General features: G+C 36.9%; 1 protein-coding gene across 1 annotated transcript; it reads left to right on the forward strand.

Moving 5' to 3' along the window:
- The first annotated feature begins 18,365 nt into the window (after positions 1–18,365).
- On the forward strand, positions 18,366–19,969 carry LOC114257249 (uncharacterized). Its single transcript, XM_028197013.2, has 3 exons — positions 18,366–18,654; positions 19,008–19,081; positions 19,127–19,969. Exons 1-3 carry the CDS (start codon positions 18,366–18,368, stop codon positions 19,967–19,969), a joined length of 1,206 nt encoding a protein of 401 aa, XP_028052814.2.
- The last annotated feature ends 52,120 nt before the right edge of the window (positions 19,970–72,089 follow it).

Genomic DNA, 72,089 nt, shown 5'->3' on the forward strand with positions numbered 1-72,089 from the left:
TGCAGAGTAAAGTACTGGGAGATGGAAAACCACGATCGAGCGTAAAAACTCCCGCTCGAGCGGAGAAGCAACAACAAAAAGCCCGCTCGAGCGTTAAAACTTCCGCTCGAGCGTGAAGGCAAAAACCTGGGCATCACCTTTTGGTTTTCAAAGTGCAACCAACCTGTTTTAAACTTGCCCATCACAACCCAAGACTCAAATACAAAGAGTAAAGGCTAGAAGTGATAATGATACAAAACAAATCCACGAAACCAAGTTTAGAATACAGTATACAAATGAAGGAAAAACCGGGATCGCTATAATATGTATTTGTACATAGCTAAATTCTTCGAGGCATGTCTCTGTATGTCTATTTCCCATATGTTCTGTTTGTGATCCTGGCATAGTAGCGATGGCTCAATGGATGTTTTGTACGTTGTTAAATAAGATTAAATGCTTCCGTTCAGGCCCCATATCTTATATACATCGAGTTAAGTGTTCGTTTTTGAAGTGGTCATGCCCGAACTTTTAGGGGCAGGTTCGGGGCGTGACAAAAGCAGTGCAGAGTAGAGAACAATTTATTTATTTATTTATGTTTCCATCGAATTGACCAAAAACCTATCAGTTTCCTAGGAAGCAGATGTGAAACATTAGTAGAAAACCAAAATTTCAGAATTTTCACCAAAGCACACCAAAAGACAATGAAATATGCCAAAACAATAAGTCGTTACAAGTTACAACATGTGCTAGGAGTATCAAATAAAAGTTATCTCTATTTCCCATTTTATTTGTAAATAGATTGAGAAAAAAAATATCTTAAACTTAATAGAAAATCTGATAAAGAAAAAACATGTGCTAGGAGTATCAAACAAAAATATCTTGTCATCACTAATCCTATTAGGATAGAAAAAGCAATCAACCTGCAAATTGTTCAACTACACCCAACTACCATTAATTTAGCCCATTTCAAAGTCCAGTCAGGTTTATTCATTAAAATTTGTCTAAATATATGAATTTGTTTCCTCAGATTGTCCAACTACACACACAGAGATTAGCAGTTCAACTGTCCAATTCTGCTCTTGTTTTAAAAACTTTGTTAATTCTTACTACATTTGATGTTAACCATAGATTTTTAAAAAATAACAAATAATAAATCATCAGCAATTAAGAAGGGTAAGAAAATATCTACTAACTGTAGCAATAAAAAATAAAATATTTTTTTATCAGCATATAGAAAAACAAATTGAGGACATTTTAACTTCAGAAACATCTAATTTCCACATCAAATAAATAAGTCACAATTTTAAATTCTTACTCAATTGGTTCAAATAGTGTTGATCTATTTACCTGGAGAAGAATTGGTACAAAGAGAACTAGAAAATCACAAATCCTTCTAGGACATATGACTTTTTACGCCTTAAACTTGATCTAATTTGTAATGTCCCAATTTCCTATGCCCAAATGATAACATAACCATCATGGCTCCTTAAAGGAAAACAGAAATAATTCTCCACACTTGCATTATATGATACAATAGTTCTTCATGCGACAATACATTAATCCAAAAACATGTAAATAAATAAATAAATACTCCCAAGGGTTTACAAGTTTCCAAGGCTTGAGCCTGGTTACACAAAACGGTTATTCAAACCCACACACATACAACTCTTGGCTTACAAAATAGAGTCACGCAAAATGAGAGCATTGTATTCCCAACACACATACTTACACGCCCTTAGTTGGGTGGGATCACCACATCTTTTCCTACACAAAAATCCCATAGGATGAGCATAAAGTCCAGTAAGAAATTCTTAACAAAGTATATACATTTTATACAAGTCTCAACAGATGAAATGCACATGTCATGGTCTGCCCTTTTTAAAAATAAATCACATTTTTCATCTTTTGAAAACCATCATGCTCAATGATGTCGTACAATTTCAATTGTTCAAAACTTAACAATTTATTTCAAGGGCGGTAAATACGACTTTGGTAGTCCCTAGGTCGGTGTCTGCAAGTAGAGTATACAAGTACTACCAAATTGTCATTTTTGCCGGTATTAATCGGAAGGCTCGACACCTATCCGCGCGGGTTTTCGGTCTTTTACCCCGAACTCTCAAGCCAACTTATTCAATATCATCTGCACCACCTATCAAGACTTACCAACGTACTTACCCCAAAACCATTCTATGAAAACTTGTTTCTCAACATTCTTTTCTCAATGTAAGTTTTCAAATCAACTTTCAAAATTTAATGTAATCAAATGAATTGATATGCCAATTTCATAAGATGAATATAAATACTTTTATTCCAATTTATCATCAAAGGAATAATACAATTCCCTCTTCTCAAGTATTCTCAACAATTAGTCATTTCAAGACTATTTCAACATTTTGAACGATAATTTCCAAAATGAACAACAATTCTCATATTCCATGAAATTCATCATTTATATAAATATAAATAAGAAATTTTCCAAACATCCATTTATTTTGACACACAAAATAAATATAATAATATCATTCATGGATTTTCAATCTCTTTTAAAAATCTACAATTTTTAGGTTTTCTCACCAAAACTATACAACTCAAATCTTTTGAAAGAAAAACTTTTCAAAATCATCTTTTCTTCAATCAACGAAGATCAAAACCCATAAGATCATTTTAAAAGAACAAGAAACAAATCTACTTTCAAAATCGCTCAACTTCTTGAATCAACAATTAATTTTCAAAGCTATCGAAAGATGATTTCGAAAATCATGTAGATCTTGCAAAAATATATATATGACTCTAAGAAAATCCCTACCTCAATTATTGAAGAAGAAATGAGATGAAACCCCAAAATCAACGATGCCTAAACTCGATTTTCACCGCACAGAACGAAGCCCTCGAGATGATAACCCACTTTGATGAAGAAGCAACTTCAAAACTCAAATAGATCTTGAGAAATCAAGGTTTTTGATCTAGTTTGTGTAGAGAAATGTAGAGAGAAGAGAGAGGAAAGGGTTTTTAGAGAGAGAGAGATATACAAAAGTGATATGAAATATCATATTCACAAACTGATATAACATGGTCTGCTCGAGCGTCGAATACACTTTCCCAGTACTTTTTGCAGACAGGTCAAATTTCTGGAACCAAACATTTTTCGCTCAAGTGCATAAACGGCCGCTCGAGCGGACAAGCAATTTCGAATGCATTTTCCATTTTTGCTTCGGCAAGCTGACCAGGCAGTTCAATCCCCGTAAGCTGACTAAGTCAAATTTAGGATCGCTATAACCTCCCCTTTTTAAAGAATTTCGTCCCCGAAATTTCAAATCAAACTACCCAAACAAAGGGGGTTTCTAGCAATTAAAACCACGTTATTTCATTTTAAAATCACAATATTAACTCTCAACCAAAATCTTTTTTTTGGATCATTTCCACCATAGTTATCTCATTAACAACAACCGTCCACATACGCATAAACATGAAATTTTCCAAAAACTAATGCAATTCTCAACAACCTTATGCTTAAAACAACAATGCACATATCAACATGTGGTTAACAACTTTAAATACGTTTCCCTCAACACTAGGGAATATTACAAAGAAAAGCAACTTAAGCATTTTGAAACAAATCCAGATATTTGGAGTGGACTTTCGCCTCTCGTTTCCACGTCGCTTCTTCAACCCCATGGTGTCTCCACAACACCTTTACCAACAATATAGTTTTTCCCTGTAGCACTTGCTCCCAGGTATCTAATATTTGAACTGGTCGTTCTTCATAAGAGGCGTCCTCATCTACCTCCAAGTCAACCCAATCAAGCACATGAGAAGGGTCGGGTTCATACTTCCTAAGCATGGCTACATGAAATATGTTGTGAACTCCCGAAAGTCGTGGCGGTAAAGCTAACCGATATGCCACTTCCCCAATTCGCTCTAAGATCTCAAAAGGCCCAATAAACTTTGGAGATAATTTGCCACTCTTACCAAATCTCATCAAACCCCGCCTTGGTGAGATTTTTAGAAACACATAGTCACCAACTTCAAAAGATAAAGGTCGTCTCCTCTTATCGGCATAACTCTTTTGTCGGCTTTGGGCCGTAGCTAACCTCTTTCGAATGAGAACAACTTTCTCGGTTGTCTCTCTAACAATTTCCAGACCCAGTAATGGTGCATCACCCACTTCGGCCCAACAAACCGGTGATCTACAAGGTTGGCCATACAAGGCCTCAAATGGTCACATCCCAATACTAGCTTGGTAACTATTGTTGTAAGCAAACTCAATCAATGGTAAGTGCCTTTCCCAAGGCCCCTTCCAAAATCTGAATGGTTCATTCCGACTGTCCATCCGTTTGAGGATGATAAGCGGTGCTAAGAGTCAACTTAGTTCCCAACGCCTCTTGAAAGCTTTGCTATAATTGGGCAGTAAAACGAGGATCCCTATCCGACACAATAGTCACAGGGACTCCATGAAGTCGAACTATCTCTCTAATGTACAATGTTGCCAAGCGTTCAACTAAGTCGCTGGTGCACATCAGAATGAAATGGGTAGACTTAGTGAACTTATCAACGATCACCCAAACGGCATCATTGCCTCGTTGTGTTCTAGGAAGCCCAACTACAAAATCCATGGTAACACGTTCCCATTTCCACTTGGCTATCGGTAAGGGTTGTAACAAACCCGCTAGTCTTTGGTGTTCGGCTTTTACTTGTTGACAAGTAAGGCACTTCGATACAAATAAAGCGACATCCCATTTCATACCCCTCCACCAAAACTGATGGCTAAGATCATGATACATTTTAGTGCCTCCCAGGTGTACCGCAAGGCGTGAGTGATGGAACTCCCGAAGTATTTCCTCTCTACAAGATTCTGGTATAAACAAACGGTCTAGGTAATGTACACTCAGATCCAAGTGAACGTTCAAACTTTTCTCTTCCTTCCCATTAGAAATCTTAACACAGATTGATTCCACATCACGGTCTCCTTGTTGTGCCTCTATGACCTTACTAACCAAGGTAGGTTGAGCATTCAAAGTAAACAAGATAGCACTCTCTCCGGACTCACCCAAGTGCAAATCAAACTTGCCAATAACATCTAGCATATCCCATTCCTAAATGGCCACACTTGCTAAACTACTCACAGATTTTTGACTCAAAGCATCGGCCACCACATTGGCCTTCCCTGGATGATAGTGTAATTCAAAGTCATAATCCTCTATCAATTCCATCCACCTCCGTCGTTGTAAATTCAAGTCTTTTTGAGAAAACAAATACTTTAGACTCTTATGATCGGAGAAGACTTCAAACTTCTCACCGTACAAGTAATGCCTCTAAATTTTCAAAGCAAAAATCACCGCTGCTAATTCTAGATCATGGGTGGGGTAATTTTTCTCATGAGTTTTCAATTGTCGTGAACTGTAGGCCATAACTGTTCCCTCTTGCATCAAGACACAACCAAGTCCATCCCCGGACACATTACAATAGACACTATAATTCAAACCCCTTTCCGGAATTATCAAAACGGGTGCTGTAGTCAATCTAGTCTTAAACTCTTGGAATGACTTTTCACTCGCCTCGCTCCATGCAAATTTGATACCCTTTCTAGTCAACCTAGTCAAAGGTGCAGCTAGTTTAGAGAAGTCCCTTACAAAACGTCAATAATACCCCACTAATCCCAAGAAACTCCAGATTTTAAAAATATTCTTGGGTTGTTCCCAATCCTGTACGACATCTATCTTTGAGGAGTCCACAATTACTCCCTCTTTAGACACTACATGCCTCAAAAACTTAACCTCAATTAACCAAAACTCGCATTTATCAAATTTGGCATACAATTGGTGCTCACTAAGTAAACCCAGCACTACCCGCAAGTGAATCTCGTGTTCCTCCTCGGAGATTGAATAAATCAATATGTCGTTCACAAAGACGACCATAAAGTGGTCCAAGTATTCCCGAAAAATTCTGTTCATCAAATCCATAAAGGAAGCTGGATCATTGGTTAACCCAAAAGGCATTACAAGGAATTCATAGTGGCCATAACGAGTACAAAAGGTCGTCTTCTGAATGTCCTCCTCCTGGACTCTCAACTGATGGTATCCCGACCTCAAATCTATTTTTGAGAAGCAACGAGACCCTCTAAGTTGGTCAAACAAATCATCTATTCTGGGTAAAGGATATTTGTTCTTAACTGTAACTCTATTTAACTTGCGGTAATCAATACACAACCACAATGACCCATCCTTCTTTTCGCAAAGAGAGCCGGTGCTCCCCAAGGTGATGTACTAGGACAAATGAAGCCCTTATTTAAAAACTCTTGGAGTTGAATCTTCAACTCATGTAATTCGGCGGGTGTAAATCTATACGGTGACATGGAAATCAGTGTCGTGCCAGGCACTAATTCAATGGAGAACTCGATCTCCCGGTGAGGTGGTAAACTAGTAAGATCTTCTGGAAAGACATCTGAGTATTTACAAACTATGATTGGTAACTCAACACGTGTCCCGTCACTCTCACTATCCAAGAGAGTTACAAGAAGGCCACTAAGTTTGCTCCTACTACGAGGGTCAACAATTAGCGACAAGGCTCTATCAACTCGATTCCCCAGAAAATAGAAACGATCACCACCTAAAGTGCACACTGTAACTTTCTGACGGTAACAATCAATCACAGCTTGATAAGAACACAACCAGTCCATGCCTAAAATGACATCAAAACTCGACATATCTAGCAACACAAAAGCAAACGGAAGTCGACAACCAGCAATTTCTATTTCACAATCACGACAACCCTGGTCTAAATCAACTGTATCCCCAGCTGGTGACTCTACTCTGAGTGGAGGCACTAACCGTGCTACCTCTAATCCCAATGCTGAGGCAAATGCAGTAGATATAAATGAATGAGACGCACCCGTGTCTATCAATACATTAGCCAAAGAATTATACACAACAAAAATACCTCTCACAACTGAGGATTCTGTCAACTGTTCTGGCATGGTAACAGCATACACGCGCCCCTGTGGCCCCTGATTAACTTGCTTCCCTCTCGGAGCATAGGCTTGTTGTACTGACTGAACCGAAGCGGCTCCCTGATTAACTCGCGAAGCTTGGACTGATTGAGCCTGCTGGTGGCTCTGAGTCTGCCTCGACCCTGATGCGCCAGATACGCCTCCCAACTGTGGGCAAGTTCTCTTCATATGCCCCGGCTGACCACACTGGTAACAATTAAGCCCTTGACTTTTATTCTGAGACTGAGACTAACTTTTAGATCGGTTATGTGGTGGTAACATTAACTGCTCACCTCCCTTCTGTGGGCATGAGAAGGCTTTGTGACCCGGTTGGCCACACTTGAAACACAAGAAGCTACTCGATGTACTTTTTTCCAGACCCGCACTAGGCAAAGGAAAAGTGGATCTGGACTGTTGTGGTTGGGACTGGGATGGATAGGTGTTCTTGCTCTTCTTGTTCTGCCTATAGTCTCCTTGAGACTCTGGGCCCCTAGACCTTGAACTCCGAAGCCTCTCCTCCACGGCTTGTATGGAAATTTTTACGTGTGTCGCCGTCTGCATAGGACGGTCATATTCCTGAATCATATTTCCGACAAGCTTGAACATAATTTTTGTTTTCAATTTCTTTTCAAATTCAATGAAATGGCGCTCTTCCGTTGCCACCAACTCTGGTGCAAATCTAGATAAACTAGAGAAGACCGCCTCAAACTCGGCCATGGGTATGTCGAGTTGTTTGAGGTCTTTAAACTCTTGCCCCAATCTCTACCTAGCATGGGAGGTATGTACTTATCTTGGAAAGCAACCGCAAAAGCTTTCCATGTTGGCTCCACTCTACCCTTGGCATATTTTCACCATTGACCCGCGTCTCCTTAAGGTAGTGACTCGCTAGAGTCGCTCTTAGTTCACTATCTTCGATGTGAAGCATCTCAAATGTCTTCATAGTTTGTTTGAGCCACTCATCTACTTTCTTGAGCTCGGGGGTCACCATGGAACTCATCCGGTTTGGCCCGCAAGAACTCTCTAGTAAGGAAACTCGCCCTTGACTCCGCGGTGTTCTCTTGGGCTTGATTCTCCACCCTCAACAAGTTCATAGACTCTCTTAAAGCCCCTGCCATTTCTCGAGCTAGGTCCCCCATTACGATTTGACCGGCTTGTCCCAGGATTCCCGTCTGCCCCACTTGGTCGGCCTCATTAGCTTGGCCGGACTCTTCCTCTTGCACCGAAACCTCATGGACCGGTACCTCATGCACACCTCGGCGAGCCCTACCATGCCTCCCGCCTCTACCACCACGGGTTTGACCTCTTCTTGACATCCTATAAATGACAATAGAATTAATTTAGCACACTAACCCACATGTGTCCGCAACTTGCCTTACACATTTGATCACAATAATTCTATATATTCCTCTACCATATAACAATTAAATTTCACCCCACATAAGCACTTAGTCATGTAAACACATGTAGATTATACTCTTATGATGAGATTCGTCCCACGAAAATTCAAGAATTCTTAGTAGAGTGAGTATTGATCAAGTACCCTTCTATTAAGACCTCAAGGAATTTAACAGACGCAAACAACATCCTAAAAGTTCAATCCCATACCTATTTAGTCACCTAAGCATGTTATCACATAGTCACAAAATGCATCACACTTCTTAAGCATGCTAAATAAACCCATTGTGGTTAAACAACCACTTCCCACGAGCTCCAAGTATTCAAACCTGGTAGCTCTGATACCAAGTTGTAACACCCCAATTTCTTATGCCCAAATGATAACACAACCATCATGGCTCCTTAAAGGAAAACAGAAATAATTCTCCACACTTGCATTACGTGATATAATAGTTCTTCATGCAACAATACAGTAATCCAACAAGTAAATAAACAAATAAATACCCCTAAGGGTTTACAAGTTTCCAAGGCTTGAGCCTGGTTACACAAAATGGTTATTCAAACCCACACACATACAGCCCTTGGCTTATAAAACAGAGTCACGCAAAATGAGAGCATTGTACTCCTAACACACATACTTCCACGCCCTTAGTTGGGTGGGATTACCACATTTTTTCTTACACAAAAATCCCGTAGGGTGAGCATAAAGCCAAGTAGAAAACTTTTAACAAAGTATATACATTTCATGCAAGTCTCAAGAGATGAAATGCACATGCCATGGTATGCCCTTTTTGAAAATAAATCACATTTTTCATCTTTTGAAAACCATCATGCTCAGTGATGTCATGCAATTTCATTTGTTCAAAACTTAACAATTTATTTCAAGGATGGTAAATACGACTTTGGTAATCCCTAGGTTAGTGTCTGTAAGTAGACTATACAAGTACTACCAAATTGTCATTTTTACCAGTATTAACCGGAAGGCTCGACACCTATTCGCAAGGGTTTTCGGTCTTTCACCCCGGACTCTCAAGCCAACTTATTCAATATCATCTACACCACCTATCAAGACTTACCAATGTATTTACCCCAAAACCATTCTATGAAAACTTGTTTCTCAACATTCTTTTCTCAATGCAAGTTTTCAAATCAACTTTCAAAGTTTAATTTAATCAAATGAATTGATATGCCAATTTCACAAGATGAATATAAATATTTTTATTCCAATTCATCATCCAAGGAATAACACAATTCCCTCTTCTCAAGTATCCTCAACAATTAGTCATTTCAAGACTATTTCAACGTTTTGAACAATAATTTCCAAAATGAATAACAATTCTCATATTCCATAAAATTCATCGTTTATATAAATGTAAATAAGAAATTTTCCAAACATCCATTTATTTTGACACACAAAATAAATATAACAATATCATTCATGGATTTTTAATCTCTTTTAAAAATTCCCAATATCTAGGTTTTCTCACAAAAACTATACAACTCAAATTTTTTGAAAGAAAACTTTCCAAAATCATATTTTTTTCAATCAACGAAGATCAAAACCCACAAAATCATTTTAAAAAAATAAAAGACAAACCCACTTTCAAAATCGCTCAACTTCTTAAATCAACAATCAATTTTCAAAGCTATCGAAAGATGATTTCGAAAATCATATAGGTCTTGCAAATATATATATATATATATATAACTCTAAGAAAATCCCTACCTTAAGTTTTGAAGAAGAAATGAGATGAAACTCCCAAAATCAACAATCCTTAAACTTGATTTTCACACTTGATTTTCACCGTACACAACGAAGCCCTCGAGATGATAACCCACTTTGATGAAGAAGCAATGGCAAAACTCAAATAGATCTTGAGAAATCAACGTTTTTGATCTAGTTTATGTAGAGAAATGTAGAGAGAAGGGAGAGGATAGGGTTTTTAGAAAGAGAGATATACAAAAGTGATCTGAAATATCAGATTCACGAACTGATATAACATGGTCTGCTCGAGCGTCGAATACACTTTCCCAGTACTTTTTGCAAATATGTCAAACTTCTGGAACCAAACATTCTCTGCTCGAGTGCATAAACCAAACATTCCCAGTACTTTTTGCATTTTTGTTTCAGCGAGCTGACTGAGCAGCTCGACCCCCGTAAGCTGACCGGGTCAAATTCGGGATCGCTACATAATTAACCTATCATCTCTCTACTACTGAAATATAAACTTAAGGCCAAAACAAAACTTTAGGTCCCAACCAACACTTTAAAGCCCTACCAAGACTGGATTTGATTAATTGAACCCCTCAATAGAAGAAGCATCATGAAGAACACAACAAGCAATTCCCCACCTATATAGTTTTACCTATATTACTTACAGATTACATATTCAAAACATAAACTTAAATTTTCCTTCAACTTCGGCACCTAATTAAGCCGGTAAAATAAAAGTTCAAGTGATAATACAGAGTACAGAGGACATTATAGGTTGCACATGCACCAAACACGAGAGTTTTTTATGTCATCCTCCAATAGAAAACATATGAAATTTATGGAATTCATGTCATAAGGAATTCATTCAATGGAGCAAAAATTTAAAGTGTTCTGTCTATATGAAACTCATCTGATAATTGGGTACAATTTATAATCTCTATTCTAACAGAAATTACAACAAACATGTGGTGTGCAATACAAATACATAGTATTTCCTCTTTTACAAGTGGTAAAATCATGACCTATTGATTAAGAACATGGAGCCATAACTTGCTGCAACCATTTGTCAGATGAGATTACAAACAAGGGAAGCCACAAAGCGAAGGAGAAAATATACATTCACATGGATTTCCTTCTATAATCACAAATGACAAAGCAATGTGTAATATTTTTGCCAACATCAACAAATAACCAAACAAGAATGCAACAATCTGAACATTTGTCTTCATATTCTCTAATTTCTTATCCACTATTCATGGCATAAACAAACAGAAATGACAAAACTTATTACCTCCCATGAGCAGAAAGTTTGAGAAAAAGATAGAGAGGATAAGAGAGTTTGTGAGATTTGGAACGCCTTCCCTAAGGATTTGTTGGGGAGGTGGTACTGATAGAACTTTAGCACCAAAATAAGGGAAAAACTTTACCGCCAAAAACAAAATTCAAGAGGCAAAAACAAATAAAAAATTGAACGGCCCATAAACAGTACCTCTCTTGTCCTGGAAAGGTACTGTAGCTCACAACCATCTTAGTGATGGTTGAGCAAGTCTGCTGGTGCCGTCTTTCACCCTTCCAAGCTCGCTTTTATGGCTGGAAAAAGAGAATGGCTATACTGTTGGAGATGCTCTAAGTAGAAGTTGAACAAAAAAAAAGTTATAAGAGCAACTCTAAGAGCATCTCCAAGGAGATATGATGGGTCAATCAAGAACTAGAGAGAGAGAGAGAGAGAGATATTAGAGAAAGAAATTCTCTATTCCATTCAATTTCAATATATCCAAGTTAGTTCCCAAGTTAGTTCCAAATGATGTGATACTCAACTATTTATACGATACACTATCTAACACATGCTATGCACATGACACTACATCATACTCCCTGTCTTAAGAAAAGACTTACCCTTAAGTGAAGACAACAAAATACAACCAATACTAGGAATGAAAGACACAAAAACCAAAGTACAAAATGGAAACTTTTCAAGGAACTAATCTACAAAGGTAGAGGTATTATCAATGGAAGTGGCATCCGGAAAGTAGGGTACAAGGTGTTGGACGTTAAAGGTATTGGAGATGCCTAAATGAGGCGGTAGCTTGACTTTATAAGCATTGTCATTAATCTTGCTCAGCACCTCAGAAGGTCCCACCTTCTTGTCACTCAACTTAGTGTAGGTGCCATGGGGATATTTCTCTTTGCTCAATACCACCCACACAAGATCCCCTACTTCAAACACCACTCTTCGCCTATGTACATCACCGGCCGCCTTATACTTTGCATTAGACTTTTCAATTTGGGCCCTCACTTAAGAATAAATGCTCTTGAAGGCCTAGTCCCACAAACTACTTCAAAGAGAGAAGTATTTATGGTGCGGTTGATAGATGAATTATAAGCAAATTCAGCCAAATGAATGATGCCATCCCAACTTTTGGGGTGATCCCCCCACAAGGCACCGTAACAAGTTGCCAAGGCTACGGTTCATTACCTTCGTTTGACCATCGGTTTGCGGATAGAATGTAGTACTAAAACTCAAGGTCGTGCCAATTTTCCTCCACAAAGTTCGCCAAAAGTGAGCAAGGAACTTAGCATCTCTATAGGACACAATAGAAGTAGGCACCCCATGCAACTTGTAAACTTCCTTGAAAAAGAGATTAGCAATGTTTGTAGCATCCATGGTCTTCTTGCAAGGTATGAAATGTGCCATCTTGGAGAAACAGTCCACCATTACCATGATAGAATCACTCCGCTGTTGAGTAGGAGGGAGGCAATACACAAAGTTCACACTAATGCACCGCCAAGGAGCATCTGGCACCGGTAAAGGTAGATATAGCCCCGCATTAGTGGCAGTCCGCTTGCTCCTTTGACAAATTTGACAACGCTTCATATGACTTTGCACATCCTTGGCCATGCTCAGCCAATAATAAGCATCTTGAAGCAACCCAAGGGTCTTGTCTTACCAAAATGCCCCATCTTATGATGCTCAACCAACAAATGTGCCCTTAAGCAGCAAGTAGGAACACACAACTTGAGGTCATGGAAGAGGAAACCATCCCTTATCATGTAACTTTGATAAGTCGTCCTATCCCCCCGTTGCAAAGCATCAAAGATCTTGGAAAAGTAAGGATCACTTGCATAGAATGTGAAAAATTCATCAAAACCCACAACTTCATTTTTCATTTCAATCAAGAGAGCTGTGCGCCTACTTAACCCATTGGCCACCTTATTAAGAACCCCGATCTGTGTCGCAAAGAGAATGTGAATTGTTGCAAGTAGGCCACCCATTTGCCATGGCTCTTGTTAAGATGGGATTGACTATTGATGTACTTGAGAGCTTCATGATCGGTGTTGAGCACAAACTCCTTGTGTGCAAGATAATAGCTCCAATGCTTGATGGCTTGGATAATGGCATAAAATTCCAAGTCATAAGTGAAATACTTGAGCTTAGCCCCATTTAACTTTTCACTAAAGAAAGCAATGGGTCGCCCTTCTTGGCTAAGGATGCCTCCAATACCCAACCCCGATGCATCACAATCAAGTTTAAAGGTCTTGGCAAAATCCAGTAATGCCAAAATTGGAGCCTCGGCGGCTTCCTTGCTCCATGCAAAAGCTTGAAGCTTGAGAATCTTGGTCAAAGGGGCAGCGATGCTACTAAAGTTGCGGATAAATTGCCTATAGAAAGTAGCTAATCCATGAAAACTCCGTACTTCTTGGATACTAGAAGGAGTGGGTCATTCCACAATTGTTTTGACCTTCTCCACATCCATAAGCGCCCCACAGGAAGACACAACATATCCCAAGAAGATGACTTGGTCCATGGCAAAGGTGCACTTCTTAGCGTTGCCATAGAATTTGTCTCGCCTCAAAAGTTCAAAGACTTGCCAAAGGTGGCACAAATGCTCTTCCAAACTTCAACTATAGATCAAGATATCATCAAAGTAGACCACGACACACACTCCCAAAAGTGGTTGCAACATTTGTGTCATCACTTTCATAAAAGTACTCGAAGCATTGGTAAGCCTAAATGGCATCACAAGCCACTCAAATAGGCCATGAGGCGTTTTAAAGGCCATTTTCCAGTCATCATCGGGCTTGATGCAGATTTGATGATACCCGCTTCTAAGATCAATCTTAGAAAACACCTTTAATTTGGCAAGGAAATCCAACATATCATCCAATCTTGGAGTTAGAAAGCAGTACTTGATTATAATCTTGTTGATGGCACGACTATCCACACACATACGCCAAGAGCCATCCTTCTTAGGTGTCAAAAGCGCCGGAACACCACAAGGGCTAAGGCTAGGCCGGATATACCCTTTAGTCAAAAGCTCTTCTACTTGCCGTTGTAACTCCTCTTTCTCTTTTGGAGACATGTGATAGGTCGGTTTGTTTGGAAGTGCCGACCCAGGTACCAAATCAATACGATGTTGAATGTCATGCATAGGAGGCAAATCGGGAGGAAGTTCTTGGGGAAAGACATCAGAATACTCTTCCAAAGAGTAGCCACCTCAACCTTTTGTTTAGAAGCACCCGTGTGTACAACCGGAACCAACACCAATACAATCCCAAAATCCCAAATCTCTTCCACAAACTCTTTGGAAGCAAGCAACGTAGTGGCACTAGGAGATGACTTGGAAACATCTTTGGAAGTAACCTTTTCCTTTATTGGAGGCAAGGTAAACCGGATATCATTCTTGACAACAGAATACGTGTTCCATTTGCCATCATGCAAAGATTGCTAGTTATATTGCCAAGGTCGCCCAAGTAGAATGTGACAAGCATCCATAGGCACTATATCACACCATGCCTCATCAAAATATTTTTTCCGGATAGAAAATGAAACCAAGCACCGTTTGGTAACCTTGATCTCATTGTCTTTCTTGAACCAAGATAGAGGATAAGGATGGGGATGTTCCTCCATCAGAACCATCACTACCCCCGGTAGGAGGTAGGAGATGTTGCACCGTCTCGGTTAACGCGGCAATTTGTCGTCTCATCTCGGCCATCTCATCTCTTGGATACGGAATCCCATTACCCCCATCATGATCACCCAAATTCGGGACATAAGCCCTACCACGACCACCCCTAGGACCTCGACCCCGATTAGCCATAACAACCTAATATGTTCCCAAAATAGTCTAGATATACAGATTTCGAATAGTTCAATGCCAAACCCAATTCACAGATTAGGATAACTCAGTGTAACTATCAACTCACAGAAATGTAAAGTCTCAAATATTCAAGAATCAACAAGACTATAATATCAAGAATTGATTCAAACAGTAATCCAATCTATATACAGAATTTGAACAGTCCACGAATTGAAACAAAGATTGAAAATACCTGTGTAAAACTAGAGTACAGAATTACAGATTAAGAATCGAGGTCCCAAACTCAAAAGCATCCCAGTCGCAAGTCACAATGAGCTTTGAAGCCTTGAATCCAAGAAGTCGCACTATGGCACTAGATTGAATCACGAAATTGATTGTATGGATGTCAAATCGAAATTGATCTGCCCACCAAGGTTCTTGAGATGACTCCCAGCGAAGAACCCAGGCGAAGATTCAATTAGCGAACTTGAATCGAAAGTTCCAGCGCTTGATCAATAGTGAATCAGCGAAGCCAAATTCAGAGTCAAACCCACAACTCGAATCACGATGGTGAATCGTGATGATGGATTGAAAGCTATGAATCGTGATGGTGGATTGAAATCTGGACTAGATATCGATCTTAGTTTCTGAATGAACTCAGGTTCTGCGACATTCGTTTCCGAGAGCTAACTTCAATTGCAATTCCATTTGAAACAAAAATGAACCAGTTTCAAAATTGCCAATCAAATTAGGGCTTCAATTCGATCTATAATGACGATTCCAGAGATCAATTCATGAATCTGACTCAGATTGAGGTTTCGAAGATCAAGCTAATTTTGAGGTAATGGTTTGTGATAATCAGTAGGTTTGGATCTAAATCTTGATGCTCTGATACCAAAATATGATGGGTCAATCAAGAACTAGAGAGAGAGGAACTTAGAGAAAGAAATTCTCTATTCCATTCAATTTCAATATATCCAAGTTAGTTACAAATGATGTGATACTCAACTATTTATATGATACACTATCTAACACATGCTATGCACATGATTAGGATAGTTAAAAAAAACTTGTTAGGCATTTTAGTCAATGTAACTCTAATTTTGGACTCCAATGGGCTGGCTATTGGGTTAACTACTTTACCATCCTATCTTTTTGATGGTTACAATTGAAGAGCCCTAGAGGCTCTCCAAACAAATATGTATATATATATATATATCTTGGATTTGGGATTTTATATATTTTATATATGTATATGTGTATGTAACAATTTTATATATTCTTTCAATTATGTTTGATGAATTACAGAATAACTTATTTTATATTTTGTATTTTTTTCTCCTCATTCTACAGGTTTTGTATGTTTGTATGGGCAAATTTACATTAATAAAATATCAGTAATTAGTATCTTTTGTTTTAAAAATTAATTAACTTTAATGATTAACTAAAATAAAGAGTGTGGTTGGAAAACACAATAGCTAAAGTAATTAGGTAAAATAAAGAGTGTACTTTTTTTGTACTTTAACTAGTGAAAAGCAGAGAGTGTGGTTGGAGTTGCTCTAATGAGCTTTTCAAATGAGACTTGTTAGGCAAAATAGCTAGCTAATTTAACTTTTTGGGTTTTTTACTAGCCGGTCCTGAGTTTTTCACTTATTTCCCTCTTAGTCCTGACTTTTGATCTTGTGCAGCAACAGGTCCTGAGACTTTTTTTTTGGTACCGTTTTACCCCTCCTCTGTTCTGGCGCGTTTCTGTTTGGATTTTCCATCAAAATATTGTGTTTGTGATTTGGATTTCTATGGAACTTCATGATTTGCTGTTGTATCTTCGCGATTTGTGGAGCTTCGTGATTTCTGATTGCGCGATTTGTGGAGCTTCGTGATTTCTGATTTCGCGCTTGGTGTATCTTCGCGATTTGTGATTTGCGATTGCGTGTTTGATGATTTTTCCTATTTGCGATTTCGCGTTTGGTGTATAGCTACATTTTCTGATTTGTGGTGTTGTGGAGTTAGGTCGACTGGTATGTTTGATTTTGATTTCAATTTCAATGTTTTGGTTCTTTTTAGTTTGAGTTGGTGATTTTGATTTTGTGGTGATATTGTTGTTACTCTGTTGTTTCTGTTGCGATTGAATTTGTGTTTTGATCATGATATTGAAAGTTTTGAGATATGTATTTGTTGATTGAATTTTAGATTTTTATTTTTTTTGGTTACGAAATTGTGTTGATTGAACACAGGTGTTGGTTTGTTATTTTATACAATGATAATTTTATCACTGCGTATTTTGGGGGTGATGTTGGATTAACTTTTTCAATAGTGATAAATTTATGAGTGAGTATGGGAATAGGAGATAATTTTATCACTACATTTGATTTTGTTTTAGGGTGTTTGAGTTGTTTTCTGAAATGTAATTGTTGTTTGTTGCAGGATTTATAGTGATGGAGAATCGTTTGTTTCTTATGTGCAAGTTTATAGGTGTAACATTGGTTATCAAGTATAATGATGGATTTAATTTCAAGGATTTAGTATATAAATTGTGTGCAAAGTGGAGTGAGTTAGTTGGTAGTTCTTTGAATATATCGTATTCAATGGTTGGACATTCTTCTTGTGGTCTAGAAAGTGAAGAGGATTTGGAGGTTATGGTTGGACTGGCACTTTCTTGTGATATTCATTGTATTGATATTTTTGTAAAGTGTTGTTCTTTGGGTGAAGGTTATATGATTTGTGATGATGAAGCTAGTAGTAGTAGTAGTATTAGTAGTGTTGTTTGTGAAACTGATTTTTTGCCTTACCTTTGCTCTCCGATGAGTGGGTTAATTGTATGAAAGGAGTGGGACAAAGGTTTGCTCAAGGAGTTGTTGAATTTCGAGATGCGTTGTCAAAGTATTCTATTCATTCCGGTTTTAATTTTGATTTTGTTAAGAATGATAAGGATCGTGCCATTGTTCATTGTAAGAGAAGGGCTGATTTGGAATGTTTATGGAGCGTGCATGCTAGAGTGGAAAATTATAGTAAAGCTTTTGTTATTAAACAATTTGATGATGTTCATACTTGTGGATCTTCTTTTCGTACAATTAACCATGCTAGGATGACTTCAAGTATGATTGGTGGGCTAATTTCTAGTGATATTCGTAACAAGGCTTTGACATCGGTTAGTGAGGTGGTTTGTGATTTCAAGGACTATTATGGAACATAAGTTTCTTATCGGCGAGCTTGGATGGGTGTTGAAAAAGCAAGCGGTCTTGTTTTTGGTGACTATTCATCATCATTTGACGATCTTCGTTGGTATGTTGATGCCGCTAATGCTTACAATCTGGGAAGTGTTTTTGATATGGAATTTGATATTGATAGTAAAGGAAGACATTTCAAATGCTTGTTTTTCGCTTTTGAGGCATGTATTCATGGTTTCAAGTATTGTAGGCCTGTGTTGATGCTTGATGGAACTTTTTTGAAAGGAAGACACAAAGGTTGTTTATTGGCTGCTACGGCGAAAGATGGTAACCAAGGTATATTTTGTGTTTATGTGTTATTATTATTGAAATAGTGATAATTCTATCATTTTTGTTACTGGAGAGTGCTGATAATTGAGTATGGTCAATCTATTAGTGATAAATTTATGTTGTATACTTTTTGTTAAATTTTTATATTTATACAGTGATAAATTTATCTATGGCTGGTGCTATATGTTATATACTTTGTGTTTTGATTTTCTTTTTGTAATCTTTTTAATTTGTTACTGATAACTTGTATATATATATATATATATATATTTTGTTTGTAGATTTGTATCCGTTATGTTTTGCGATTGTTGATGGTGAAAGTTATAACAGTTGGCATTGGTTCTTGTCAAAGTTATTAGGTATTTTGACTCTGGAGAGGGATATTGCATTTGTTACTGATCGACATGGAGGTTTGCTAAAAGCTTTAGCTGAGGTCTTTCCATTTTCTTGTCATTCTTTTTGTCTAATGCATTTGAAGACAAACTTGAAGACTTATTTGTCCGTGAAGAGTCGTGAATCAAAAGAGTATTTGCTTACTCTTTTTAGTAGATGTGCATATGCTCCTACTATTGAGTTGTTTAATGAGCTATTTGAAGAATTTAAGGGTCGTTGTGGTCGTAGTGTTGAGAGGTTTCTTGAGGATTTGCCTAATGAGTGTAGGTGTAATGCTTATTTTCAAGGCAAGAGGTATGGTGAAATGTGCACAAATGCTGCGGAATCTTTTAATTCATGGATTAGGGATGAACACCATTTGTTTTCAACTAGTCTTGTTGATGCTATATGGATGAAACTAATGGAGCAATTTTCAAGAAGGAGAGAAGTTGGGAATAAGTGGAATCGTATTGTTTGTCCTTTTGCAGAGAAAAAGTTGGAAGAAGCTTTTAATGATACAAAAGCATGGATAGTTAAGAAATGTAGCGATGACATTTATGAAATCCAATTGGATCATTCAGTTATGGTTGATATTGGGAAACGTTGTTGTTCTTGTCGGTTGTGGGAAATTGATTCTTTTCCTTGCAAACATGGTTTTTGTGCTATAAAGAGGAGCGAGAAGGATCTGAATTGCTTTATTGATGATTACTACCGTGTTAGTAGTTATTGTGATTCTTATTCACATTCTATCTATCCAGTTCCTAGTATGTGGAAGCCAAATGTAGTTGTTGATGATGACGTTGTTTTACCTCCTCTTTGTAAGAGACCAGCTGGACGTCCAAGAACGGAGAGAATACCTTCTAAGGGTGAAATCAAGAGAATTAGATGCAGTAGGTGTGGAAAGATGGGAACTCATAATCGGAAGACATGTAAACATGCTTTGCTTTAGTTGTATTGATTTTAATTGAATTACTTTGTTTGAGAGTTGAGAGGTGTTACTTGCATTGAATGATTGAGTATTTTTTGAAAGATGTATCATTTTCATACTCGCATTGAATGATTGAGGAATTTGTTGATCAGAAATTATATTTTTTGCTGATATTTTTACAGGATTAAGTTTCACATATTTATGTTATTTGATTTGGGTTAAATGTAGTTGCTGTTTTTTGGTGTTTTATAAAGTGATAAATTTATCACTGGTTGGTTTGGACAAGTTGATGGATTATTTTTTTGTAAGAATGATAAATGTACCATTAATGTGGTTCTTGAATTTTGTTATTTTGAAGAATGATAAATTTATCACTTATTGTGTGGGAAGAGTTGATAGTTTATTACATTTATGTCAGTGGTTGATAAATTTATCACTGTCATATCCAAGCAAATGTTCTTTTCTACAGTGATAAATTTATCATTGTATGGAGTTATCTAGTTTTCCCAGGAAAAATTTCCACAATACAAAGGTGTAGATTAAATCTCTAGAATACATAATTGCATATCTGTTGTGTTAACTGCTTTAAAAAGATTTTTTTTTTAAATCAACTACTATGTTTATTTGGTTTAGCAACAAGTTCTTAGTCTGCATACTGTTTTGTGGTCACTTAGAAGCTAGCTTTGGATGTTTGAGCTGTTTAACTGAAGTATCAAATGGTTTTGATTATTCAGAAATCACCAAGGATGGCATGTTCTTACATTCATTCTCAAAGTTGGGAATATCCACAAATTGTAACAGTATTTTAATTTCCAATTTGGACAATGTAATAGTGCTTGTGTTTTAATTTTCAATTAGGTAAATTTTTTATTATTTTTTATAGTGTTTTGTTTACTTGAATTGGGGAAAAAGAATGAGAGAGGGAGAGAAAGTTACTGGTTTTTTCGTTTGAACATTGGTAAATTTATCAGTGTTAACAGTGATAAATTTGTTGAAACAGTGATAAATTTATCAGGGTAAACAAAACACTATAAAAAATAAACTTATCAGTATAGTGACTCCAAACTGTGATAAATTTGATTATTGTATCCGGACTTGGGTTCCGTTTATTCTGTCATTGTATATTTGTTGTTGTCGTCCTTTATTTTCTCATTTGGAGTTATAGGATGTGTTGGGCAGGTTTGTTTCAGGTTGGTTGGGTTCGTAAACCAAGTGTTGCTGTCCAGTTTTTGGGTTGGTCGCTCGAGCCAGTATTTGGTCGCTCGAGCGAGGTTTGCTTTTGTGTCTTCTGGCTCGATCCAGATTTGCTTCGCTCGAGCGAGTGACTGCGTCTGGTATAGACCTGAGGGCAGTGCTTATTCGCTCGAGCGAGCGAGGTGTATGTTTTCGAGTTCCTTGCTCGAGCGAGCATTCTGTCGCTCGAGCGTGCTCCAGGGTTGCAGACCTGAAGCATTGCATTCTTGGCTCGAGCGAGATTTTCTTCGCTCGAGCTAGGTTTTCGTGTGTCTAGTCGCTCGAGCGACCAAGTCTTCGCTCAAGCGAGCCTGTCAGGTTTATATAGGCAGCAGCGTGTTTCAGATAAGTTTTTCATACACTTTCAGATTCCAAAACCCTAGTTACGAGTTCTCTCTCCCTCTACACACCTTCTCTCTTAGGATTGATCTACTTAGAGTGAGTTTCTACCTTAGATCCTTTATTAAAAAGATAGAGTGAGTCGAAGGCTTCCATTTAATCTGAACATTTAGTGATTTAGAGCACATTGGAATTTGGGTATTCATCTCTGTCTTCTCCATTCGGGTTATTTTCTTCGAGGTAGGGATTTCCTACTCCATCTTATAAGTTTTGTTCTAAGTTTTAGTATTTTGGATATGTTGGGGGTACTTTGGTAATTTTGAAAAAAACCCTAGTTGTATTAATAAATTAATTTGTATAATTAATTTAAGGAAATTGGGGAAATATGGTTAAATTCATGGAATTGAGGAATTCATTGATTAAATGGCGTAGTTGGATAATTTAAATCACTCGCCTATTGAATTGTTGATATATTTATTTTCAGTTTAGAAATAACTGTTTTGGGCTATCGGTGGAGAATAGCCGTGCTTGTTGTAGACACTGCATGTGGATTAGGGATAACTGAAACTAATCATTGATTAAGTCATCAATTTTGATTGCTGAATTAATACAGACATTATGTGTATTGATTGTGTGTGGTATATGTTATGTGTTTACATACATTGTTTTGTGTGGGAGGAGATAGAGGATGTACTCCACGGTTTAGGAGAAGATAGGGGATGGACCTCTAAACCGGATTTTGTTTGGGAGGAGATAGGGGATGGACTCCATTGGCATCACTTTTATGTGTGCTTATTTATATTGAAGTGTTTTTATTGATACAGCACTAAAATGTGTATCAAACTGGAAGTATGAAGTGTTTTGATTTGAGCCTAAGTCTCATCTGTTTGTTGACATTGGAAGAATGTGAATATGATATATATAGTTCACTGTTGTAAGTTTGGCCAGGTTCTCCATATTGATAAAGTTGGAAAGTAAAACGTGTCTTAGACAATAGTGTCATGAGACTGTAAAATGATGTAATTGATTATCTTGATTAACCATCTATTGAATGCTATAGCTTTATTCAATGCTTATATTTGGTTTAGTATTTTTCTACTGGGCTGTGGCTCACCCTTTATGGGAACATCATTTTCAGGTCCAGGTGATAAGCTACCTCCAAGGACTTAGCTTGGAAGGATTTGGATTTTGAACACTATCTTTAGTTATTTGTTTTTATTTGATAAACATTCAAGCCTAGGGCTTTATTTGTATTTGAGTTAGAACTCATATATTTGTGTCCAAGTGTTGGCTTGGAAAGATGTAAGCCCATAGAGCATTTAATTTGATATTACATGTAATGTTTTCATTTAGTAATACTCTGATGAATGAGATAATGAATTGTTTTCTTTTAATATTACATGCCAATGATATACATATAATGGGTTTATTTTGAGGGCGTTACAACTTGGTATCAGAGCGTACCGGGTTTGAATACTTTGGGTACGTGGGAAGTGATTAGTATCACAATGGGTTCATCTCGTTTGATAGAGACTTAGTGTAATGTTATATGCTTATGTGATAACATGTTTATGTGATTATGTGGGTATGGAATGTAGTTTCTAGGATGTTGATTGGACCCTTGAGTTTCTAGTAGTCTTGTTGGAAAGGCACTTGATCACTGCTGCTTCCAACCGGAACTATAGTAACGCATTGGAACTATCATTATCCGGGAATGAAATTCGTAGGTGCTTATGTGATTATGTGCTTACGTGGAATGAATTATTGTTGTCCAGTGCATTAGGACGTGGGTGTTTAGCTTCAGCACATTTATTAATGTGCTAATGTCTTTGTTTCCTTTATTAGGATGTCAGGACGAGGACGAGGACGCGGTAGGCGTGGTAGGCCGGGTAGGCAGGAGGTGCCTGTGCCAGAGGAGATTCCGGCAGTTCAGGAGGGTATTGGCCAGGCCAATGTGGCCGAGCCAGTAGGCCAGCAGGCTATGGGCGCTCTAGCCCGAGAGATAGCAGGGGCATTCAGGGAGTCAGTAGGTATTCTCAGAGCTGAGAATCAAGCTCGGGATGTTGTTGCGGATGCAGGACCTTCCTTTCTGAAGAGGGAGTTCTTCCGGTCTAATCTGGATGAATTTGTGGGTGATCCTAAAGAGCCGCTTAAGGCAGATGAATGGCTCGAACAGACAACGAAGACGTTTGAGATGCTTGGCATCGAAGACGAGGGGTTGAAAGTGACCTTGGCATCTTTCCAGTTGAAGGGGGATGCGGGTCAGTGGTGGAAGTTTACTAAAGGTCGTATAGGAGGTACATGGGAGGCTTTTGTGAATGCTTTCCAGGAAAAGTTCTTATCTCCAGCAGTTAGGGAGAAGCTGAGAGACCAGTTCTGCCAGCTTAAGCAGTCGAGTTCTTCAGTGGCCGAGTTTGAGAGACCAGTTCTGCCAGGTTCTCCGTATTGATAAAGTTGGAAAGTAAAACGTGTCTTAGACAATAGTGTCATGAGACTGTAAAATGATGTAATTGATTATCTTGGTTAACCATCTATTGAATGCTATAGCTTTATTCAATGCTTATATTTGGTTTAGTATTTTTCTACTGGGCTGTGGCTCACCCTTTATGGGAACATCATTTTCAGGTCCAGGTGATAAGCTACCTCCAAGGACTTAGCTTGGAAAGATTTGGATTTTGAAGACTATCTTTAGTTATTTGTTTTTATTTGATAAACATTCAAGCCTAGGGCTTTATTTGTATTTGAGTTAGAACTCATATATTTGTGTCCAAGTGTTGGCTTGGAAAGATGTAAGCCCATAGGGCATTTAATTTGATATTACATGTAATGTTTTCATTTAGTAATACTCTGATGAATGAGATAATGAATTGTTTTCTTTTAATATTACATGCCAATGATATACATATAATGGGTTTATTTTGAGGGCGTTACATATAAAGGGAACACATCTATTGGTATCTTGAGGCCTTTTTTCTCCTCCATGTGAAATGGATCTTTATATCCCCTAATACATCTATACTATGCTTCTCTTTCATTCTATAAATATTCATAGATGATCTGTAACAGGCTATATATCCATACTGCTTATTTCAAGTACACTCATGTGAGTGTGCACATCTACTAATATATATATATATATATATATATCATGATTCTCTTCATTCCATAGTTGTAATGAAAGTTGTCCGTTACTTAATAAATTACATGAAACAAGAGCTCTATGAGGCTTCACCATTAACAAAATGAAAGTGAACTATGTCCTGCAACATCATAGCATATAATCAAGCTATTTCAATTTCAACACATCTCAATATTTGTTGAAGTTCTCAATATCATATACAGTAGTTTCAAAAATCCAAAAAAGTGCCCAGAATTTGTAATCAAAGTCTGGGATTTACTCATACTGTGGCGCCACGATAACAAGGTCAAAATATATAATAGTGATTATGAAATCTGAGTTAGAAATTCTGGTTTGGTTTGCTTGACTTTTTGTTTCACATGTCAAGCTTTGAATTAGGAAACATGGCCAATTGAAGAGGGAAGGTAGTGTCATATGTTTGAAACTAGTTACTCAGTTAAGCAAACAAAGGTTATACACTGATAAAAAACAAAACAAGTGTCGTTCCTCACTTAAGCAAAGTAGTTACTTACATGGCAACTTGAAATGAATACGAATGATATTGTTCCTTGTTTTTGTGCAAGCAAGTGTTCTGCATATGCATCTATTACCTGTGTTGAAAACAAAAAACAAAACAAGGAATTAATATAAATGAAACACTAAAATGTTATTTTAATGAGTTACAAATTCAACTTACAATGCCTGCCAAATCTTGACCCTTCAATATTTTGTCAATGTCATTTAAGTAGACATAGGTTCCATGGTGAGATCCTTGCCACACTGGCTGATCCTTGAAAAAAATTTTATTAGTGTTGGAATAATAAATTTATTAATATTTTTGGAATATTTGATATTTATAAATTCAAAATGAGTTAATGATAAACAGTGGGCAAAAGTGAACTACAGGAGTCAAGAGAGAAGATTGTTACTTGTTTTTTTGTATTCGCCCAATGTGCAATGAGATTTTGCCTTGATTTTTCTGGTAAGATGTTGAAAATTTCGTTTGAAGTTTTCAATTTCTTCATTGCAGGCTGCTGTTGTGTGTGTTGTTCTTCCGAGTACTTGTTTGCCTCAGCCAATGTTGCAATTCTCTCATGGAGTATTTTGATTTCTTCATCTTTCCTTTGCATTTGTTTTTTGTGTTGTTCTTGCATTTCCTTTTTCAGCTTGTTGAGTTGCTGCTACAGGTTATCATTTGCAGTTTGAAGGATGTCCTTTTCCATTTTTAACTTTTCCATTTTGAGCATATCGTCTTCTATCCTCTCAAAATCAAGTACTTCTACCAGATTTGGATCCACTTCAGGCTCTTTGTCAACTTTGTTTCCTTCACTCTTTTGTGATTCAAAGGGTACTATTTTCTTTTTCTTTTCAAGGCATATTTCGTGTGGAATTGGTTCCCATATTTTATGTTTGGATTTGTCTTCAGTCAATGTTTGTTCTTCTATTTCAGAAATTTCAGCCTGATTTTGTTGCTGAAAATTAGCATGTTCATCTTCATCTTTATCCTGAATTTCTCCTAGCAGCATTTGGTATGTTTTTTTCTCTTTATCTGTGTGCTTCAAATTGATCTCCTATATATATGAAAATTAAAAAAATGAATGATATGATACAAATTTCAGAGATAAATTTCTCATAGGAAATTTTATCACTCAATTAGGAAAATTAAACAAATCTATGATTGTTATAACAAATTTTATCACTGAACTGGGCATAGTAAGCAAACCTGTCATTGTATATCAAATTTTATCAATGAATTAGCAAAAGTAAGCTAATAAAGTAAATATTAAACAAAACTCATGCACAGTAAACAAATAGAAAAACATTCACTGAATAAAAGAATTTTTCACTCAATTAGGTAAAGTAAGGGAAATTTGTTACTCAATTAGGCAAATTAAATAAATATATCAGTGTGAATAAAAATTTATCACTGCATAAGAAAATCTATCATTTGTTTACACAAAACAAAGGTTAGCATTGCATACCACAATATCTTTTAGCTCTTGCAAGAATGAACTTGCCATCTTCTGTCCCAAACATGTGATGTTCCATTTAGCAAATCTTGGGATTGCATTTTTGGCATTGGGTTTGATGGTGCTTGTGTGTTCGCATATCCAATACTGTTGAAGAAAGAAAAAAATTGTTATGAACAAGTATTTAGTAAACGTAAATATTATAGTTCATAAGTTATAAGTGAGATATTTACTTACCAATATGACCATCACACATCCGGACACTTTATCAATTTGGTTGATGTATCTTTCTATTGATTTTGTGAGATGTTGCTTTGCTGCGTGGCACCAATCATAAGACTTCATTTTGTCAATATCTTCAAGATATTTCATGAACCCCCAACCAATTATAGTGCCAGTACCAGGATATAACAAGAGCAAGCAAATCAAGAGGCACACAAGCCTCACAACATCTTCTCTGTCTTCCTTCTTCTTGCTTCTCAAAAGTTTGGTTATCAATTTTTGGATTGAAGCACTTGTCATTCTATTCTCTCTTATTTTCCTTCTTTTTACCAAATCTATGTCATTTTTCTTCCATATACAAGATGTATCTTCTTTTGTCCACATGCAATCCCAAAAATTAACTCGAAACCGTTTCTTTTCAACTTCAGCTTCTTCCCTCCAATTTCAAATGTGGTTCCATCCATTTGGTATATTTGCAAGATTTTTGCAACCGCATCATCATATTTTATTGAATCTGCTTTTTGCACCTTTCTTTGACAAAATGTCAACCAGAAGGAAGAAGGGAGTCTTTTCAATATTTGGAAATGCTCCTTTTCAAGTTTCGTGGCATTGAAGAATCTGATGAGGGATAGCATGTTTGAGTGGTACACATATTTTGCTTCACGGTCATGAATTTGATCACTTCTTGTTTTTCTTCCCTCTGTTTTCTTCTTGCCTTTTGGTTTGTGCTGGTTTGGTTCTTGTTTGTTGTGTTGGGGCTTGGTTCTTGTTTCTGTTCTTTTCTGTTGTTGGTGTTTGGTTATTGTTTCTTTTTGTTGTCCTTGTTTTGGAGCTTCATTTGCAGGTTCATCCTTCTGCTATCTCTGTCTTTTCTTCCTTTCTTCCTGTTTGCTGGTTGGTTCTCTTGTTGTTGTCTTTTCTTCCTATCTTTTCCTTTTTGTTGTTGTTTCCTTTTTTTTGTCTTGTTGTTGTTTGCTTTTCATTTGGAGGTTTATCCTTCTGTTTTTCCTTCTACTATCCTTGTTTTTGTCTCTTTCTTGTCTTTCTCTTCTTGCTTTTGGGTTTTTGCTGTTAAAGATCTTCTCTTTGGCATAGATAATGTCATGAGAGAGCTCACAACATCTATATAAAAGAAGGATATCAATGAAGTAGGCAAACCATGCAAAATTTATGGATATACAACCAAATTTATCATTTAATTAAGCAAAGAAACACTGATAAAACTTGAATATATTCATAATTTTTCTATATTGATTTTGTTAGCTAGCAAACAAAATAATTCAAACAAAGAAAGAAGAATAAGAAGAATTATGACAAAATTTATTATGTAATTAAGCAAACAAAGTTTATACAGTGAAGAATTCTAATAATGATCAGCAAAACAGACCACTCAATTGAGTTGGGTCAGATGCATGTGGCAATAGTTGGGAAGGAATTCATTGCACCAATTCACGTGTGACATGTATTTAAGTTGCTATTGTTTTTTACCTTCAATGGATTGTTGATGTTTCTTTATTCTTTCCTTTGCTTTTGCTTGTTTTTGAGCTTCATCTGCAGGTTCTTGTTTCTGATGTCTCTGTTTTTTCTCCCTTTCTTGTTGTTTGGTTCTTGTTACTATTCTTGCAGTTTCCTTTTTGTTGCCTTGTTGCTTTTTTTTTTTTTTTTTTGTTCCTCTTCTTGCTTTTGGGTTTTTGCTGGTAAAGATCTTCTTTCTGGCATAGATAATATCATGAGAGAGCTCACAACATCTATATAAAAGAAGGATATTAATGAAGTAGGCAAACCATGCAAAATTTATGGATATACAATCAAATTTATCATTTAATTAACCAAAGAAACACTGATAAAACGTGTGACATCTATATAAGTTGCTATTGTTTTTTACCTTTAATGGATTGTTGCTGTTCGCTTATTTTTTCTTTTGCTTCTGATTGTTTTTGAGCTTCATCTGCAGGTTCTTGTTTGTGATGTCTCTGTCTTTTCACCCTTGCTGCTTGTTTGATTGCTGATGCTGTTCCTGTGGTTTCCTCTTTGTTATCTTCTTGTTTTTTTTGTCTCATTGTTGTCTTGCTTTTCTCGCTTTTGTCTTTTTGCAGTATATGCTCTTGTTTCTGGTCTAGTTAATCTCTTACGAGAACTTGCAACATCTATATGAATGAGGTATATGGATGAATTAGGCAAACCATGCAAAATTTATGGATGTACGACAAAATTATCATTTAATTAAGCAAAGAAAATATTCATAATTCCTCTGGATTCATTTTGTTAGTTAGCAAACAAAATAATTGAAACAATCAAATAAGAATAAGAAGAATTACGAAAATTATCCTAATTTATCCCTGAGGCAAATTCAGCAATAAAAAAGAAAAAGAAGAAAAATAGACTGAGACAAATTCTTCTCCAAAAGAGATCAAATTTGTTTAAGTTGGTGAGTCTATTGACTATTGTGTCAATCATCTTCTGCCTACATCAAAGTTTTGAAAATGTATCCCTATATAGAAATGGAGATGGATGTGTAAGTGATAAACTTATCAGTTGGTTTGGTATGTGAACCAAACTTATGAGTTGGTTTGATAATTTAAAACCAACAAATTATCAAATTAAAAACTAATCAAATCTTACTTGATGTCAGTTACTGTCTTATGGGAACAAACAGTTACAGAATCACGCCCTATAGTATGGTTTAATTATCAAATCTATAAATTGGTTTGAGTCCTACAACAGAAAAAAGGTTTATCAGGGTAGACACCTTGATTTGATGCACTTCTATTATAAGGTAAAAGTATTGCAAGGTTCTGTTTGTAGATTACATGAACAACATGATTTGTATATTTAAGTTTGGTAAAGATCATTGAGTTGCCAAAAGAGAGGTGTAGTTTATAATCGATCAAATATTAAACAAAAATCAAACAAAAAATTAATCCATGAGGTGTAAAAAAGTTGCAATTTTTGAGAAATTGGACATAGTGAAATAACCAAATAAAAAATAAAATAAAATATATCAAAAGAAGGATGCTAGTTATTATCAATCAAATATTAAACAAAAGTCACACAAAATTTAATCTACAAAAAATTACACACATGTAGTGTGTGCACCGTTCTAATTACTATTATATATGTGAACGACTCATTTTAATATCTTGAACCCACTCCCTACTTTAGTCTCTTGAACTGACTCCCTCCTTGTTTGTTAGCTGATTTTTTTGCATCAAAAATTTAAAAAAAAAATATTTTTAAATGAACCTAATTTTGAACTTGAAAACCAACACCCTTATCACTTGATCAACGAACATTTTACATATTCATAAGTTTTATTTTTCAAAAATGCCCTAATATTGTTCAAATTTGCAAGTTGTAATTGAACCATTTCTAGGGTTTTTGAAAATGTGTTTGACTAGGGAGAGAAATTAGGGTTTAGTTCCTTACGCTTTACAGGCATGTTTCCTCGAATTTTTTGTTCGAATCGGTTGATTTGGTGCTCGAATCGCCTGAGTTGTGTTCGTTGTTTTGCTTGAGAGTGGAAGGGATTCGCCGACGGTGGAGAATGAGAAAAACAGAGCTTCAATCGCGTGACTCACGCTTTTGTTTCCCCTGTCTGTCAAATATATTGTGTTCAAAAAGTACTCTTTTTTTTTTAATTTTTTTTTATCGGTGATAAATTTACCAATGGCATATATCTTGGTACAATAGGAAGATATTTTGAGTTTTGCAATTGATTTTCAATTTAAATTGTTCAACATTTCAGTTTAGAAAATGCTTGAGCTTTCTCATATCATATTCAGATGAAAACATATTATATTTGGTATTGAAATAAAATACTTGTAATACTTATTAAAAAAAATAAAATAAAATAAAATTAGCTATCAACTTAAAATCAATAAAACCTGATTCTTAAATATTAGTATTTTGGATTGTAAAATTATAGTATGATCTTTCAACATTCTTGAGCTCATGTGTAATTAAGTACAAATAATTTTTTTAATTTTTTTTTGTTATGAATATATTCAAGTTTTATCAGTGTGTTCTTTATAAACATTGAATATATTCTAAACATTGAATAATTTTTTTAATTTTTTTTTTTAATGAATGTATTCTAAACATTGAATGTAATTAAGTACAAAACATTGAATCTTTCATTGTAGCAAATTAAGAACCAAAATGATCAAAACAATGTAATATTGTTTATGTTTTAATTTTTAATTTAGGTAATTTTTTTTTTATAGTGTTTTGCTTAGTTGAATTGGGAAAAAAAAATGACAAAGAGAGAGGGAGACAGAGAGAGAGACATTTTACAATAGTACTTTTTTTTTATCAGTAGCAAATATCTTGCAACAATAGCAAGATATTTTGAGTTTTGCAATTCATTTTCAGTTTAAATTGTTCAAAATTTCAGTCTAGGAAATGCTTCAGGGTTCTCATGTTCAGATGAAATATAATACATGAGAACATTCTTGAGCATTTTATAATCATGAGAACACTCTTGAGCATTCTTAAGCATTTTAATAACACCTAATTCTTAAATATTAGTATTTTGCATTGTAAAATCAACATTCTTGAGCTCATGTGTAATTAACTACAAATAAGGATTTTCTTTTTTACAAATTTATTCTAACTGTACTTATATCTTATTTTTAAAAAATTTACAATGATCAAAATAATGTAATAGTGTATGTGTTTTAATTATCAATTTAGGTAAGTTTTTAATTTTTTTATAGTGCCTTGTTCAATTGAGTTTGGAAAAAAGAATGTGAGAGAGAGAGAGAGGTAGTGGTTTTTTTGTTTGAACAGTAATAAATTTGTCAGTGTTGACAGTGATAAATTTGTTAAAACAGTGATAAATTTATCAGTGTAAACAAAACACTATAAGAAAATAATTTTATCAGTATAGTGATTCCAAGCCTGTTATTAACCTTTAAATTTGACACAAATAATCAGATTATAATCAATTTTTTGAATGAAATTTGCATAAAACCAGACTGATATCCAAAGCTAGATATGTTAACAATATGGATAAAAAATAAATGTTTCATTGAAGCAAATGAAGAACCAAAATAATCAAAACAATGTAATAGGGTTTGTGTTTTAATTTTCAATTTAGGTAAATTTTTATTTATTTATAGCGTTTTGCTTGATTCAGTTTGGAAAAAAGAATAAGAAAGAGCGGTGCTGGTTTTTTTGTTTAAATAGTGAAAAATTTATCAGTGTTTACTATGATAAATTTGTTGAAACAGGGATAAATTTATGAGTGAAAACAAAACACTATAAAAAAATTATCAGTATAGTGACTCCAAACCTGTTATTAAGCTTTAAATTTGACACAAATAATTAGATCATAATTAATTTTTTGAATGAAATTTGCATAAAACAAGACCTATATCAATAGTCATATCTGGTAACAATCTGGTTAAAAAAGACTGAATGTTTCATTGAATCAAATTTGACATTGTAACAACCAAGCATTGTAATATTCATTGAAGCAAAGTAAGAACCAAAATGATTATAATGTTTGTCCAAAATTATTTAAGCATGGTTGTCATTGTGTATTGTGTCCCAAAACTCCTTGTCTTCAAGCACCGCTTCTATTGCCTCATCAACAATGTGCTGGGTGTCTGTCTGTTGGTTAGTCAACAAAGCATCTATGATATCTGCTCTGATTTGGTGGCACTCCTCCTTTGTTAAGTTGGGAAAGATGTCTTTATTACAGACATATTCTCTCATGAGGTAACAAACTATGACGCCACAATCAAGTCTACGATGACATTGGAAAAACAAAGTTAGTAGTCATCAATGATAATTTTATCAATGTAATGTGTTTTGATTTTTAGAAACTTACGAATGATCAACTTGTTGGGGACAATTCATTACAATTTCTGTTTCTTCATGAAACTTGTTACCTTCAATGTGTTTGGGATTGTGATGTTGAAGGTATTTTTCAATTACATTTCTCTGCAAAATCTATTAATAATTAATTGGTGTTTGACAAATAAATGCATAATAAAATTTGATATAGACAAGGGGAATGGATGATATCATAATTAATTGGTGTTTTACCACTTTGTTTGCCTCATTTAAGTGGTTATCTGTTTCTGTGCTTGGTCTCATTGAATTGTAAAACTTCCATGAGCCATTTTCAGTATCAAGTACCAACAACGTCCAATGCTTTTCATTGAAAATTGGGAAAAGAAGATATCTTTCCTTGACAGCTTCTAACATCATGTTGTTCAACAATTGATTTGTTTCTGCCTCATCCTTTGTGGTGAACAAATACTGTGTTTTGCAAATATATTAGTTTTGGTTACAATGTAATTCATTAATGGTAATTTTATCACTATAAGACTGGATGAATGAGACCTTATGCACTTGATTTAGACAAGGGGAATGGTTGATATCGTAATGAAGTATATATACATATATATATGTAATTTATTTACATGGCATGATGTAGTAAATATATATGTTGTTCCTGCTTGCGAGCTGAGGCTAAACTTTGGTTTCAGTTGCTCTTCTGTCATTAAGATTTCCTTGTATGCATTTATTGCCTGTTGTAAAAACAAAAGCAAACAAGGTTAATGAGAGAATTATTATTTGGTATTATAATTGATATATGCACAAATAGGGATTTGATTTTACATTTCCAGAAAGTTCTTCGCATTTGACTATTTTGTCAATATCATCCAAGTACAAATAGTTGCCTACTTCCTTTCCTTGTAAGATTGGATAACTGCAAATGTGAAAACAAAATTTATCACTGTATACCAAAATTTGTTGCTCAATTGACGAAACAAAGGTTAGGAGAACAAATTGAGCATCAAATTTTAGTTGATGTATCAAATCCGAACAATGAAATGAAATAGAGAACATAAACTCAAATGCCTAAATAATTTGATACCATAGATGAGACACGATGAAGATTAGCAAAATATACCACTCCACCAAACAAATTAAGTAAAATTTATCACTATGTAGCAAATTTTATCACTGTATATCAAAATTTATCAATGAATGAAGTAAACAAAGGTTATACATTGATAAATACATGACCATATACTAAAATTTAGATTCCAAATTTGGAAATTTTAGGACCAAATCATGTTCTTACCTATTGGTTTTTGTTGCCCAAAGACTAGTGAGTTTCATCCTTGATTTCTTTGGCAATTTGTGAAACACTGGATAGGAAGTGTCAATTTGTTTTGTTGGACGTTGATGTTGTGTCTGCTCTTCTTTTCTGGTCTTTGCATTTTCTTCAACCATTGGTTCTAGTTCATCAACTGTCTTGTTCTGCTTTGGTTGTCTTTTCGTTACGTACCAAAAATCTGGTTCTTTGTGCTCTTTTCTTGTTTCTCTATTTTTTACCCTTTTTATCATTGAACTCACAAGAGGCAATGTTTTGGGAGTGGTGGCTTCAACTTCAACTACGATTTGTTCTTCTTCACTGTCCAGGTAGAGATTTGATTCAACCAACATTGCAATTCTCTCATTAAGTAGCACCATTTCCACATCTTTGACTTCCATTTGTATCTTTGCTTTCTTGCTCTGTTCTTCCATTTGTTTACTGAACTTCATGAGTTGGTCCTTAAGCTCATCATTTTTTGCTTGGATTCTTGCCTTCTCCATTTCTAGCCTTTGGATTATCAGGACATTCTCTTCTAGTTTCTGAAAGGTGTGTTCATTAATTTTCACATGGTAGATATTTATTTCATAGGCAAGTTTCCTTTTTTCTTTCCTCTTTTCAGCTGGTGTTTGATGCTTGAATCACAGGGAAGTTGTTGGACCAACTTTCTGTTTGATCATTGTTTCTTCTTCATTATTTTCTAGGTTGTCAAAAGAAAGCTCATTTCTTTACACATGAACTGGACCTTCTTCAATTTCATGCTGAAAGTTGGCTTTCCTTCTTGCATTCTTTTTTTATTGCAATGTTGTTGATTTCCTCTTTTTTCGAGCACCTGTTTGATGCTTTGGATTCGGTGAATTTCTTCCTGGACTGAGACTGAATATCTTTGTGATAATTGGTTCTTCTTCCTTTTCAGATAATTCAGTCTCCTCTTGTTCCTCAAAGTTACATTCTTCATTTTCATGCTCATCATCTGTTTGCGGTTGCAATTGTTTGTATATGTTCTGTTCTTCAATTGTGTCTTTCAAATTACTCTCTTACATGAATGAAAATTATTAAAAAGAATGATATGACGCAAAGTTAAGTAATAATTTATCATTCGGTGATTCAAATGTATAATAATAATTTATCATTTGATTTTGCTTCATGATAACAAGTTTTATCAATGAATTAGCAACATTAAGCAAAATTTATCACTCAATGAAGCTTACTAAGAAAATTTATGACTGTGAGCAAAAAGTTATCAGTCCATATGAAAATGTATCGCTGCATAGCAAAATTCATCACTCAATTAAAGAAATAAAGGTTATACACTGATAAAACTTGTTTATTGAATAATTTCCTAGCACAGATGAAATGCCTAAATAATTTTTCTACCGCAAATGTGACACCATGAAGATTAAGAAGAATTTATCAGTCTTGCTAAATTTATCACTGCATAACAAAATCTAATATTTGTTTAAAGAAAACAAAGGATATGAACGGATACCTCAATATGTTTCAGATCATGCAAGGATGACTTTGCCAATTGTTCTCCCAGATATGTAATGTTTCATCTTGCAAATCTTGGGATTGGGTTTTTGTCATTGGGTTTGATGATCTTTGCATGCTCACATATCCAATACTATTGAGGACAAAAAAAATTTTATAAATTAGTATTTAGTAAATGTAAATATTATAGTCTACAAGTCGTAAGTGAGGTATTTACTTACCAATAAGATGATCACGCATCCTGTCACACCCTCAAAAATAACCCATTATATATATCATTGACATGCATTATTTAAAGAAAACACTTTATTAATTCATTCATCAGAGTATTACCAAATAAAAACATTACATGAAACATCAAATTAAATGCCCTACAGGCTTACATCTTTCCAAGCCAACACTTGGACACAAAAGTATGAGTTCTAACTCAAATACAAATAAAGCCCTAGGCTTGAACGTTTATCAAATAAAAACAAATAACTAAAGATAGTCTTCAAAATCTAAATCCTTCCAAGCTAAGTCCTTGGAGTAGCTTATCACCTGGACCTGAAAATGATGTTCCCATAAAGGGTGAGCCACAGCCCAGTAGAAATATACTAAATCAAATATAAGCATTGAATAAAGCAATAGCATTCAATAGATGGTTAACCAGGATAATCAATTACATCATTATACAGTCTTATGACACTAATGTCTAAAACACGTTTTACTTTCTAACATTATCAATATGGCTCAGAACCTGGCCAAACTTACAACAGTGAATTATATATATCATATTCACATTCTTCCAATGTCAACAAACAAATGAGACTCAGGCTCAAGTCAAAACACTTCATACTTCCCGTTTGATACACATTTTAGTGCTGTATCAATAAAACCACTTCAATATAAATAAGCACACATAAAAGTGATGCTAATGGAGTCCATCCCCTATCTCCTCCCAAACAAAATCCGGTTTAGACGTCTATCCCCTATCTTCCCCTAAACCGTGGAGTACATCCCCTATCTCCTCCCACACAAAACAATGTATGTAAACACATAACATATACAACACACAATCAATACACATAATGTCTGTATTAATTCAACAGTCAAAATTGATGACTTAATCAATGATTAGTTTTAGTTATCCCTAATCCACATGCAGTGTCTACAACAATCACGACTATCCTCCACCGATAGCCCAAAACAGTTATTTCTAGACTTGGAAATAAATATATCAACAATTCAATAGGTGAGTGATTTAAATTATCCAACTACACCATTTAATCAATGAATTCCTCAATTTCATGAATTTAACCAAATTCCCCAATTCCCTTAAATTAATTATACAAATTAATTAATTAACACAACTAGGATTTTTCCCAAAATTATCCAACTCCAACATATCAAAATACCAAAACTTATAACAAAACTTATAAAATGGAGTAGGAAATCCCTACCTCGAAGAAAATAACCCGAATGGAGAAGACAGAGATGAAGACCCAAATTCCAATGTGCTCCAAACCACCAAACGTTCAAATTAAATGGAAGCCCTCGACTCACTCTATCTTTTTAATAAAGCAACTAGGGTAGAAACACACTCTAAATAGATCAAACCTAAGAGAGAAGGTGAGTAGAGGGAGAGAGAACTCGTACCTAGGGTTTTGGAATCTGAAAGTGGATGAAAAACTGATCTGAAACACGCTGCTGCCTATTTAAACCCGTCAGGCTCGCTCGAGTGAAGACTTGGTCGCTCGAGCGACCAGACACACGAAAACCTAGCTCGAGCGAAGAAAAGCTCGCTCGAGCGAAAAAATGCTCGCTCGAGCAAGGAACTCGAAAACATACACCTCGCTCGCTCAAGCGAAGAAAATCTCGCTCGAGCGAATAAGCACTGCCCTCAGGTCTATACTAGACGCAATCGCTCGCTCGAGCGAAGCAAAGCTGGATCGAGCCAGAAGACACAAAATACAACCCTCGCTCGAGCGACCAAGCCTTGGCTGGAGCGACCAAGCCCTGGCTTGAGCGACCAACCCAAAAACTGGACAGCAACACTTGGTTTACGAACCCAACCAACCTGAAACAAACCTGCCCAACACATCCTATAACTCCAAATGAGAAAAAAGAGGACGACAATAACAATTATACAATGACAGAATAAACGGAACCTAAGTCCGGATACAATAATCAAATGGGAAAAAACCAGGGTCGCTATAACCTCCCCCCCTTAAAAGAATTTCGTCCCCGAAATTAAGCATAAGTTTATAAAAAAAACAAGTTTTTCTCAATTCCCAAAGATATTATATAACAATAATAAACAACTTGACCCAATACTGGTCACTTCATCTCTTTATCAAGAGGCATCTCACAATATATATAAAACAACATATATTTCAGCCTGCATCACTATTATGCATTATTCCTTTCAATGTTAGCAATTCCCATATCATATTCAATTGCATGATATATACAACACATTCAACAATGTAATCAACATATGCAATGTTACACTAAACTTCTATAATGAAGCAAGTTTCAAGATACACCCATTTACCAAAAGATACTCAATGTTTTACAACTTAAGACATATGTAAAGCTCTTAAGTTCAATAATATAACAGAATCTAATTATAAGATTACAAATCAACAAACATGTCCGGATATTTCTCGCAGACTTCCAATTCACGTTCCCAAGTGGCTTCATCCACTCCGTGATGTTTCCACAAAACTTTCACCAAAGGGATGGTTTTGCCTCGCAAAACCTGGTCCCGCCTATCCAAGACCCGAACCGGTCTCTCCTCATACGAGACATCCTCGTCAACCACTAAATCAGTCCAATCCAACACATGTGATGGATCCGGCTCATACTTCCGAAGCATACTCACATGAAGCACGTCATGTACTCCAGACAACTGCGGCGGCAAAGCTAAACGATAAGCAGCCTCGCCAATCCTCTCAAGGATCTCAAACGGACCAATGAACCGAGGGGACAACTTCCCGCTCTTCCCAAACCTCATCAAACCCCGTCTAGGTGATATCTTCAAAAAGACATGATCACCCACCTCAAACACCAAAGGTCTCCTCCTACGGTCGGCATAAGATTTCTGACGACTCTGTGCTGTAACAAGCCTCTTACGGATAAGCTCAACTTTCTCCGTCGTTTCCCTCACCAACTCCGGACCCAACAGAGGTGCATCACCCACCTCGGCCCAACAAACAGGAGATCTACACGGTCGGCCATACAAGGCCTCAAACGGTGCCATACCGATACTAGATTGGAAACTGTTGTTGTAGGCAAACTCCACCAACGGCAAGTGCCTCTCCCATGACCCACTAAAGTCTAGAACACAACCCCGAAGCATATCCTCAAGGATCTGAATAGTACGCTCGGACTGCCCGTCAGTCTGTGGATGATAAGCCATGCTAAAGGTCAACTTAGTGCCTAAGGCACTCTGCAAACTCTGCCATAACCTGGCAGTAAAACGAGGATCTCTATCTGAGACGATCGTCACTGGGACCCCGTGCAACCTCACTATGTCCCGAATGTACAAGTCGGCAAGATGATCTACCGAATCTCTCGTGCGCATAGGAATGAAGTGCGCCGACTTAGTCAACCGGTCTACAACCACCCAAATAGCATCACTACCCCGCTGAGTCCTCGGAAGACCCACAACGAAGTCCATAGTGACGTGTTCCCACTTCCACTCGGCAATAGGCAAGGGTTGCAACAAACCCGCTGGCCTCTGATGTTCGGCCTTCACTTGCTGACAAGTAAGGCACTTAGATACGAAAGCTGCCACATCTCTCTTCATACCCCGCCACCAGAACTGGCGACCCAAATCCCAATACATCTTAGTGCCTCCCGGATGCACCGCAAGGCGTGAATGATGAAACTCTCGGAGTACCTCCTCTCGGCAAGACTCCGACACAAACAGACGGTCTCGGTATCTCACACTCAGGTCGGAATACACCGTCAAACCCTTCTCAACCTTCCCACCAGAAATCTTCTCACAAAGAGATTCTACCTCAAGGTCACCCCTCTGAGCCTCTAACACTCGAGTCACAAGTGTAGGCTGTGCAACAACAGAAAACAAGGCTGCAGCCTCAACGGATTCGCCCAGAAGTAAATCAAACTCCCCAAGTGCACCCAACATCTCCCATTTTCGGATGGCTATACTAGCTATGTCACCAACAGGTTTCCTGCTAAGGGCATCGGCCACCACATTGGCCTTTCCCGGATGATAATGCAACTCAAAGTCATAATCCTCTATGAATTCCATCCACCTCCTCTGCCTCAAGTTCAAGTCTTTCTGTGTAAACAAATATTTCAGACTTTTATGATCCGAGAATATCTCAAATCTCTCACCATAAAGATAATGCCTCCAAATCTTCAAGGCAAATATCACAGCTGCTAACTCTAGATCATGCGTAGGGTAATTCTGCTCGTGAGTTTTCAACTGACGTGAGCCATAGGCAATCACTTTCCCCTCCTGCATCAACACACAACCCAGACCCTCTCGTGAGGCGTCACAATAGACTGCATAACCCAACCCTCTCTCTGGAATAATCAATTCTGGAGCGGTGGTCAGTCTAACTTTCAACTCTTGGAACGACTTTTCACAAGTCTCACTCCATACAAATTTGACTCCCTTCCGAGTCAATCTAGTCAAAGGCGAAGCTAATCTGGAGAAATCTTTCACAAACCGACGATAATACCCAGCTAACCCCAGAAAACTGCGGATCTCAAACACACTCTTAGGCTGTGCCCAATCTTGCACCGCCTCAGTCTTGGATGTATTAACAGACACTCCTTCCCCAGAAACTACATGGCCTAAGAACTTGACCTCTTCTAGCCAGAACTCACACTTCCCAAACTTAGCATAAAGCTTTTGGGCTCTAAGTAACTCAAGCACCACTCTCAAGTGTTCCTTGTGCTTCTCCTCAGAAGGTGAATAGATAAGGATGTCGTCCACGAAGACGACTACAAAACGATCTAAAAATTCCTGGAATATCCGGTTCATCAAATCCATAAAAACTGCCGGTGCATTGGTGAGCCCAAATGGCATCACCAAAAACTCATAGTGGCCATACCGCGTACGGAATGCCGTCTTTAGAATATCCTCCTCCCTGACTCTTAACTGATGATAACCCGATCTCAAGTCTATCTTCGAGAAACAACGGGAACCCTTCAACTGATCGAACAGATCATCTATACGAGGCATAGAGTACTTATTCTTAACCGTAGCCCGATTCAATTTCCGGTAATCTATACAAAGTCTCAAAGCACCACCTTTCTTTTTAACAAAGAGGGCCGGTGCTCCCCACGGCGAAACACTAGGACGGATATAACCCTTATCTAGTAACTCCTGGAGCTGAATCTTCAACTCAACTAACTCGGCTGGGGCAAAACGATAAGGTGCCATAGAAATCGGCGCAGTGCCGGGCACTAGGTCAATAGAGAACTCAATCTCCTGATGCGGTGGCAAACCAACAAGATCCTCGGGAAAGACGTCCGAGTACTCACAAACCACCCGTGGCAACACAATCTGGGTTTCAACACACTCACTACTCAAAAAGCTAGCAAGTAGACCACTAAACTCACTCTGCCCTCGCGAATCATACCCCGGTGGCAAAACATTACCAACCCGGTCCTCCAGAAAATGGAAACACTCCCGCTCACGGTACAACAAGTGACCCTCTGGCGGTAACAATCAATAACTGCCCGGTATGACGATAACCAGTCCATACCCAAAATAACGTCGAAGCCCTTCATGGGCATAACTACAAAAGGAAACGGAAGTCTATGATAGTCGACCTCTATATCACAACCCCTAACACCTTGTTTCAAGATCAATTCACCCCCAAGGGCTGACACTACACAAATAGGAGATGCTAACTGTGCTAACTCCAACTCCAAAACAGATGCAAATGCAGCAGACACAAAGGAATGAGATGCACCCGTATCAATCAAAACACTAGCAACTGAGTTGCAAAACAAGAAGGTACCTCTCACAACTGATGGTGCCGGCACAAGATCTTGCGCGGTAACAGCGTACACGCGCCCAGACGACCTCTGATCAACCTGCTCACCCCTAGGAGCATAAGATTGCTGCACCGACTGGGACGATGAAGCCCCCTGATTGGCCCTCTAGGCCTGACCCGACTGAGCTGGCTGCTGACCCTGATTCTGCCTCAAACCAGATGCACCAGGTGTGCCACCCAACTGCGGGCAATACCTCTTCATATGCCCTGGTTGACCACACTGATAACACGAGAGTGGCTGGCCTCTACCCTGACTCTGGCTCTGAGATCGAGCTGAAGATGATGCTGCTCTCTGCACTCCTCCCCTCTGAGGACAAACTGGAGACTTGTGGCCCAACTGGCCACACTTGAAACAGGTAATGTCTCCCTGACTACCTTTCCCCAAACTAGCACTCGGCACAGGAAAAGTCGATCTAGAAAAGCTACCCTGAGACTGCTGAGGATTAAAACCCTTCTGTCTCCTACCATCTCTCTGACCATCCTGACTCCTCTTGGAGCCCTTCTGTCCTTCCTCCTCCTCCTGCATCATGATTTCCATGTGGGCTGCAGCATCAACCATACGCCCATAATCCCGAATCATAGTTCCCCCAACTCTCAGCTTGAGGCCACGCCTCAACTTCTTCTCAAACTCGATACAACGGCGTTCCTCAGACGCCACCAACTCAGGTGCAAACCTGGATAAGCTAGTAAATGCAGCCTCAAACTCGACCACTGAAGAACTCGACTGCGTAAGCTGGCAGAACTGGTCTCGCAGCTTCTCCCTAACTGCTGGAGATAAGAACCTCTCCTGGAAAGCATTCACAAAAGCCTCCCATGTACCTCCTATACGACCCTTAGTGAACTTCCACCACTGACCCGCATCCCCCTTCAGCTGGAAAGATGCCAAGGTCACTTTCAACCCCTCGTCTTCGATGCCAAGCATCTCAAACGTCTTCGTTGTCTGTTCGAGCCATTCATCTGCCTTAAGTGGCTCTTTAGGATCACCCACAAATTCATCCGGATTAGACCGAAAGAACTCCCTCTTCAGAAAGGAAGGTCCTGCATCCGCAACAACAACCCGAGCTTGATTCTCAGCTCTGAGAATGCCTACTGACTCCCTAAATGCCCCTGCTATCTCTCGGGCTAGAGCGCCCATAGCATGCTGGCCTACTGGCTCGGCCACATTGGCCTGGCCAATTCCCTCCTGAACTGCCGGAATCTCCTCTGGCACAGGCACCTCCTGCCTACCCGGCCTACCACGCCTACCGCGTCCTCGTCCTCGTCCTAACATCCTAATAAAGGAAACAAAGACGTTAGCACATTAATAAATGTGCCGAAACTAAACACTCGCGTCTTAATACATTGGAAAACAATAATTCATTCCACGTAAGCACATAATCACATAAGCACCTACGAATTTCATTCCCGGATAATGATAGTCCCAATGCGTTACTATAGTTCCGGTTGGAAGCAGCAGTGATCAAGTGCCTTTCCAACAAGACTACTAGAAACTCAAGGGTCCAATCAACATCCTAGAAACTACATTCCATACCCACATAATCACATAAACATGTAATCACATAAGCATATAACATTACACTAAGTCTCTATCAAACGAGACGAACCCAATGTGATACTAATCACTTCCCACGTACCCAAAGTATTCAAACCCGGTACGCTCTGATACCAAGTTGTCACGCCCTCAAAAATAACCCATTATATATATCATTGACATGCATTATTTAAAGAAAACACTTTATTAATTCATTCATCAGAGTATTACCAAATAAAAACATTACATGAAACATCAAATTAAATGCCCTACAGGCTTACATCTTTCCAAGCCAACACATGGACACAAAAGTATGAGTTCTAACTCAAATACAAATAAAGCCCTAGGCTTGAACGTTTATCAAATAAAAACAAATAACTAAAGATAGTCTTCAAAATCTAAATCCTTCCAAGCTAAGTCCTTAGAGGTAGCTTATCACCTGGACCTGAAAATGATGTTCCCATAAAGGGTGAGCCACAGCCCAGTAGAAATATACTAAACCAAATATAAGCATTGAATAAAGCAATAGCATTCAATAGATGGTTAACCAGGATAATCAATTACATCATTATACAGTCTCATGACACTAATGTCTAAAACACGTTTTACTTTCCAACATTATCAATATGGCTCAGAACCTGGCCAAACTTACAACAGTGAACTATATATATCATATTCACATTCTTCCAATGTCAACAAACAAATGAGACTCAGGCTCAAGTCAAAACACTTCATACTTCCCGTTTGATACACATTTTAGTGCTGTATCAATAAAAACATTTCAATATAAATAAGCACACATAAAAGTGATGCTAATGGAGTCCATCCCCTATCTCCTCCCAAACAAAATCCGGTTTAGAGGTCTATCCCCTATCTTCCCCTAAACCGTGGAGTACATCCCCTATCTCCTCCCACACAAAACAATGTATGTAAACACATAACATATACAACACACAATCAATACACATAATGTCTGTATTAATTCAACAGTCAAAATTGATGACTTAATCAATGATTAGTTTCAGTTATCCCTAATCCACATGCAGTGTCTACAACAATCACGACTATCCTCCACCGATAGCCCAAAACAGTTATTTCTAGACCTGGAAATAAATATATCAACAATTCAATAGGCGAGTGATTTAAATTATCCAACTACACCATTTAATCAATGAATTCCTCAATTTCATGAATTTAACCAAATTCCCCAATTCCTTTAAATTAATTATACAAATTAATTAATTAACACAACTAAGGTTTTTCCCAAAATTATCCAAGTAACCCCAACATATCAAAATACCAAAACTTAGAACAAAACTTATAAAATGGAGTAGGAAATCCCTACCTCGAAGAAAATAACCCGAATGGAGAAGACAGAGATGAAGACCCAAATTCCAATGTGCTCCAAACCACCAAACGTTTAGATTAAATGGAAACTCTCGACTCACTCTATCTTTTTAATAAAGCAACTAGGGTAGAAACACACTCTAAATAGATCAAACCTAAGAGAGAAGGTGAGTAGAGGGAGAGAGAACTCGTACCTAGGGTTTTGGAATCTGAAAGTGGATGAAAAACTGATCTGAAACACGTTGCTGCCTATTTAAACCCATCAGGCTCGCTCGAGCGAAGACTTGGTCGCTCGAGCGACCAGACACACGAAAACCTAGCTCGAGCGAAGAAAAACTCGCTCGAGCCAAGAATGCAATGCTTCAGGTCTGCAACCCTGGAGCACGCTCGAGCGACAGAATGCTCACTCGAGCAAGGAACTCGAAAACATACACCTCGCTCGCTCGAGCGAAGAAAATCTCGCTCGAGCGAATAAGCACTGCCCTCAGGTCTATACTAGACGCAATCGCTCGCTCGAGCGAAGCAAAACTGGATCGAGCCAGAAGACACAAAATACAACCCTTGCTCGAGCGACCAAGCCCTGGCTCGAGCGACCAACCCAAAAACTGGACAACAAGACTTGGTTTACGAACCCAACCAACCTGAAAAAAACCTGCCCAACACATCCTATAACTCCAAATGAGAAAAAAGAGGACGACAACAACAATTATACAATGACAGAATAAACGGAACCTAAGTCCGGATACAAAATCAAATGGGAAAAAATCAGGGTCGCTATACATCCGCAGACTCTATCAATTTGGTTGATGTTGCGTGCTATTGATCTTGTAAGATGTTATTTTGCTGCGCCACACCAATCATAAGACTTCATTTCATCAATATTCTCGAGGTATTTCATGAACCCCTAACCAATTGTTGTCCCAGTACCCGGATACAACAAAAGCAAACAAACCAGAAGGCACACAAGCCTAACGACATATTCTACATCTTCATTGTTGTTGCTTCTCAGAAGTTTCGTTATCAACTTTTGGATTGAAGCACTTGTCATTCTGCTCTTGGTTATTTTCCTTCTTTGCACCATAGCTACCTCATTTTTTCTTCCGTATGCAAGGTTCATCTTCTTCTGTCCACATCCAATCCCAAAAATTAATTTGAAGTCATTTCTTTTTAACTTCAGCTTCTTCCTAGCAATTTCACATGTGGTTCCATCCATTTGGTAAGTTTGTAAAATTTTTGCAACCACATCATCATATTTAATGGAATCTCTTCTTTTAACCTTGTTTTCACTTAATGTATCAACCAGAAGTGAAAAAGGTGTGTTTCTCAATACTGTCAAATGCTCCTCTCTGAGTTTTGTTGTCTTGAAAAATTCGATAAGAGATTGAATGTTGGAACGGTAGACATACTTTGCTTCATTATCATGTATCTGTTCAGTCCTAGTTTTTCTTCCATCAATTTTTTTCTTCCCTCTTGGTTTGTGGAGTTCTGTAGGTTGTTTTAGTTGTTCCTGTTTGGGCTCCTCATTGTCAATGTTAGATTCAGGTTTAACTTTTAGTTGATTTTCACTTTCATGTGTTGTTGGCTCTATAACAAACTCAACTTTTTCAATCTTTTTCTTCTTTGAGAAACTTGTTTCTCGACGACGTAATCTTTTATGATGGCTGGCAACATCTGTACAAAAACATTGAGCATGAACATTGAAAATTAAGAAGAATTTTATCACTGAACTAGGCAAACTAAGTAGAATTTATCAATCTATTATGCAAATTAAGCAAATATATAACTGTGTAGCAAAGTTTAGATTCCAAATTGCAAAAGAACATGAAGTATCATGATGAAGATGAGAACAATTGTATAGCAAATTTTATCACTGAATTAGCAAAAGTAAAAAAATGCATCATTGTATAGCAAATGAACATAAAGGTATGATTGTTATGATGTTGAATATCACTCACAAATTAATACTGTATGGTACAGATTTAAAATAGCTTCAGGTTGAATTTTATCACTCAATTATAGTTATGAAAGAAGAAGGGAAGCAAATCCATTGTTATAACAAATTTTATCACTCAATTAGGAAAATTAAGCAAATCTGTCAATTTATAGCAAATTTTCTCACTGATTTGGGCAAAGCAAGCAAATCTGGCATTGTATAGCAAATTTTATCACTGAGTTAGCAAAAGTAAGCAAATCCATCATTGTATAGGAAATGAACATGAAAATATGATTATTATAAAGTTGAATATTGCTCATAAATTAATATTGTATGGTACAGATTGGAAATAGCTTCAAGTCGAATTGTATCACTCAATTATAGTTATGAGAGAAGAAGGGAGGCAAATCTATCATTATAACAAATTTTATCACTGAATTAGGAAAATTAAGCAAATCTATTATTGTTGTAGCAAATTTTATCATTGAATTGGGCAAAGTAAGCAAATCTGTTATTGTATATCAAATTTTATCATTGAATTAGTAAAAGTAAGCAAATCCATCATTGTATAGCAAATGAACATGAAGATGTGATTATTATTGAAAATAGTTTCAAGTCGAATTTTATTACTCAATTATAGTTATGAAAGAAGAAGGGAAGCAAATCCGTAGTTATGAAATAAGAAGAGAAGCAAATCCATCATTATAACAAATTTTATCACTCAACTAGGAAAATTAAGCAAACCTATCATTCTTATAGCAATTTTTCTCACAGAATTGGGTAAAGTAATGAAATATGTTATTGTATATCAAATTTTATCAATGAATTAGCAAAAGTAAGCAAATCCATCATTGTATAGCGAATTTTATAACTCAATTACAATTATGAACGAAGAAGGGAAGCAAATCCATCATTATAACAAATTTTATGACTCAATTAAGAAAATTAAGTAAATCTATCATTCTTATAGCAAATTTTCTCACTGAATTGGGAAAAATAAGCAAATCTGTTATTGTATAGCAAATGAACATGAAGATGTGATTATTTTGAAGTTCAATATCACTTAATTATAGTTATAAAAGAAGAACGGAAGATGAATATGACTCACGTTTCATTCGCATGTTTGTTGAAGATGAACGAAACAGGAAATGTAGATCGAAACGGTGAAGGATTTGCTGGAAATCTGTTCGGAATCAGATTATTGATCAAAACAGAGGTGATTTCTTTGGAAACGATGGGAGATACAGGGAAAATCTCTTCGTTTGTTTTGATTTCCAAATCGCAAATCGCCTCAGAATGGTTTCCAAATCGCCTCAGAATAGTTTCCAAATCAGAACATTTGAGAAGGAGCGTGTGTTTCACGCGCACAGGGTAGACCTCGTGATATGCTCTTTGATTCACGCGTGTGGTGTGACATTCAGGGGTAAAATTAGAAACTTAAATAGGGCAGGACTTGATGGGTATTAATTTGTTTGCATGGGACCGGCTGGTAAGTGCCTCTAACTTTTTACTGTTTCAATGGGCTTTCTAAATGCGTAGTAAATTTAGCTCCCTCTTTTTTAGCTCTACATTTAGAGAGCCATTGAAACTACAAGGAATCCTCTATTTTATTTCCCTCCATCTCTAGCGCTAATGTGGCATACCATAAAACACTATCAATCATAAATTAGTTTGGATAGATAGATAGTAAGTAAACAATGACTAGCATGAAGGAGCTCGTATAAGCTGCTGTACCAAACAGCCCATTATGTGGTGGGCAGATAAAAACATAGCTTGCACAGAATGACACCTATGTTCATTGTGCTCTCTTGATGTGGAAGTCTGGAAATTGCCTTGTTTCGGTGCTGAAATCCCCACACCCTACATGAAGTTGTGGCTTGAAAGGTATTCTGAGTACAGACGTGAGATGAGTGAGGCTATGAAGAATTAAAGAACGATGCCGCAAATGCAGTGACCAAGAGATATAAACAGGTGACGATCAATATATCCTTTTTTTTTTTACTCAATTTATATCCAGCAGTTTATTGATTTAACATTGTTTGAATTTCAGTTGCTATATGGAGCTGCGGCGTTTGAAGATAGTCCAAGGAACAGTGAGGATATATACAATGAGGCCCTCGCGATTCATAACGTAACTTAGGATTATGTAAAGAGGAATCGAGATGTCAAGAAATGCGGCTTTGCTTGGAAAGTTGCAGGTTCGGCGCTCTTTAAGCTTCATGCCATCAAGCAGAGTGAAAAAACAGAAAATCCCATAGTTTGTTCGCCATCAGTTTTACGTGAGGTGTTGAATTAGAAGACTATACCAGTTGTGTTCGTAGAGTTTCATGATATGAAAATGTATTATATAATCCAAGTATGTAGTGTATATGAATGTCACAGACTAATATGATCATGTCAATGTCTAAGCAAGTTCAAATGTGTAGCTTGCGTTTGGTTCTCTTTTAAAATTATAATTTTAATTAAAAAAATTAAAATTCTTTTCAAATCTTATAATCAAACACTTAAAATTCAATTCAAAAATTATTTTTAAAACTCATAACAACTCAAATTCAATTTAATTTTTTTTTTAAATTCAAAATTAAATTATTTTAAAAACATTAAAAATATTTTTTTATTTTGTTTTTTAAATTCATAATTTTAATTTATAATCGTATTTTGAGTTATAAGTTTTGAAAAGAAAAAATTTATTTAATTATAAATTTAAAAAGAGTTTTGAGTTATATTTTAAATTTTAAATTTTCACAAGAGAGATGGTAAGGTATGACTGACTCTAGGATAGGTAGTACAACTGTGTCCTCTCGCACTATCATCGAGACAGTAGAAGGCATCACTGGCAAACCATCCACCATTGCAGCACCCACACTTTCAGCTATATTTTGAAATTTTTTAGATTTATTTTTTTAAATATTAAAAAAAAATTATTTTTATTTTTTTAGGATAAATATTTTATATTTTATATTTTAAATGTTTATTTATTTATTTTAATGTACATTATATTTCATATATTTGTGTTTTGTATTTTTTTAATATTAGAAATATATTTTTTAAATATTAAAAAAAATTATTTTAAATATATATATTTTATTTTTTAAATATTTTTAATTTTTTTGGTTATGTATTTTGTTATGATTTGAGTATAAAGTTTTGAAATAGCGTGGAGTTTTGATTTATGTATTTGGTTATGAGTTTTGAAAATAATTTTTGAATTGAGTTTTAAGTTATGTATTTGGTTGTGTTTTGAATTTAAAGCATTAAAATTTAAAAAATAAAATATTTACAAATAAAATATTTAAAATAAAAAATAAATTCAAAAAATTTCAAAATACAACTCAAAATGTAAAATACAACTCAAAACACTTTTCAACTCTTTCCAAAATTCATAGCAAACCTAATTTTTTTTTTTTAAAACTCAACTTATAATTCCACACTTATAATTACAACTCCACACTCAAATTATAATTTTAAAATTAAATCAAACGGAGCCTTTGAATATCTATGTTTTGAAGCAAGTGTGATATATATATATATATATATATGTTGGACATTCTTTACTGTATTTAAATAGATTAAATTCTATTGTGTATTAAACAACAACAAGAATATAAAGAAATAAAGGAAATGAGAGAACTTGTTTAATTATAAAAATCAAACTAGAACTAAATAAATAAAAACAGATTTTATTTTGTTACAAAAAATAAAATTAAAATCTGATTTAATAAACAAATAAAATAGAATAATAAATTAAACAACTTACTTGATTAATTTCTTCTAATAAATATCTGATCAAATCCAGTGTTTGACACTGTGTCTTTAAGACAGATTCGTCCTCTCGTCGGTGCTTTCAGAATATGGACGTCTATCTCTGAGGATGAAATGATCAACTACAAACAATAGCAGCACTACAAATTGTTTGCCTAATGAACACACTTGAGTGTTTATACTATTTCTTACAAAAATTAAATGCAGCAAAATGAAGAATAAATTTACAGAGGTGAAGTACGAAATTTCTGAATGTATAAACATCAAATGAGGGCTGTCCTATTTATAGATGTAGTGTGGCAAGAGGTTTTGAAATAAACAGGTGCAAACCTGTTTGAACAGGTATGAAACTTGTTTGGTTTTGAATTTAAAAAGATTTGAATCTGTTGGGTTCAAAAATTCAAACAGATAAAAAACGGAAATGGCCCTGTTTGGGTGTACAGTAAAATCGGACCAGTTTATTTTCCGGAATTAATTTGAATTTTGGATTTTATTCAATTCAAATGTTTTTGACCCAAAAAGAAAGGTATTAGGCTGGACAAGCCCAACCTAATGGGTCTAGTCCATTTTGTCCATAACCTCCCTCTCTAAAACACTTGGGTACCCCTTGGGGCACACCCCAAGTTCCAATCTCATGCCTTATAAACTCATTCAAAACTTCCCACCAAATCAATGTGGGACAAGCCTTATTCAAACCTTTAAGGATTTTCCACCAAAACTCCATTTCCATGGAGCATACTTTGGTTTCAATTTCCCATTCACTCGGTAATGGATTTGAGCAACCAAATATACCACGTGAATCACAACGCGGCATAGAACGCGTTACCACTTTGACCCGCGAAAATCGAAGCACGGGACCCACCTAAAAAATAGACCAAACTTTAGAAAAAATTCTGTTATTAACCCAGAATTTCTAAACCATTTCCAACAATATATATATATATATATATATTGTCATGTTTGATGCAATTATAACATATTAGTTTGTATAACATTTTTTTAATTAGTAACATTTTGTTTTGTTAGATTAATAAATGTAAACCTAATGAACCTGATTCTGCATTAGAGACAGCTCATTTCTATATATTTATGTTCTTTTTGTTTTTTTGTTTGGAAAACAATGTTGAAGAGCAGAAACGCAAACAGGATGAGTTTAAAAAAATAAATGTGTATGCATCATCTATGAAAGATATGTTTCTCCGAAGAAATGCATGCTTAAAAGTAAAATGGATAAATTATCGACTTTTTTGAAATTTTGAAAAAATACAATAAAAGTTGACATAATTATATTAATCTCTTTTGTAATAATGGAAAGTTTAACAATGTTAGTTTTAGTAGGTAAATTATTTTCTTAATCTTAGAAATTCTAGTTTTTTTGGTCAAATCCCCATAATTGGGATCTATGTAAAGTGTACATCTAATAAATTGGTGAAATTTAACTATATTTAATGAATATAATTTAGGGGAAATTTCACTGTAGGGGAGGCTTTAAAAAATAATTATGAATAAATGATAAATTTTATAAATATTACAATTAAATAAATATATATATATATATATATATATTTTCAAGAATTTGTAATAATTTTTTGAAACCTGTAATTTCATCTATAATTTACCTCAATAAAAATGATCAAAGCAGTTTGTGATGGGAGGCTCTATTTACACACCACTTTCTCTCTCAAGGCAAACCACTTCTAAAGGCACATCAAAAATAATTTGTAAAAATAAATATTTTTCTCATCACACACCACAAATTTATATATTTACCCTTACTCACACACCCACCCACAACAATATACACACAAAGTTCCATCTTTGCCCCTACACAGCCACACACCCCACACCCACGATATTCATCTCCCCCTCCATTCTCTATTCACACCGGTGAACACCATTGCTGAAAACACTCATCAAGACGTCGTCGGTGGTGTTGCTCAACACTGTTCTGAAAAAAAAAATAAATAAATAAAAATTATAACTGTTCGGCAGTACAGAGTTGAATTAAATGAAAAAGTTCAACCGTAGTAATCTGAACAAATTGCACTTTTTCGATTGTAGTCTGTTGGACAGATGTAAGTTGTTCAATTGTAGTCTGTTGAACAAATGTAATTTGTTCGATTGTAATCTGTTGAATAGATGTAATTTGTTCGATTGTAGTTTGTCGAACAATGATATATCATTCACCTCTGGTTAACTGAACAACGATTTACCACTCATAAACGAAAACGAAGACGAAAACAACAAAAAAAAAAAAAACCTTTTCATTGCTCCATTGTTCCGAATGAGAATTGTCAGATGCATCATTCATTGAATCCAATCAAAATCTTCAATAATACTATATTTTTGATTATTTGTTGAAGGGTTTTTGATTTTGGTTTTAGGGTTTTTGGATTCTTGACAGAGAAGATACGTAAAGAACAAGTTTGAAATTGATGATTTATATTATATTGATTCTTGTCCTTTATGGTAAATACACAAATGGGGTGTATCATAACTTGTCCTTTATAGTCATTTCACTTAAGGTTAAAATTGTAATAAAAAATAAATTAATTAATGGTTTGCCTTGAGAGGGAAAGTGGTGTGTAAATAGAATGACCCGTTTGTGATGGATTGGTGGGGGTAGCAAGGGCCTAGTGGCATGTGGTCCTCAAATCATTTTACTTTATGGGGTAATTTGAAGGGAAATTTATTAGAATTTTTTTTTTCAAATGCTTGTATTTTAATTAGTCTATAAATATTATTGTATTCTAAAGTCTTATTATTTTGAAATTTGATCCATAAAATCTTAATTTTCATATTTAAGATATTTTATTGAAAATTATACCATTACAAATATTTTTTAAAATCCTTAGCAACTTAGTAATGCGAACATTCATATTAAATAAATTTGATAGTGTGAATGTTCCTGTTGACGATGTAAATGTTCTCATCATGAAATATTCACATTGTTAATATGAATATTAATGTACATTTCATCCTATTATTATTAAGGATATTTTAGTAACTATGTCATCTATGAAACTTATTGGAACAAAAGAAAATAATTTGAATTAGGTGAAATATAATTACGTGAAAAGAGATTTATGAATAAATATCCTTAATTTGAAATCAGTTGATGTTTGAAAAAACATTTTTAAATTAATGGTAAATTTTAAAAATATTAAAAAGGGAAATTATAAACTATCTCTTTAATTTGTAAGTATTTTTTAGACTTCCTCTGACATTTAAATCCCCTTATTTCTATATAGGGTAAAGTAAACTGACATTTTTAAATTTGAAGAGGAGGGAATTTCAAAACAGTGGGACAGATAAAAAAATTATAAAAATATGTAAAATGTAAGTGATTTTGTAATGGGGCTTCATGTTTGTGTAAATTTTTTATTTTGTTTTCCATTGGGATGTAATTCCCCCTTCGAAAAAAAAAATAAAACAAATTTTATAGATGTTTGGCATAAGCTTTTTTAAATTTTAAGTAGGAGTGTTTGATTTGCAAAATTAATAGTGAGTGAACTAAAAATTCATAAGATTAGTATATGATTGGTTTATTTAGTTAAATTAGTGAGATACACAATTCCCTTTTGACCACATTTGTTTTGCAATAAATATGAAAATATATAATTTCACTTATATGTATGTTTTGCGTTATTAATTGTAATATTAAAAAGTTTATCCGAATAATAAAATTTGTAATTAAACAATGAAAATATAAGTCTCATAAATTAATAATTTCAATCATATGTTGTAATCCGCCCAATTAAAAGCCCATAATACTTTAACTCTATTTTCATTAGAAATCCGTTAGTCATGTGAATGAAAAAAAAAATGATATTGCTATGTCGTTTATATTGAAATGTATGTTCTTCTTCATTTATTTTTATATCTTTATATCAATGGATTAGTTTCGATTATTTTAGCTTAAGGTTGTTAAACGAACTAAGTCACTTGAGTTTAATTTGTATTCGGCTAATTAAAAATTCATTTTAAATCAACTTATTCTCTAAATAAGTTAAAGTTAAACACAATTTAAACTCTGTAAATTTTTAAATTAAGTTAGAATAACTTACTGTTAGAAAAATAGTACCAAATGATATGGAAAATATAATTTAAAAATATGTAAACAGTTTTTTGGGCAAAACCAAAACTGAAATAAATCGACATAATAACGCAACAAAACTTACAGTACATAAATAGATAAAACCTAATCGAGTCAAGTGTGTGACACTCTTTCCTTAAGATAGATTCGTCTTCCCACCAGTGCTCAGGATTCAATAGACGTCTATCTCGCAGGATACAACGATCAATGTCTTGTACTAACAACACTACTATTGCAAGCTTAGCGAACTTCGATATGCATGCACTCTCTTTATAGAAAAATTAGACTCAGGAAAATATGAAGAATAAATGCAAAGATAAAGATGACATGACGAATTCTCTATCCAAATTGAAGTGAGGGAGATGGAATTTATAGATTCCTCCGTAACTTTTCAGAAAGGTTACGACCCTTCAAAGGACACACTCTTCTATCTCAAGAGACACAACCATTGGAGTAAATTTTAATTCAAATTTTCCAATAACCCCCCACATGAATGAAATTTACAGAAAGGACATGCAACAACATGCAGACAAAGAGAGAATACATTAAGGAAATACCTTGCATTGGGATAGGAAGCTTTTGGCTTTGAACCTTCCCTAGTGAAAGCCTATCGAACTTACTAGCTAATCAGCAGACGTGATGCCTTGAACTATTCAGTCGTTTGTGTAAGCCAGGACAATAGAATTCACACAGAATATCTCCAGACACAGCTTAGTTCTCACGGTTGTACCAGTTTTGGCCTTGGGCATGTCCTGGAGTTTCATGAGTGCTTTAGAAATTTAGCCTTATCCATTCTCATAGAAGCGGCCCCTTTACACTCATATAGGTGAACCTTATTTCGAGTCTCTTAAATACTCCTCTTGAAAGATAGCCCTCTAGGGTTTTCAAGATATAAGTGATCACTAAAAGCATACTTATCCTAAGTCCCCTACATACAACATATGTTGCAGATATCATTCTTATCATAGGAATGGATAGGAGATAGACTCCTTTAGTGATTTCTGGCGAGCTACACATAACTTAGTTGTCCCTTTCAACTTAGTTCTTGGGATCTCTAGTCATCTAAGTAGGGTTACCATTATGATGACTCGATGTAATAAGCTTTAATCACATTCCCCTCGATGAACTTTCTCTCATTTGCTCTCTGGTCAAACTTTTTGTTTAGGGGCCGATATTTTTCATTTGGCCTTCTCAGTTATATATCATTAAGTAGTTAGTGGATCCATTATATTATCCTTAGACAATATTCACAACTGAAAGTAAATGTCCTACAGTATTAAGTCTTTTGATTACATCGAGACTTACCATTATTCTATGTCACTCCCATTTTCAAATTTAAATAATAAACATAGAGTTGTTCCTTAGGAGTTAATGAAACCATTTTTGCTTCTACTCTAACTTGGTTCTATAGAAAGAATTAAGATTCTTTGTGGACCTATTATCGAAACTGTTACTTTGGTAAAATCCTCCAAGTACCCCAACATTTTAAGCATTCTAAGGAAACTTAATTTCTATTGCTGATGTATAATTACAAAAAAATTAATACACCCCCACAATTCAGAGGTAAATCAGAATATATTATTAATCGGCATGCTTGAACTAAATAAAAAGATGTAAATTGCTTGTGAATATAATCACAATATTAATTTGTCTAAAATACAATTAGACTTCATAACTTTCTTTTGCAGTACAAAGAAAAAATAGCTAACACAGGTTGTGGCCACAATACTTTGTCAAATTTTTTTAGCCATGCATTATTTCTTTTTGTTTACTGCAACCCTTAATTCCAATCTTAACATGGAATGTAAATATCATTGTATAAATATATTTACATCTTATTTGTCTTATCCAGTATTGGTGATTACGTCGATAATTACCAAAGCGTCTTTCACCCATAAAATATTTTAACTCATATAATATTTCATTACGGAGTTATCGGTCACCACATCAATTTCAATCATTATTCCAAAGAATAGTTAGAATTCATCTTATGTCAAAACACATAAGTTTACATTTTCATCAACACTTCGTTAAATAATTGACATCCATTTATAATATACCACATACCATATCGATATGTCAAATATATCAATTAATGACATCATATCACAAAGAATTGTAAACATTAATTATTAACTCTATAATATATGTAGGCATGGACACAAATAAATTAAAATTTCCAACACTGAAGACCAGTCAAAACTGTTAAAACCAATTTCTAAAAACAATTCCAGAATTGAAAATTAGAAAACAAATTTAAACAAAAATTTCCAAAACTGGAAATATAGAAAAATAGTTTAAATTTTAGAACTGGAAAAGCCAGAAAAATAAACTGTTCAAAACCTGTTGAACAATTTCCAGAATAAGAAAATAAATAAATAAAAAATAGTGTGAAAAACAACTCTTTCTAGCGCCGTTTTAAAAAAAAAAATTAAATAAACTGTTCCAGCACAGTTTATATAAACAAAACAGTTTTTAAATAAAACAAAAAATTGTTTTCAGATTGTTCTGATTTAACCAAAAAACCAACTCTCTAATAAATAAACTAAATTAAAAAATAAAAAACTTTTTTATATAGACCATCATTGCCATCATTGTGAATACCAATATGAAACTTTCCTCCAAATACAAGCTACATAAATTATAAATTCCAATTTAATTAGATTTAGCAAATTGGCCAAGTATATAATATATACTCCATATTTTCTCAAGGTTCAAGAATTCACAAACTAAAAACCATACTTTGATTTTAATTATTAAAATTATAACTTGATTTTAAAAAAATATTCTTGAAAAGTTTCCCAAAATATATTCCAAATATTTTATGCCTTTCCTTAAATCCAAAACAAGGATTTTGAGATACTAACTTACACACAAATTTACGTAATTGAAAATTCCAACAATCATAAAATTTAAATGCATAATATTCATTAAATAAAAGTTGGACATGCTCATACACTAGAATTTATACATCCAAAACATTTATTTGAATACATTTAGTTTAATTTGAATATATTGAAGATTGTCTAACAATTTTAAGACAAACTCGTTCCTGTTTATGATTTTTGAAAAAATATAATTGATTTATTATTTGTATATGGTGAATTGCATGAGCCTGTGGCGAAGAATATGTTCGGTAAGAAAAAGTGATTTATACCATTCATTGCTGAAATTTTGCAAAAAGTTTGGGATATGACCGAGAAAGGAAATGTTATTGTGAAGGATTATAACATTTCAAATAGTTGGTGTGGGTGTTGATTTCCGACCACAAATCAAACGAGGAACTCAGCTAGAGAGCACCGGCAGAATATATTAAGCCCAACAACCTGCACAAACAGATGAGAATCCGGTGATGGTTCGTCCACCTGGGGGCACTCCGACAATCAAGTCAGTAATCAATATTTCTCAAAGATAGCAAATTGTGCTTAATCTCACAAGAAAGAACTTACCTCAAAACCACAAGGGTACCTTGCTTTTATTACCAGCAGTGACCTGATCTCATTAGAAGCCTCACTTCAATGGACTCAAGCTCAATGCTCATCATGGACCTTCATCTAGATAGAGCTAAACTCCTCTTGAGCCTTATCTTTATCCAGACTGAGATCCTCCCCTGTTCTAGGACTCTTGTTCTTTATCCGCTCATCTCGAATTTTGATATCTCCGCAGATAACCTCGGCCTAGCCGAGATCACCTTGGCGCATGACCAAGACACATGGCACCTCAGCTGACACTTCAGTGTCACCTTAGCCACGTGCTGTCATTCACGAAATACGTCCCCACAACTGCCCCTAGGTTTTATTACCTCGGCAACCTGAGGTAATGGAACCTACATCGTTTTCCTATATAGCATGCTAGCTAAAATTACATTTCTTCTTCATGACCGAGATCATTTCGTCTTCTTCCAGTACCCAGGACTCAAATGTCCACTTTACCAAGGGTCAAGAACCAAGAATCAAGTTCTTTAAGCATCTTCAACCGAGATCGCTTCTCTAGTCGAGGTTTTGGCCTCTCTACTTCAAGAATTTTAAGAGTTCTAATTGTGCATGAGCTGTCATGCACGGTCTTTTCAACTATTTTCTCCACGCATCCCCTCCTTATTAGTTTGTACCTAACACGCGCTATTAGTTTGCATCGCTTCTTCTCACACCGCTTGACAGGCACGTCGTCCAAAGCGCCTCATTATGTTTTGACACATTTTCGTATATTTGACAAAACTCTTTCTTCTCTCTCCGTCTTTTCACTTTTGCAATCCACACTTTCTCTCGACTCTCAGACTTTATCTCTCTAAAACTTCTCAATCTGCCATTGTTGCTTCTTCGAGCTCTGTAACTGCTCCATTCACGTCCTCTAGTGAGCTCCTCGTTTGTTTGTTTTCAATCATTCAAGTCGTCTGACTCCGGCGAACCTCACATCAGCGCCTGCAGTCTCGGCCCCAATCGGTGAGTCCATAATTTCTTTCAATTCCAGTCATCCATTGTTCTATTTTCATGAATTTGCCATGTGTTTGTTCTGCATTTGTAGCCATTGAATCTATTTTCATTGTTGTATTTTGTTTCTAGCTTCATGTTTTGGTCATCATTTCTTGAATCTGTTATATACACCGTATTGCTTATGGTTCTTGCATACTGCCTTGCACACATTCACTCAGTGTTTTGCGTAATTTTCCGTATTCTTGAATCTGCCTCAGTTCTTCGTCATAATGGCCTTATACTGTATCAATTTGTCATTGCTCCTGATTATTGCACATTTGCACACACCCACTCAATGTTCTTGAATCCCTGTTGCTTTCTTGATTCTGAATCATGTTTTTCTTTTTGTTTTTCTTGCTTATTTCCAAATCTCGCCCTTGCAACTTTGTTTTCGTGCTTAGTTTTTAGGTTTGGGATTTTCCTAAAAATCGAACACTTAGATAAAACTAAAACAAACTCTCCTTAGATTTTCAAAAACCCTAGCTCCAGTGCTTGTTTAGTATTTAGCCGAGGTTTTTAAACCCATACCAGTCACTCTTTCTCGAAATCTTGCTCCAACTTCATTAAGCCGACATCATGGGTATGTTTAGGTAGAGGGTAGACTCCCCGGCCAAACTAGAGTATTTTCGATGAGAGTTCTCCATCCTAGCTAACGTTCAAATCAGGTTGGCTGGAGAGGAGGACTCTATCATGCCTGATGGAGATTCCATGCCCTTTCCTGTAGTCACATTCATAGAATATGGACTTCGGCTTCCACTAGACACTCTCTTTCGAGAATCCTTCACTGTTACAAACTCAACCCCATGCAACTTGCCATAAAATCATATAGGGTTATCAATGGCATAATCGAACTAGCACACCGATAAAAGGCTAGGATCACATTAGCCGACATCTAATTATGTTATACCATGTGTGGCCTCAAGTCTGAAAAAGGATATATATTACCTCAAGCCCAGATCCACCGCCTACAAACTCATAGCCGACCTCCCAGACTCCAACAAGGGTGCTAGAGATGATTACTTGATCGTCTCGGGCAATTGGGAGTTTGCGCCTGATGACGATCTTCATCTCTTTCCTCTGCGCTGAGTAGTGTTTAAGGAAGGTGATAGTAAGAACTGAGTCATCCTATAACTCTACCTTAGTTAAGACTCGTCAACTTAGCTATCAATATTAATGTTTGCTTCTCTGTTTTTGCAGCTCTTCCCTAGCCATCAAAGGACTACCGCCAGACCTTCTTCCCAAGCCTAGATCTGAAAAGGCTACTAGGCTTGCCTATTGTTAAACACAAGGCCCCACTACTGCTCAATTACATTCCGACCTACAAGTCTACCCTTCCCGACGTTCCCCGGTGAAGCAAGACTCCTCCTTTTTCCACAACTCTACCAAGCACTTCATCTCCAAGGCCATACCAGGCCTCTTCCTCAAATCCAGTAGAGCAGCCATCAACTTCTGTCCCCCATTTAATTCCTCCATCCCAGCACCGGCGCTGACGCCAAGCTCCTACTAATGCCACTACTGGCAGAACTCAAAGTAGGAGACGCCTAGATTTAGAGGCATCGGCCTACGATTCAACGAATCCACCAATCACGCTGCCTACAATTCATTTCGGCCCTAGAGTTACCATAGCTGCAACAGCCGATGGGATAGGTCACAAACCTACTATTGCAGAAGATCTGTTGGCTGGTTTACCCGACGTTGTGACTCTTCAGTCCTCGTCTCAATCCCAATCAAAACCCAAGCAAAAAAGTGTAAAAAAGGCTAAGGCAAAAGCCACTATCACCCAGATCCCATCTGACTCCGAAAAAGATCCAGAGGATTCTGTTCCCATATCCAAGCTTGCCGAAGCCGAGAAAAGACAGGCCGAGGTTGAACCATCCAATCCTCTGCCGACCAAGAAACTGAGGTCTGAGGGCACTGAAGTCCCTAGTTCTTCTCACTCCAAAGAGCCCTGGTCCCCTGTGCTTATGGTTGGGGATCGTCTCATGTCGGCTAATGACAGTGTGATAGACAGCATCCAAGTCAGCGTTGCTCTCTCCACGACCATTCTCCTACCATCCGATATGGTTTGGATGGCCGAGATCACTGATTATAAGATCTTTACGCTCATGATGCAGCACTCTGTTCTAGTAAGTCTTTATCCTGGATTTTTCCATTCAGTTTCTTACTTACTTACGCATTTAGCTAGAGGTTTTTCTAACTTGCTCATTTCCTTTCAGGCCATCTAGCATGCTCACTCTTTCGCAACCAAAGCCAAGGCCATGAAGAAAGAGTTAACTCAAAGGACCAAGGAAGCTACCAGACTCCTATCTTCACTGAATCAGGCCGAGGCACGAGCCCATCATTTTATAGATATGTGCAAGGCTGCCCAAGTTGCTCAAAGTCAAGCCGAGGAAAAGGCCAAAGTTGCAAAAGTCATTGCCGAGGTCGCCAAAGCCCAGGTCAAGGAAGCGGAAGCTAAGGCGGCATAAGCCGAGGCTGAACTCAAGAATGCACTTGCTTCGAAAGAAGTCGAGATTAAAGAGGCTGATGAGAAGGCCTATGCTGAGGGGCAAGCTGACGTTCAAGACCAGTACAAACAGCAAATTAATCTAGCCTACAACAAAGGCTATTATCTCAGCTGGATGGCTGCCCTTAAGGAACTGTCGATCCCCGATGATTCTCCTTTGCACGATATCGGCCAGCTCAAGGTTCCTTTCCCTCATTTTCTATCTAAGTCCGAGAAAGAAGGCGATGACGAAGAGGCCGAGGCTAACGAAGGGGTTGAGGCTGAGGTCGTTGTTGGAGCTAACTTCCCTATTCTAAATGAGCAAGTCCTAGACTTAACTCAAGATGAAGGGAACGAGGCTTCAAAAACTGTCTCCCCTAAAACAACTTCTAAAGCCAAGATCACTCTAGCCGAGAGGAGTCTAGACCAGACCCTCCTCGAAATCAATGCTGAGATTGCAACTGAAAAGCCAGCATAACTAGCTTCTGAGGTTGCAATAACTCCACTTGTTGAGGTCGAGCTATCTAACAATAATACTGAAGACCTAAATACTTAGGATGTTTACTTTTTCTTTATATTCCTCTATTTGTAAGCTTCTGTGTTTGAACAGTTTCTGCTTTTGGCCGATGTGCCTCTTTTGTCTATATTTGAACTAGTTTTTTTTTTTTTGAACAAGTTTGTTTCACTTTTCTAAGTTTTGAACACTTATATCTGTCTTCATTGTTTTGTATACTTGCAATATGTTGACACTTCTCTTAAGTACAATTTTTCTGTGTGGTCACTTTGGGTTAGAATACCTCGAACAAGTGTCTCCTCGGATAAAAATCTTTACTATTTTTCTCGGCCAACACTTAAAAATATAAAAATATTTTTACAAGTGTTGTTTCTTTACTTGTACTTGTTGTCTTTAATTAACACTTCACTGTAGACTGCCGGGAACTCCGCTCCGCGAGCAAGGGCGCGAATTGTAGTTCTAGCTACTACAGTTTGGACTCCTGTCACGGTTCTGAATCTAATCTCACAAAGTGCAATGTAAGACTGATAAATCACTAAAGAATCCAAATCCGGCAAATCGTTTTGGAATCAAAAAGCGCCAAACATGGACTGCTTTGCCAAATTTCAGAGTCGCCACCTAAATGTTTTGTTTTGGAAAATTTAAAAAACCCTGACTCGTGCCTAAGGCCACATGTTCGTTATCACCAAAGTTGCCTCAGCTCGGGAACTTGGGTACGAGAAGGGAAGGTCCTGAAATGAGCACCCTCGCTCGCCCGATCAAAGATCGGCCTCTACTAACATGATATGTTGTTTTTGAAAACACATGTGTTCTTATTCTGATTTATTAGCTAGCTTCCTATGTGATGCGCACAGCATACAAGTATAGACTAAATCACTCAAATTGGAACAAAACATCTCATGTTTGTTTTTTTGAAAATGGTTTGAAAGTACTACTCGCAAGTAGGCTAAGTCGTGGATTTGCCACCCTCAAGTGGGCTTAAAACAACATGATTATTTGTCACTCCGCAAAGTGGGCTTAAAACGCACATTTTGATGAATTGTTCCAATTCAAGCAATCAAGCCTTCATCCACAAGCATTCATGCAGTTATAAAAGTTAAGCAAATAGCCTCATGGCAAGCATGCTATCATGGCAATCACTTGCACGCATGCAAGGATGCTAAAGCGTAAAAGCTTACCTAGTACTCCGAGCCAAAAAAGAAGCTAGTTAGTAATCAATGCATGATCCTAGCTATGTTAACAATGCCTAATGTAACACATGCAAAATGCAACTAAGATAGGCTCGGCTATTCTAAGATGTCATGTGAATGCAACTTGATAACATGTATTCAAATTGGCATTGAAATACAATGTAGTTTGTATGATGCGTCGAGCCTGGTGCATGCAAGACAGATGAATGGATGCACGCATGCAAGCATAAGGATGCTAATTGAAATATGCCTTAAAACTAACCATCAAAAGCTGATAAGTAAAAGGGAGAAAGAAATGGGGTTGGAAGACATGCATCACACACACACACACTTATTTCAACAGTTGTGCCCTCTCGACGGAGGGTCCGAATAATAAGCTAACTAGCTAAGCTAGGCTAATTAAACTAATTATTACAAAACGAAACTAATTAACTAACAAGTTAACAAATTATTTCAAAACAAGCTAATTAGCTAACTACACTAGCTAATTAAACATTACAGCATAAACCAATTAGCTAAACACGTTAACTAATTAAGTACAAAACCAAAGTATAAGCTAGCTAAGCAAAGCAGTAAAAGAGGGGGGGCCTCGGGGCGAGAAGCGCATGCATGCTCGGTCGCCTCGTTCGGAAATCCATCGCTATGCCCTAACTTGCCTCTGTTTGCATTTGTTTTCAGAACACTGCATAAAGCTCCAGATAGCTTCTACTCCAACATGGAGACCTCCAGGAGCATTGCCGACCACTTATTGGTGGTGTAGACCACCTGTAGACCACTTACATTTGCTGCAGACCAGAAAAAGTGGTCGGCCAGCCACTTTTACTGGTCTGTCGACCAGAAAATGCTGCCCAACTTCAATTTGCTGCAATAGAGAACAAGAAAGGGCACAACAGTGTATTTGCAAGATATGTGTGCACAACCATCCTCCCTATCATTTCATGAGCTCAAGGGAGTGCGGTTCTCGACTCTCGGGCCACCAATCGAGCATTGCAATGCACGATGGCCGAGAAGCCAAGATTGTACAATTCAATGTCAATGAATGCACAAATGACAAATAAGGGCCTTAACCTCTATCATGATTGATCAAGAGGGTCGGCGATCGAGAAATGAGGCACGTTTCATCACTTCAAGTATGAAATGTCCCTCATTTCTCGTGTTTGGATTAACACCCTATCCAAACACAATACAATACGACAACATTCCAAACAATCATGCAAACAACATAAGCATGTCAAAACAAAGTCCTTAAGCATTGAGGCACACAACACTAAGGCTATACAATGCAATGCACAATGGACCAAACCAGCCCCAAATAGACCTCATGCATGCCAAGACAAAGGCCAAAATACTCTTAAAAGATGGCATGAAAGGCTAGAAAATGCATGCTCATGCATTGGCTCGCCAACTAAGCATAAGAGCACAACTCTCAAAAGTGCCCAAGGAGTGACAAATATAAGAGTATAGCCACACTATATGCACTGAAATCATGTATGAAATGATGCCAAATCATCCAAACAACATAAGCATAGCATGCTAGGAGGCCTAAGGCACAAAGTTACTAGGGAGGACTACACAAGAGGCATGCAATACATGGCACAAATGAATGAACCAGCCATGGACAGAGCTCAAATAGATCAAAACAAAGGCCAACACATGCCGAGATGGGAGCTTAAAAGTCTAGGCATGCATGCATACGTATTGGTCCACAAACAAGGCAATAATGCATAACCCTTAAAGGCACTCAAAGAGTGAAAGAAGTGAGAACATGGCAATGCTATATGCTCTGAAATGTCATGTTAAATGATGCCAAATCATGAACATGTCACAAATGAAGCATGCTAGAGGCATGAAAACACAAGGCTAGCAACGCCAATTACACTACAGCTATGCAATACATGAACCATATGGCCGAGACAACTCAAAAAAGTCCTAGAGCATGTCAAAATGAGGCTAAAACATGCATGGAGTATAGCCAAAACAAGCTAGCATGAAGAGCATAAAACATGGATTATGCAAGGCCAATAAGGAGGATTACACTACACCTACCAAAACCAAGCATGAGGTGACTTCACCAACAAAAATTAGAGTTGTATCATGGCAAAACAATACCAAAAACACACTGAAATGATAGCCCCAAAAGCCTAGGCAAGATGGCATGCATATTGGCTCATGTTAAAGGCATAAAGCACCAACCCCCCAAAGCATTGAAAGAGTGAAATATGGGAGGACATGGCAATGAAACATGCTCTGAAATCACATATCAAATGATGCCAAATCATGCAAATAGTCCAAGCAATGTATGCTAGTGGACTCAATACACAAAGTTAGTGAGCTAGAATGCACTATGGCTATACAAAACATGAGTCATATGACTAAGGCAGCCCAAAAAATTCCTAAAATAGCCCAAATGGAGTTCTAAAACATGCTTAAAATAAGCTAAGAATGGCTAGATTTAAAGGCCAAAACAATAGCACATGTTAGGCAATTTAGCACAATTGCACTACAAGTATACAAAGCATGCAAGAGATGGCCAAACCAGCCAAAATAGAGGTATTCCATGTCAAAATAACACCAAAAACATGCTTGAACTAGAGCTAAAACAAGCTAGAACAATAGGCCAAAACACCAAGTATGCTAGGCTAGTGCGCAAGTTTACACTGTTTACACTACAAGTGTATAAAGCATGCAAGAGGTGACCAAACCAGCCTAAAAAAGAGTTATGGAAGGTCCTAAAAGTCACAAAAAAGTGCTTGAACTAAGCTTAAAAGAAGGAGAAATACATGCTCTTTTGATGTGCCATCAACACAAGTAAACAAGAGAAGAGGATGGGGGACAACCCCCGCCTATTTGGGGCCTCAAAACCACCTTTTCACCAAGGGAGGACAACCTCCTAGCCAAACAAGGCACAAACCAACACTTTTAGGACTGAAAAACAGAGGTTTTTGTAGTTCAACACCACCCCAAAAAACAGCCCCAAAGTAGTTGAAAACTATGGCAAAGCTAGTATGCAAAACAAGCTAAAAGGGGTGAGTGCACCTTTTGGAGCTCAAACCAAGTTCCAAGGGACCTCAGCCCAATGTTGATCAAGTCTTCTTAAGGGTTGATAGGTTGAAGATGGTTGTATGCAAGCCTTCTAGCACAAATGCTCAAGAGAGAGGTTCTAGTGTGAGAAGCTCCCAAACCTCTTGCCAAAAATGTTCTTTTATGTTCTAACCCCTTGAATATGAGATATAAGGCTCTCATATATAGCAAAATATCAACTTTGGTCGAAATATCTGATTTGGAAATATCTGATGCAGTGCACAATAGATGGAGAGGAAATATCTGCAGATTCTGGACTTTCTGGGCATAAGTGGTCGACCGACCACTTTTTCTTGTCGGTCAGCTACTTTTTCTGGTCTGCAAGGATCATTTCTGGTTGGCATATGGTCGGCATGCTCCATTTGTGGTCGGCACTCTCCGTTAGTGGTCTGCAGCAAAAATCAATCCTGGTCCCTGACTTGAAGCATGCCTAACTCCTTCATCTGGATGCCTTTTTAGGTCATTCTTGTGTGAAAATTGAAGCGCCGGAAGTAAGCTTTCCAATGGTGGCAGCCTCATATCAAAATTCCAACTGTGCTAAGAGGTATCCCTCTTTTAGTGAAGACTGCTCAGTTTCGGTACAACCAGATTGATGCCTAATTTCAACCAGCTATATCTCCCTCATCCGGACACGGCTTTAGGAGATTCTTAAGTGAAAAATGAAGCCCTGGAAGTAAGCTTTCCAACGGTGGTGGCCTCATATCTAAAATCCAAGTATCCAAAAGGATAGGCCTGATTTAGCAAGGGATGCTCGACTCTCTCTTAACGGTTCATGCCCATATTCTTCCCCAACTTGGTTTCTTCCCTCTTCTCCTCTTTTCTTCAACTTCAAGCCTCTAAAAAAGATGTTTTGGAAGATTTTTCAAAGAGTTCACCTCACTTTCATTTATTCCACTTAGTCCTTGCTCGGTTTACCGAAAAGCGCGATATTTAACAAAATGCAAGCGTCGGAACATCGTAGGAATCATTTTCAAAAGTATTTTGAAAGAGAAGGTTTCAAGGTCTCAAAATCTTTTGAACAAGATAATTTTAGTCCAAAATGGGTATGAAGTTAGGATTTGACTCTCTCTTTGCTGAAGAAATCGAACCCTTGCACTGCACAACTTTCACCACCAAGTAAACCATCAGTGGTGCCCAAGTCTTAAGGGCGGTCAAAAATGGGGTGTCTACATTCACCCTTCCAACTTTCAGAACCTAGTTGGTTATCTTGGCTAACAAATACATTGGGTGACATTTTATCTGGTTACCTCGGCTGACTCCAACTTGTAATTTTTTTTTCAAAAGATTTCAACAAGTGTCAGGCCTATTCCTGCTTCTTGTCTCCTAATGTGAACTTAAGTACCACTTGTGTTCACAGTAAGTGTAGACGTCCCCGAACGTCCCGGGAGGGAATCCCGTTTTGTTCATTGGGGCTTACTACAGTTCAGACTCAAATTGTCACGATTCTTAATCTGATCTTGCAAAGTGCAATGCAAGACTGATAAATCACCAAAGAGTCCAAATCCGACAAATCGTTTTTTGGAAAACAGATTTTTTTAGAAAGAAGTGCCAAACATGGACTACTTTGCGAGATACAGAGTCGCCACCTAAATATTTATTTTGGGAGAATTTAGGAAACCCTGACTCATTGCCTAAGGCCACATGTCCGTCATCACCAAAGTTACCTCGGCTCGGGAACTTGGGTACGATTGGGGAAGGTCAGTTATGAGCACCCCCGGTCGCCCGATCAAAGATCGGCCTCTACTAACCATGATATCGAGTTTTGAAAATATTGTGTGCTCTTATTCTGGTTATTAGCCTAGAATTACTATGTGATGCACACAGCATACAAGTATAGACTGGATTGCCTAAGTTGGAACAAAGCATCGTATATCCGTTTGTTTTGAAAAATGGATTGAAGTTTGCTACTCGCAAGTAGGCTAAAATACAGGTTGCGACAAATTATTCCAACTCAAGCAACCTAACCTTTACCCACAGGCATTCAGGAAGTTATATCACATAAGCACATAGCCTCATGGCAAGCATGCTATCATGGCAGTCACTCACATACATGCAAGGATGCTAAAGCATAAAAGCTTACCGAGTACTCCAAGCCAAAAGAGAAGCTAATTAGAAATCATGCATGAATCCTAACTATGCTGAGATGTCTAATGAAACACATGCAAAAATGCAACTTAAGATAGGCTCGGCTACTCTAAGATGGCATATGAGATGCAACAGATAACATATATTCAATTTGGAATTGAAATACAATGCAGTTAACATGATGCGCCGAGCCCGATGCATGCAAGATAGATGAATGAATGCAAACATGCGAGCATAAGTATGCTAATTGAAACATGCCCTAAACTAACCATCATAAGCTAGTAAATAAAAGGGAGAAAGAAGTGGGGGTTGGAAGACATGCATCACACACACGCACGCTTATTACACAATTTGCCCTCTCTCGGAGGGACCGAATGAATAATACAAATTAATCAACTAACAAGCTAATTAATTAATTACAAAACCACCTGACTAATTGAAAAATTAATTAAGCTACTGAAAGCAGTAAAATAGCCTCGGGAAGAGGGTCAAATGCATGCATATTCGGCTCCGCTCGAAAATCTATCGCCATGCTTATGCTGCCTCTGTTTACACTGCTTTTGCACCTCTGAAGACTTCACAAATCTCCGGAACACTTTTGTACCACTCCTTGGGTATTGTGGGAGGTCACCGGCCAAGAGGTAATGCCACCGGCCACTGGAAACTGGTCATCGACCATAAATGAGGCTCTCGGTCAGATGTTGTTAGCCGACCGGCACTAAAAGTAGCCGACCGGCCATTTCTTCTTGCAGAAAGCTCATGTGCTGCAACAGAGGACAAACAGAGCATGGCAATACATTTACAAGACAATGTTTGCACCACCACCCTCCCTATCATGTTATGGACTCAAGGGAGTATGGTTCTCGACCCTTGGACCATCAATCACGTATTTCCATGCATGATGGCCAAAAAAGTCAAGTGCGCATTTAATATCAAATGAAATGCAAACAAACACATAAAGGGGCCCCCAACCACTATCATGATTGATCAAGAGGCAAGGGATGCATGCACAATGCTACGCAACCTAAGCATGCAAGCAAACTAATGCAACATGAGCATGCAAGCAACAATGCAACCTAAACATGTAAGCATGAAGCAATGTAACAACACTTGAATAACATGTAAAGATGGACTTAAACTAATATGGACAAGCCTCAGCCATGCCCAAAATCAGTGGCCATATGAGATGAGAACAAGGCCCAAGATTCATGCAAACATGCACAATGCAAGGGCTCCAAGCCTAAGGCACAAAATGCAACTCTCCAAGAGCAATGCAAGGATGAAACATGAGGTACAATGGCATACACTCCAGCTCTGAAATAGCATACAAAATGACTCTGAAATGATGCAACGACTCATGCAATGCATGTAGGAAAGTTTAAATACCGAAACAAGTGAAACACATTACACTAGAGGTATGCAAAGCAATGCACAAATGATGAAACCAACTCCTAACAGACCTCATGCAATCCCTAAACAGTGGCAAAATGAGCTAAAATGAGGGCTTGACATGCACCAAAATGAAGCTCATGCAAAGGCTCATAAACAAGGCATAATGATGCAACTCTCAAATGCATCGAAGGCATGCTAAACATGAGCATATGGCACACATATAAGCTCTGAAATAGCATTCCCTATGATACCAAAACATGCAAACACCTTAAGCAATGCACGCAAGGGGCTTCAAAACTCAAAGGTAAGCAAGGCTATTACACTACAACCATGCATGGAAAACACCAATCGACCAAGAGGCCTAAAAACAGAGCTAAGGCAGTCCAAAATATGAACAAAACATGTTTGAAACATGGCCAAAATATGTTAGAATGGAGGGCCAAAACAACATGCAACGTAAGCTAGTAAAGGGGATTTACACTACAAGCCTATGAGGCATTCAAGAGGCCACAAAACCAGCATAAGACAGAGGTATGACATGCCAAATAAAGCCCAAAAATCCACTGAAACATGGTCTATGCATGCAAAAATGAGATGCTCCTTTGAAAGGCCATGCAAAGGGTTGCTCTACACATGCAAGAAGGACATCTAAGATGGAAAAACCAACTATGGAAAGGGGTTATGCAGGCCCTAAAAATCACTGAAAAAGGCTTGAACCGAGCTCAAGAAGTGTGCAAATAAGGGCTCCTTTGTAAGGCCAAAAATGCCAACAAACATGACAACAAGGAGAGGGGATGACCCTCTCCTTCTTAGGACCTAAAAACACCATCTCCACCACTGAAATCCCTCTGGATTTCAGTGGTGAGAAGGCCAATACAAGGTGGTCCCGAAGCTCACAAAAAAGGCACAAAAATAAGGCCAAACAAGGCCTAAGAGGGGGTAAACAACCCCAAACACAAAAGTGATCTTAAACAAACTTCAAAAGCATGCAAATACAAAACTTTTTCCAGTTTATAGCTAAGCTTAAATCAGCATGCAAGATAGGCTAAAAGTGTGTACAAAAACGGAAAATAAAAGAGGGAAAAGGAGTTACCCTTGAAGACCACTTCCAAGAACACCAAACCAGCAGCCTCTTTGGATCAAAACCAGCTCAAAAACCCCTCAAACCTTAGCACCTTAGTAACCAAAGAGTAGTGTACTCCTAGGCGTTCTAGTGCAAGAACAAGAACAAAAACTCACTTTGGAACACTCTAACCCACACAAATGTAGAGAGAGAGGGAGATATAGAGAGAGAGTGATATATATATATATTTTATATATCAGATTTTTCAACCCTTGAAATAGAAGGAGAGGCCCTCTTTTATAGAGGAACAAAAGTCTAAGCTTCTCTTAGAAGCTTGGAGCAAAGGGGCCAAGCTTCTCTTAGAAGCTAAAGCAAAAAGGGTCAAGCTTCTTGAGGAAGCTAGAGCAAAGGGGTCAAGCTTCCTCAAGAAGCTAAGAAAGGTTCAAGCTTCTCTTGGAAGCTTGGAGCAAAAGGGTCAAGCTTCTTGGAGAAGCTAAAAAAGGTTCAAGCTTCCTCAAAAAGTTAAAACAAGGGTTCAAAAGGTTCAAGCTTTCTCAAGAAGCTAAAACAAAGGTTCAAAAGGGTCAAGCTCCCTCAAGAAAAGGTCTCGGCCAGGAAAAGTGGTCGATTGATCAAAACAATGGCCGGCCGACCAAAAACATTGCCGACCGGCCAACACTTTTGGCCGGTAGCAAGAAAACAGGGCCGGTGGCCTCAGGCCATGGCCGGTGAGGTGTGGGGATGGCCAACAAGCTATTTCCCACCCTCAGAAGCAAAACAACAAGTGTTTGGTACAAAACCAAACACAAAACAAACAAGTCGAGAGGTCTTGAGGCAAGGCGCGTAGCCGAAACCTCCGAGAACTCAAGACGAACACAAACATAGGTGATCATCGAGTGTTCAAACGATGACGTCCAAGTCTTGAGACGGTTAAAAATGGGGTGTCTACAGTAAGCAGCTCCGATTCTTGTCGAGGTATGATGTAAACAAAGATTAGCCGAGTCCTGAGACCTCGTTCTCTTTACCAAACTTAGTTCAACTCTGCCGTGGTAGCAAGTCTAAGTTACCTGTCATGTTTCATTTGGAAACATCGCCAACTTAGTTCAACTCTATCATATGGCAAGTATAATTCAACTCTACCATAGGATAAGTCTAAGTTACTCGTCATGTTTCAATCAGAAACATCGCCAACTTAGTTCAACTCTATCATATGACAATTATAATTCAACTCTACCATATGATAAGTCTAAGTTATTCGTCATGTTTCGATCGGAAACATCGCCAACTTAGTTCAACTCTATCATATGGCAAGTATAATTCAACTCTACCATACAATAAGTCTAAGTTATTCGTCATGTTTCAATCGAAAACATCGTTATAAGACGACTTCGGTCGTATTGCACAAACAATAATGAAAACAAAACTAAGCTAGTGTTTTATTAAAACTTCAGCTAATTACATAAATCCTAAAAAGCTAATGAAAGAAAAACTTCAAATTGCAAGTGTTCCAGGGTCGTGGAAACTCCTTGCCATCATTGTCTTCTAGCCGATATGCTCCATTATTGGCAACCAAGATGATTCTATAAGGCCCCTCCCAGTTTGGGCCAAGTTTGCCCCCGCTAGGATCCTTCTTGTTGCCAACAACTTTCCTCAAGACGAGGTCCCCAACCTTGAACTCTCTTAGGT

Source organism: Camellia sinensis, chromosome 5 (assembly GCF_055761805.1).
Source record: "Camellia sinensis isolate YWXY chromosome 5, ASM5576180v1, whole genome shotgun sequence".
Taxonomy (NCBI): Eukaryota; Viridiplantae; Streptophyta; class Magnoliopsida; order Ericales; family Theaceae; genus Camellia; species Camellia sinensis.

Excerpts from the sequence above, each read along its gene's own strand:
- LOC114257249 (XM_028197013.2), top strand. The coding sequence starts at position 18,366 with ATGGGTGTTGAAAAAGCAAGCGGTCTTGTTTTTGGTGACTATTCATCA. Across the intron at positions 18,655-19,007 it reads GGCGAAAGATGGTAACCAAG|GTATTTTGACTCTGGAGAGG; the intron begins GTATATTTTGTG and ends CAAAGTTATTAG. Across the intron at positions 19,082-19,126 it reads TGCTAAAAGCTTTAGCTGAG|ACAAACTTGAAGACTTATTT; the intron begins GTCTTTCCATTT and ends ATGCATTTGAAG.